This window comes from Schistocerca serialis, unplaced genomic scaffold, assembly GCF_023864345.2.
Source record: "Schistocerca serialis cubense isolate TAMUIC-IGC-003099 unplaced genomic scaffold, iqSchSeri2.2 HiC_scaffold_1417, whole genome shotgun sequence".
NCBI classification, from domain to species: Eukaryota; Metazoa; Arthropoda; class Insecta; order Orthoptera; family Acrididae; genus Schistocerca; species Schistocerca serialis.
The window spans coordinates 35,040,729-35,112,817 of record NW_026047644.1 but is presented as its reverse complement, the minus strand read 5'-3'; positions in this window follow the sequence as shown (position 1 = coordinate 35,112,817).

Here is a 72,089-nt window from a genome sequence, read left to right as displayed (position 1 = left end):
CGGCATTGTGCCTTTTGTATTAAATTCGGATGCAAACTCTGTGTTTCATCGTCAATAAGAAGGTGCAAGGTATACAGTAAACCTGAAGTGAAGCATCGGAATCTAAAACTGGACTCACAGGAGAGGTTCAAATCATAGAAAGTGAGAGTGTCAGTCCTCTTGTACTTAAGTCGACATTGTGCCATTTGTATTAAATTCTGATGCAATTTCTGTGTTTCATCGTCAATAAGAAAGTCCAAGGGGTACAGTAAACCTTAAGTGAAGCATCGGAATCTAAAACTGGACTCACAGGAGAGGTTCAAATCATAGAAAGTGAGAGTGTCAGTCCTCTTTTACTTAAGTCGGCATTGTGCATTTTGAATTTAATTCCGTTGCTATTTCTGTGTTTCATTGTCAATAAGAAGGTCCAACGGATACAGTAAACCTGAAGTGAAGCATCGGAATCTAAAACAGGACTCACAGGAGAGGTTCTAATCATAGAAAGTTAGAATGTCAGTCCTCTTGTACTTAAGTCGGCATTGTGCCTTTTGTATTAAATTCGGATGCAATTTCTGTGTTTCATCGTCAATAAGAAGGTGCAAGGTATACAGTAAACCAGAAGTGAAGCATCGGAATCTATAACTGGTCTCACAGGAAAGGTTAAAATCATAGAAATGGAGAGTGTCAGTCCCCTTGTACTTATGTCGGCATTGTGGCATTTGTACCAAATTCGGATGCATTTTCTGTGTTTCATCGTCAATAAGAAGGTCCGAGGGATACACTAAACTTGAAGTGAAGCATCGGAATCTAAAACTGGACTCACAGGAGAGGTTCAAATCAGAGAAAGTGAGAGTGTCAGTTCTCTTCTACTTAGGTCGGCATTGTGCCTTTTGAATTTAATTCCGATGCAATTTCTGTGTTTCATCATCAATAGGAAGGTCCAAAGGATACAGTTAAATTGAAGTGAAGCATCGGAATCAAAAACTGGACTCACAGGAGAGATTCAAATCATAGAAAGATAGAGTGTCTCTCCTCTTGTACCTAATTCGGTATTGTGCCTTTTGTATTAAATTCGGATGCAATTTCTGTGTTTCATCGTCAATAAGAAGGTCCAAGGGATACAGTAAACCTTAAGTAAATCATCGCAATCTAAAACTGGACTCACAGGAGAGGTTCAAATCATAGAAAGTGAGAGTGTCAGTCCTCTTGTACTTAAGTCGGCATTGTGCCATATGTATTAAATTCGGGTGCAATTTCTGGGTTTTATCGTCAATAAGAAGGTCCAAGGGGTACAGTAAACCTGAAGTGAAGCATCGGAATCATAAACTTGACTCACTGGAAGGGTTCGAATCGTTGAAAGTGAGAGTGTCAGTCCTCTTGTACTTAAGTCGTCATTGTGGCATTTGTATTAAATTTGGAGGCAATTTCTGTGTTTCATCGTCAATAAGAAGGTCCAAGGGATACAACAAACCTAAAGTGAAGCATCGGAATCTAAAACTGGAGTCACAGGACAGGTTGAAATCATAGAAAGTTAGAGTGTCACTCCCCTTGTACTTGAGTCGGTATTGTGCCTTTTGTATTAAATTCGGGTGCAATTTCTGTGTGTCATCGTCAATAAGAAGGTCTAAGGGATACAGTAAACCTGAAGTGGTGCCTCGGAATCTAAAACTGGACTCACAGGAGAGGTTCAAATCATAGGAAGTTAGAGTGTCAGTCCTCTTTTACTTAAGTCGGCATTGTGCCTTGTCAATTCAATTCCGATGCTATTTCTGTATTTCATTGTCAATAAGAAGGTCCAAGGGATACAGTAAACCTGAAGTGAAGCATTGGAATCTAAAACTGGACTCACAGGAGAGGTTCTAATCATAGAAAGTTAGAATGTCATTCCTCTTGTACTTAAGTCGGCATTGTGCCATTTGTATTACATTCGGATGCAATTTCTGTGTTTCATCGTCAAACGAAGGTGCAAGGTATACAGTAAACCTGAAGTGAAGCATCGGAATCTAAAACTGGACTCGCAGGAGAGGTTCAAATCATAAAAAGTGAGAGTGGCAGTCCTCTTGTACTGATGTCGCCATTGTGCCTTTTGTATTAAATTCGGATGCTATTTCTGTGTTTCATCGTCAATAAGAAGGTCCAAGGGATACAGTAAACCTGAAGTGAAGCATCGGAATCCAAAACTGGACTCACAGGACAGGTTCAAATCATAGAAAATTAGAGGGTCAGTCCTCTTGTATTTAAGTCGGCATTGTGCCTTTTGTATTAAATTCGGATGCAAACTCTGTGTTTCATCGTCAATAAGAAGGTGCAAGGGAAACAGTAAACCTGAAGTGAAGCATCGGGATCTAAAACTGGACTCATAGGAGAGGTTCAAATCATAGAAAGTGAGAGTGGCAGTCCTCTTGTAGTTAAGTCGGTATTGTGCATTTTGAATTTAATTCCGATGCAATTTCTGTGTTTCATCGTCAATAAGAAGGTGAAAGGGATGCAGTAAACCTGAAGTGAAGTATCGGAATCTGAAACTGGACTCACAGGAGAGGTTCACATCATAGAAAGTGAGAGTGTCAGTAGTCTTGTACTTAAGTCGCCATTGTGTTTTTTGTATTAAATTCGGATGCGATTTCTGTGTTTCATCGGCCTTAAGAAGGTCCGAGGGATACAGTAAACCTGAAGTGAAGCTTCGGAATCTCAAACTGGACTCACAGGAGAGGTTCAAATCATACAAAGTGAGAGTGTCAGTCCTCTTGTACTTAAGTCGGCATTGTGCTATTTGTATTAAATTCGGGTGCAATTTCTGTGTTTCATCGTCAATAAGAAGGTCCAAGGGATACAGTAAACCTGAAGTGAAGCATCGGAATCTAAAACTGGACTCACAGGAGAGGTTCAAATCATAGAAAGTGAGAGTGTCAGTCCTCTTCTACTTAGGTCGGCATTGTGCCTTTTGAATTTAATTCCGATGCAATTTCTGTGTTTCATCGTCAATAAGAAGGTTCAAAGGATATAGTAAACCTGAAGTGAAGCATCGGAATCTAAAACTGAACTCACAGGAGAGATTCAAATCATAGAAAGCTAGAGTGTCACTCCTCTTGTACTTAAGTTGGTATTGTGCATTTTGTAATAAATTCGGATGCAATTTCTGTGTTTCATCATCAATAAGAAGGTCCAAGGGATACAGTAAACCATAAGTAAAGCATCGGAATCAAAACTGGACTCACAGGAGAGGTTCAAATCAAAAAAGTTAAAGTGTCATTCCTCTTGTACTTAACTCTGCATTGTGATTTTTGAATTTAATTCCGATGCAATTTCTGTGTTTCATTGTCAATAAGAAGGTCCAAGGGATACAGTAAACCTGGAATGAAGCATTGGAATCTAAGTTTGGACTCACAGGAGAGGTTCAAATCATAGAAAATGAGAGTGTCAGTCCTCTTTTACTTAAGTCGGCATTGTGCGTTTAGAATTTAATTCCGATGCAAATTCTGTGTTTCATCGTCAATAAGAAGGTCCAAGGGATACAGGAAACCTGAAGTGAAGCATCGGAATCAAAAACTGGACTCACAGGAAAGGTTCAAATCATAGAAAGTGAGAGTGTCAGTCCTCTTGTACTTAAGTCGGCATTGTGGCAATTGTATTGAATTCGGATGCAATTTCTGTGTTTCATCGTCAGTAAGAATGTCCAAGGGATACAATAAACCTGAAGTGAAGCATCGGAATCTAAAACTGGACTCACAGGAGAGGTTCAAATCACAGAAAGTTAGAGTGTCAGTCCTCTTTTACTTAAGTCGGCATTGTGCCTTTTGTATTAAATTCCGATGCAATTTCTATGGTTCATCGTCAATAAAAAGGTGCAAGGTATACAGAAAACCTGAAGTGAAGCATCGGAATCTAAAACTGGACTCACAGGAGAGGTTCAAATCATAGAAAGTGAGAGTGTCAGTCCTCTTCTACTTATCGGCATTGTGCCTTTTGAATTTAATTCCGATGCAATTTCTGTTTCATCGCCAATAAGAAGGTCCAAGGGAAACAGTAAACCTGAAGTGAAGCATCGGAATCTAAGACTGGACTCACAGGAGAGATTCAAATCATTGAAAGATAGAGTGTCACTCCTCTTGTACTTGAGTCGGTATTGTGCCTTTTGTATTAAATTCGGATGCAATTTCTGTGTTTCATCATCAATAAGAAGGTCCAAGGGATACAGTAAACCTTAGGTAAAGCATCGGAATCTAAAACTGGACTCACAGAAGATGTTCAAATCATAGAAAGGTAGAGTGTCATTCCTCTTGTACTTAACTCTGCATTGTGCGTTTTGAATTTAATTCCGATGCAAATTCTGTGTTTCATCGTCAATAAGAAGTTCCAAGGGAAACAGTAAACCTGAAGTGAAGCATCAGAATCAAAAACTGGACCCACAGGAGAGATTCAAATCATAGAATGTCAGAGTGTCAGTCATCTTTTACTTAAGTCGGCATTGTGCCTTTTGTATTAAATTCCGATGCAATTTCTGTGTTTCATCGTCAATAAGGAGGTCCGAGGGATACAGTAAACCTAAAGTGAAGCATCAGAATCTGAAACTGGACTCACAGGAGAGGTTCAAATCATAGAAAGGGAGAGTGTCAGTCCTCTTGTACTTATGTCGGCATTGTGGCATTTGTACCAAATTCGGATGCATTTTCTGTGTTTCATCGTCAATAAGAAGGTCCGAGGGATACACTAAACTTGAAGTGAAGCATCGGAATCTAAAACTGGACTCACAGGAGAGGTTCAAATCATAGAAAGTGAGAGTGTCAGTTCTCTTCTACTTAGGTCGGCATTGTGCCTTTTGAATTTAATTCCGATGCAATTTCTGAGTTTCATCATCAATAGGAAGGTCCAAAGGATACAGTTAAATTGAAGTGAAGCATCGGAATCAAAAACTGGACTCACAGGAGAGATTCAAATCATAGAAAGAGAGAGTGTCTCTCCTCTTGTACCTAATTCGGTATTGTGCCTTTTGTATTAAATTCGGATGCAATTTCTGTGTTTCATCGTCAATAAGAAGGTCCAAGGGATACAGTAAACCTTTAGTAAATCATCGCAATCTAAAACTGGACTCACAGGGGAGGTTCAAATCATAGAAAGTGAGAGTGTCAGTCCTCTTGTACTTAAGTCGGCATTGTGCCATATGTATTAAATTCGGGTGCAATTTCTGGGTTTCATCGTCAATAAGAAGGTCCAAGGGGTACAGTAAACCTGAAGTGAAGCATCGGAATCATAAACTTGACTCACTGGAAAGGTTCGAATCGTTGAAAGTGAGAGTGTCAGTCCTCTTGTACTTAAGTCGGCATTGTGGCATTTGTATTAAATTTGGAGGCAATTGCTGTGTTTCATCGTCAATAAGAAGGTCCAAGGGATACAATAAACCTAAAGTGAAGCATCGGAATCTAAAACTGGACTCACAGGACAGGTTGAAATCATAGAAAGTTAGAGTGTCACTCCCCTTGTACTTGAGTCCGTATTGTGCCTTTTGTATTAAATTCGGGTGCAATTTCTGTGTGTCATCGTCAATAAGAAGGTCTAAGGGATACAGTAAACCTGAAGTGGTGCCTCGGAATCTAAAACTGGACTCACAGGAGAGGTTCAAATCATAGGAAGTTAGAGTGTCAGTCCTCTTTTACTTAAGTCGGCATTGTGCCTTTTCAATTCAATTCCGATGCTATTTCTGTATTTCATTGTCAATAAGAAGGTCCAAGGGATACAGTAAACCTGAAGTGAAGCATTGAAATCTAAAACTGGACTCAGAGGAGAGGTTCTAATCATAGAAAGTTAGAATATCATTCCTCTTGTACTTAAGTCGGCATTGTGCCATTTGTATTACATTCGGATGCAATTTCTGTGTTTCATCGTCAAACGAAGGTGCAAGGTATACAGTAAACCTGAAGTGAAGCATCGGAATCTAAAACTGGACTCACAGGAGAGGTTCAAATCATAAAAAGTGAGAGTGGCAGTCCTCTTGTACTGATGTCGCCATTGTGCCTTTTGTATTAAATTCGGATGCTATTTCTGTGTTTCATCGTCAATAAGAAGGTCCAAGGGATACAGTAAACCTGAAGTGAAGCATCGGAATCCAAAACTGGACTCACAGGACAGGTTCAAATCATAGAAAATTAGAGTGTCAGTCCTCTTGTATTTAAGTCGGCATTGTGCCTTTTGTATTAAATTCGGATGCAAACTCTGTGTTTCATCGTCAATAAGAAGGTGCAAGGTATACAGTAAACCAGAAGTGAAGCATCGGAATCTATAACTGGTCTCACAGGAAAGGTTAAAATCATAGAAATGGAGAGTGTCAGTCCTCTTGTACTTATGTCGGCATTGTGGCATTTGTACCAAATTCCGATGCATTTTCTGTGTTTCATCGTCAATAAGAAGGTCCGAGGGATACACTAAACTTGAAGTGAAGCATCGGAATCTAAAACTGGACTCACAGGAGAGGTTCAAATCAGAGAAAGTGAGAGTGTCAGTTCTCTTCTACTTAGGTCGGCATTGTGCCTTTTGAATTTAATTCCGATGCAATTTCTTTGTTTCATCATCAATAGGAAGGTCCAAAGGATACAGTTAAATTGAAGTGAAGCATCGGAATCAAAAACTGGACTCACAGGAGAGATTCAAATCATAGAAAGATAGAGTGTCTCTCCTCTTGTACCTAATTCGGTATTGTGCCTTTTGTATTAAATTCGGATGCAATTTCTGTGTTTCATCGTCAATAAGAAGGTCCAAGGGATACAGTAAACCTTAAGTAAATCATCGCAATCTAAAACTGGACTCACAGGAGAGGTTCAAATCATAGAAAGTGAGAGTGTCAGTCCTCTTGTACTTAAGTCGGCATTGTGCCATATGTATTAAATTCGGGTGCAATTTCTGGGTTTTATCGTCAATAAGAAGGTCCAAGGGGTACAGTAAACCTGAAGTGAAGCATCGGAATCATAAACTTGACTCACTGGAAGGGTTCGAATCGTTGAAAGTGAGAGTGTCAGTCCTCTTGTACTTAAGTCGTCATTGTGGCATTTGTATTAAATTTGGAGGCAATTTCTGTGTTTCATCGTCAATAAGAAGGTCCAAGGGATACAACAAACCTAAAGTGAAGCATCGGAATCTAAAACTGGACTCACAGGACAGGTTGAAATCATAGAAAGTTAGAGTGTCACTCCCCTTGTACTTGAGTCGGTATTGTGCCTTTTGTATTAAATTCGGGTGCAATTTCTGTGTGTCATCGTCAATAAGAAGGTCTAAGGGATACAGTAAACCTGAAGTGGTGCCTCGGAATCTAAAACTGGACTCACAGGAGAGGTTCAAATCATAGGAAGTTAGAGTGTCAGTCCTCTTTTACTTAAGTCGGCATTGTGCCTTGTCAATTCAATTCCGATGCTATTTCTGTATTTCATTGTCAATAAGAAGGTCCAAGGGATACAGTAAACCTGAAGTGAAGCATTGGAATCTAAAACTGGACTCACAGGAGAGGTTCTAATCATAGAAAGTTAGAATGTCATTCCTCTTGTACTTAAGTCGGCATTGTGCCATTTGTATTACATTCGGATGCAATTTCTGTGTTTCATCGTCAAACGAAGGTGCAAGGTATACAGTAAACCTGAAGTGAAGCATCGGAATCTAAAACTGGACTCGCAGGAGAGGTTCAAATCATAAAAAGTGAGAGTGGCAGTCCTCTTGTACTGATGTCGCCATTGTGCCTTTTGTATTAAATTCGGATGCTATTTCTGTGTTTCATCGTCAATAAGAAGGTCCAAGGGATACAGTAAACCTGAAGTGAAGCATCGGAATCCAAAACTGGACTCACAGGACAGGTTCAAATCATAGAAAATTAGAGGGTCAGTCCTCTTGTATTTAAGTCGGCATTGTGCCTTTTGTATTAAATTCGGATGCAAACTCTGTGTTTCATCGTCAATAAGAAGGTGCAAGGTATACAGTAAACCTGAAGTGAAGCATCGGAATCTAAAACTGGACTCACAGGAGAGGTTCAAATCATAGAAAGTTAGAGTGTCAGTCATCTTTTACTTAAGTCGGCATTGTGCCTTTTGAATTTAATTCCGATGCTATTTCTGTGTTTCATTGTCAATAAGAAGGTCCAAGCAATACAGTAAACCTGATGTGAAGCATCGGAATCTAAAACAGGACTCACAGGAGAGGTTCTCATCATAGAAAGTTAGAATGTCAGTCCTCTTGTACTTAAGTCGGCATTGTGCCTTTTGTATTAAATTCGGATGCAAATTCTGTCTTTCATCGTCAATAAGAAGTTGCAAGGTATATAGTAAACCTGAAGTGAAGCATCGGAATCTAAAACTGGACTCACAGGAAAGGTTCAAATCATAGAAAGGGAGAGTGTCAGTCCTCTTGTACTTATGTCGGCATTGTGGCATTTGTATCAAATTCGGATGCATTTTCTGTGTTTCATCGTCAATAAGAAGGTCCAAGGGATACATCAAACCTGAAGTGAAGCATCGGAATCTAAAACTGGACTCCCTGGAGAGGTTCAAATCATAGAAAGTGAGAGTGTCAGTTCTCTTCTACTTAGGTCGGCATTGTGCCATTTGAATTTAATTCCGATGCAATTTCTGTGTTTCATCGTCAATAAGAAGTTCCAAAGGATACAGTAAAACTGAAGTGAAGCATCGGAATCTAAAACTGGACTCACAGGAGAGATTCAAATCATAGAAAGGTAGAGTGTCTCTATTCTTGTACCTAATTCGGTATTGTGCCTTTTGTATTAAATTCGGATGCAATTTCTGTGTTTCATCGTCAATATGAAGGACCAAGGGATACAGTAAACCTGAAGTGAAGCATCGGAATCTAAAACTGGACTCACAGAAGAAGTTCAAATCATAGAAAGTTAGAGTGTCAGTCCTCTTGTAGTTAAGTCGGCATTGTGATTTTTGAATTTAATTCCGTTGCAATTTCTGTGTTTCATCGTCAATAAGAAAGTCCAAGGGATACAGTAAACCTGGAGTGAAGCATCGGAATCTAACACTGGACTCACAGGAGAGGTTCAAATCATAGAAAGTGAGAGCGTCAGTCCTCTTTTACTTAAGTCGGCATTGTGCGTTTTGAATTTATTTCCGATGCAATTTCTGTGTTTCATCGTCAATAAGAAGGTCTAAGGGATACAGTAATCCTGAAGTGAAGCATCGGAATATAAAACTGGACTCACAGGAGAGGTTCAAATCATAGAATGTGAGAGTGTCAGTCCTCTTCTACTTAAGTCGGCATTGTGCCATTTGTATTAAATTCGGGTGCAATTTCTGGGTTTCATCGTCAATAAGAAGGTCCAAGGGGTACAGTAAACCTGAAGTGAAGCATCGGAATCAAAAACTTGACTCACTGGAAAGGTTCAAATCATAGAAAGTGAGAGTGTCAGTCCTCTTGTACTTAAGTCCGCATTGTGGCATTTGTATTAAATTTGAATGCAATTTCTGTGTTTCATCGTCAATAAGAAGGTCCAAGGGATACAGTAACCCTGAAGTGAAGCATCGGAATCCAAAACCGGACTCACAGGAGAGGTTCAAATCATAGAAAGTTAGAGTGTCAGTCCTCTTGTATTTAAGTCGGCATTGTGCCTTTTGTATTAAATTCGGATGCAAACTCTGTGTTTCATCGTCAATAAGAAGGTGCAAGGTATACAGTAAACCTGAAGTGAATCATCGGAATCAAAAACTGGACTCGCAGGAGAGGTTCAAATCATAAAAAGTAAGAGTGTCAGTCCTCTTCTACTTAAGTCGCCATTGTGCCGTTTGTATTAAATTCGGATGCTATTTCTGTGTTTCATCGTCAATAAGAAGGTCCAAGGGATACAGTAAACCTGAAGTGAAGCATCGGAATCCAAAACTGGACTCACAGGAGAGGTTCAAATCATAGAAAGTTAGAGTGTCAGTCCTCTTGTATTTAAGTCTGCATTGTGCATTTTGTATTAAAATCGGATGCAAACTCTGTGTTTCATCGTCAATAAGAAGGTCCAAGGGATACAGTAAACCTGAAGTGAGGCATCGGAATCTAAAACTGGACTCACATAAGAAGTTCAAATCATAGAAAGTTAGAGTGTCAGTCCTCTTGTAGTTCAGTCGGCATTGCGATTTTTGAATTTAATTCCGTTGCAATTTCTGTGTTTCATCGTCAATAAGAAGGTACAAGGGATACAGTAAACCTGGAGTGAAGCATCGGAATCTAAGACTGGACTCACAGGAGAGGTTCAAATCATAGAAAGTGAGAGAGTCAGTCCTCTTTTACTTAAGTCGGCATTGTGCGTTTTGAATTTAATTCCGATGCAATTTCTGTGTTTCATCGTCAATAAGAAAGTCCAAGGGATACAGTAATCCTGAAGTGAAGCATCGGAATCTAAACCTGGACTCACAGGAGAGGTTCAAATCATAGAATGTGAGAGTGTCAGTCCTCTTGTACTTAAGTCGGCATTGTGCCATTTGTATTAAATTCGGGTGCAATTTCTGGGTTTCATCGTCAATAAGAAGGTCCAAGGGATACAGTAAACCTAAAGTGAAGCATCGGAATCTAAAACTGGACTCACAGGAGGGGTTGAGATCATAGAAAGTTAGAGTGTCACTCCACTTGTACTTGAGTCGGTATTGTGCCTTTTGTATTAAATTCGGGTGCAATTTCTGTGTGTCATCTTCAATAAGAAGGTCCAAGGGATACAGTAAACCTGAAGTGAAGCATCGGACTCTAAAACTGGGCTCACAGGAGTGGTTCTAATCATAGAAAGTTAGAATGTCAGTCCTCTTGTACTTAAGGCGGCATTGTGCCTTTTGTATTAACTTCGGATACAATTTCTGTGTTTCATCGTCAATAAGAAGGTGCAAGGTGAACAGTAAACCTGAAGTGAAGCATCGGAATCTAAAACTGGACTCACAGGAAAGGTTCAAATCATAGAAAGGGAGAGTGTCAGTCCTCTTTACTTATGTCGGCATTGTGGCATTTGTATCAAATTCGGATGCATTTACTGTGTTTCATCGTCAATAAGAAGGTCCAAGGGATACACTAAACTTGAAGTGAAGCATCGGAATCTAAAACTGGACTCACAGGAGAGGTTCAAATCATAGAAAGTGAGAGTGTCAGTTCTCTTCTACTTAGGTCGGCATTGTGCCTTTTGAATTTAATTCCGATGCAATTTCTGTGTTTCATCATCAATAGGAATGTCCAAAGGATACAGTTAAATTGAAGTGAAGCATCGGAATCAAAAACTGGACTCACAGGAGAGATGCAAATCATAGAAAGATAGAGTGTCTCTCCTCTTGTACCTAATTCGGTATTGTGCCTTTTGTATTAAATTCGGATGCAATTTCTGTGTTTCATCGTCAATAAGAAGGTCCAAGGGATACAGTAAACCTTAAGTAAATCATCGCAATCTAAAACTGGACTCACAGGAGAGGTTCAAATCATAGAAAGTGAGAGTGTCAGTCCTCTTGTACTTAAGTCGGCATTGTGCCATATGTATTAAATTCGGGTGCAATTTCTGGGTTTCATCGTCAATAAGAAGGTCCAAGGGGTACAGTAAACCTGAAGTGAAGCATCGGAATCATAAACTTGACTCACTGGAAAGGTTCGAATCGTTGAAAGTGAGAGTGTCAGTCCTCTTGTACTTAAGTCGGCATTGTGGCATTTGTATTAAATTTGGAGGCAATTTCTGTGTTTCATCGTCAATAAGAAGGTCCAAGGGATACAACAAACCTAAAGTGAAGCATCGGAATCCAAAACTGGACTCACAGGACAGGTTGAAATCATAGAAAGTTAGAGTGTCACTCCCCTTGTACTTGAGTCGGTATTGTGCCTTTTGTATTAAATTCGGGTGCAATTTCTGTGTGTCATCGTCAATAAGAAGGTCTAAGGGATACAGTAAACCTGAAGTGGTGCCTCGGAATCTAAAACTGGACTCACAGGAGAGGTTCAAATCATAGGAAGTTAGAGTGTCAGTCCTCTTTTACTTAAGTCGGCATTGTGCCTTGTCAATTCAATTCCGATGCTATTTCTGTATTTCATTGTCAATAAGAAGGTCCAAGGGATACAGTAAACCTGAAGTGAAGCATTGGAATCTAAAACTGGACTCACAGGAGAGGTTCTAATCATAGAAAGTTAGAATGTCATTCCTCTTGTACTTAAGTCGGCATTGTGCCATTTGTATTACATTCGGATGCAATTTCTGTGTTTCATCGTCAAACGAAGGTGCAAGGTATACAGTAAACCTGAAGTGAAGCATCGGAATCTAAAACTGGACTCGCAGGAGAGGTTCAAATCATAGAAAGTTAGAGTGTCAGTCATCTTTTACTTAAGTCGGCATTGTGCCTTTTGAATTTAATTCCATTGCTACTTCTGTGTTTCGTTGTCAATAAGAAGGTCCAAGCAATACAGTAAACCTGATGTGAAGCATCGGAATCTAAAACAGGACTCACAGGAGAGGTTCTCATCATAGAAAGTTAGAATGTCAGTCCTCTTGTACTTAAGTCGGCATTGTGCCTTTTGTATTAAATTCGGATGCAATTTCTGTCTTTCATCGTCAATAAGAAGTTGCAAGGTATATAGTAAACCTGAAGCGAAGCATCGGAATCTAAAACTGGACTCACAGGAAAGGTTCAAATCATAGAAAGGGAGAGTGTCAGTCCTCTTGTACTTATGTCGGCATTGTGGCATTTGTATCAAATTCGGATGCATTTTCTGTGTTTCATCGTCAATAAGAAGGTCCAAGGGATACATCAAACGTGAAGTGAAGCATCGGAATCTAAAACTGGACTCCCTGGAGAGGTTCAAATCATAGAAAGTGAGAGTGTCAGTTCTCTTCTACTTAGGTCGGCATTGTGCCATTTGAATTTAATTCCGATGCAATTTCTGTGTTTCATCGTCAATAAGAAGTTCCAAAGGATACAGTAAAACTGAAGTGAAGCATCGGAATCTAAAACTGGACTCACAGGAGAGATTCAAATCATAGAAAGGTAGAGTGTCTCTATTCTTGTACCTAATTCGGTATTGTGCCTTTTGTATTAAATTCGGATGCAATTTCTGTGTTTCATCGTCAATATGAAGGACCAAGGGATACAGTAAACCTGAAGTGAAGCATCGGAATCTAAAACTGGACTCACAGAAGAAGTTCAAATCATAGAAAGTTAGAGTGTCAGTCCTCTTGTAGTTAAGTCGGCATTGTGATTTTTGAATTTAATTCCGTTGCAATTTCTGTGTTTCATCGTCAATAAGAAAGTCCAAGGGATACAGTAAACCTGGAGTGAAGCATCGGAATCTAACACTGGACTCACAGGAGAGGTTCAAATCATAGAAAGTGAGAGCGTCAGTATTCTTTTACTTAAGTCGGCATTGTGCGTTTTGAATTTAATTCCGATGCAATTTCTGTGTTTCATCGTCAATAAGAAGGTCTAAGGGATACAGTAATCCTGAAGTGAAGCATCGGAATATAAAACTGGACTCACAGGAGAGGTTCAAATCATAGAATGTGAGAGTGTCAGTCCTCTTCTACTTAAGTCGGCATTGTGCCATTTGTATTAAATTCGGGTGCAATTTCTGGGTTTCATCGTCAATAAGAAGGTCCAAGGGGTACAGTAAACCTGAAGTGAAGCATCGGAATCAAAAACTTGACTCACTGGAAAGGTTGAAATCATAGAAAGTGAGAGTGTCAGTCCTCTTGTACTTAAGTCCGCATTGTGGCATTTGTATTAAATTTGAATGCAATTTCTGTGTTTCATCGTCAATAAGAAGGTCCAAGGGATACAGTAACCCTGAAGTGAAGCATCGGAATCCAAAACCGGACTCACAGGAGAGGTTCAAATCATAGAAAGTTAGAGTGTCAGTCCTCTTGTATTTAAGTCGGCATTGTGCCTTTTGTATTAAATTCGGATGCAAACTCTGTGTTTCATCGTCAATAAGAAGGTGCAAGGTATACAGTAAACCTGAAGTGAATCATCGGAATCAAAAACTGGACTCGCAGGAGAGGTTCAAATCATAAAAAGTAAGAGTGTCAGTCCTCTTCTACTTAAGTCGCCATTGTGCCTTTTGTATTAAATTCGGATGCTATTTCTGTGTTTCATCGTCAATAAGAAGGTCCAAGGGATACAGTAAACCTGAAGTGAAGCATCGGAATCCAAAACTGGACTCACAGGAGAGGTTCAAATCATAGAAAGTTAGAGTGTCAGTCCTCTTGTATTTAAGTCTGCATTGTGCCTTTTGTATTAAAATCGGATGCAAACTCTGTGTTTCATCGTCAATAAGAAGGTCCAAGGGATACAGTAAACCTGAAGTGAGGCATCGGAATCTAAAACTGGACTCACATAAGAAGTTCAAATCATAGAAAGTTAGAGTGTCAGTCCTCTTGTAGTTCAGTCGGCATTGCGATTTTTGAATTTAATTCCGTTGCAATTTCTGTGTTTCATCGTCAATAAGAAGGTACAAGGGATACAGTAAACCTGGAGTGAAGCATCGGAATCTAAGACTGGACTCACAGGAGAGGTTCAAATCATAGAAAGTGAGAGAGTCAGTCCTCTTTTACTTAAGTCGGCATTGTGCGTTTTGAATTTAATTCCGATGCAATTTCTGTGTTTCATCGTCAATAAGAAAGTCCAAGGGATACAGTAATCCTGAAGTGAAGCATCGGAATCTAAACCTGGACTCACAGGAGAGGTTCAAATCATAGAATGTGAGAGTGTCAGTCCTCTTGTACTTCAGTCGGCATTGTGCCATTTGTATTAAATTCGGGTGCAATTTCTGGGTTTCATCGTCAATAAGAAGGTCCAAGGGATACAGTAAACCTAAAGTGAAGCATCGGAATCTAAAACTGGACTCACAGGAGGGGTTGAGATCATAGAAAGTTAGAGTGTCACTCCTCTTGTACTTGAGTCGGTATTGTGCCTTTTGTATTAAATTCGGGTGCAATTTCTGTGTGTCATCGTCAATAAGAAGGTCCAAGGGATACATTAAACCTGAAGTGAAGCATCGGAATCTAAAACTGGACTCACAGGAGAGGTTCAAATCATAGACAGTGAGAGTGTCAGTTCTCGTCTACTTAGGTCGGCATTGTGCATTTTGAATTTAATTCCGTTGCAATTTCTGTGTTTCATCGTCAATAAGAAGGTACAAGGGATACAGTAGACCTGGAGTGAAGTATCGGAATCAAAGACTGGACTCACAGGAGAGGTACAAATCATAGAAAGTGAGAGTGTCAGTCCTCTTTTACTTACGTCGGCATTGTGCGTTTTGAATTTAATTCCGATGCAATTTCTGTGTTTCATCGTCAGTAAGAAAGGCCAAGGGATACAGTAATCCTGAAGTGAAGCATCGGAATCTAAAACTGGACTCACAGGAGAGGTTCAAATCATAGAATGTGAGAGTGTCAGTCCTCTTGTACTTAAGTCGGCATTGTGCCATTTGAATTTAATTCCGATGCAATTTCTGTGTTTCATCGTCAATAAGAAGGTCCAAAGGATACACTAAAACTGAAGTGAAGCATCGGAATCTAAAACTGTACTCACAGGAGAGATTCAAATCATAGAAAGTTAGTGTTCTCTCCTCTTGTACCTAATTCGGTATTGTGCCTTTTGTACTAAATTTGGATGCAATTTCTGTGTTTTATCGTCAATAAGAAGGTCCAAGGGATACAGTAAACCTTAAGTAAATCATCGGAATCTAAAACTGGACTCACAGGAGAGGTTCAAATCATAGAAAGTTAGAGTGTCAGTCCTCTTGTACTTAAGTCGGCATTGTGCCTTTTGTATTAATTTCGGATGCAAACTCTGTGTTTCATCGTCAATAAGAAGGTACAAGGGATACAGAAAACCTGAAGTGAAGCATCGGAATCTAAAACTGGACTTACAGAAGAAGTTCAAATCATAGAAAGTTAGAGTGTCAGTCCTCTTGTAGTTAAGTCGGCATTGAGATTTTTGAATTTAATTCCGATGCAATTTCTGTGTTTCATCGTCAATAAGAAGGTCCAAGGGATACAGTAAACCTGGAGTGAAGCATCGGAATCTAAGAGTGGACTCACAGGAGAGGTTCAAATCATAGAAAGTGAGAGTGTCAGTCCTCTTTTACTTAAGTCGGCATTGTGCGTTTTGAATTTAATTCCGATGCAATTTCTGTGTTTCATCGTCAATAAGATGGTCCAAGGGATACAGTAAACCTGAAGTGAAGCATCGGCATATACAACTGCACTCACAGAAGAGGTTCAAATCATAAAAAGTGAGAGTGTTAATCCTCTTGTACTTAAGGCGACATTATGCCATTTGTATTAAATTCGGATGCAATTTCTGTGATTCATCGTCAATAAGAAGGTCCAAGGGATACAGTAAACCTGAAGTGAAGCATCGGAATCCAAAACTGGACTCACAGGAGAGGTTCAAATCATAGAAAGTTAGAGTGTCAGTCCTCTTGTATTTAAGTCTGCATTGTGCCTTTTGTATTAAAATCGGATGCAAACTCTGTGTTTCATCGTCAATAAGAAGGTCCAAGGGATACAGTAAACCTGAAGTGAGGCATCGGAATCTAAAACTGGACTCACATAAGAAGTTCAAATCATAGAAAGTTAGAGTGTCAGTCCTCTTGTAGTTCAGTCGGCATTGCGATTTTTGAATTTAATTCCGTTGCAATTTCTGTGTTTCATCGTCAATAAGAAGGTACAAGGGATACAGTAAACCTGGAGTGAAGCATCGGAATCTAAGACTGGACTCACAGGAGAGGTTCAAATCATAGAAAGTGAGAGAGTCAGTCCTCTTTTACTTAAGTCGGCATTGTGCGTTTTGAATTTAATTCCGATGCAATTTCTGTGTTTCATCGTCAATAAGAAAGTCCAAGGGATACAGTAATCCTGAAGTGAAGCATCGGAATCTAAACCTGGACTCACAGGAGAGGTTCAAATCATAGAATGTGAGAGTGTCAGTCCTCTTGTACTTCAGTCGGCATTGTGCCATTTGTATTAAATTCGGGTGCAATTTCTGGGTTTCATCGTCAATAAGAAGGTCCAAGGGATACAGTAAACCTAAAGTGAAGCATCGGAATCTAAAACTGGACTCACAGGAGGGGTTGAGATCATAGAAAGTTAGAGTGTCACTCCTCTTGTACTTGAGTCGGTATTGTGCCTTTTGTATTAAATTCGGGTGCAATTTCTGTGTGTCATCGTCAATAAGAAGGTCCAAGGGATACATTAAACCTGAAGTGAAGCATCGGAATCTAAAACTGGACTCACAGGAGAGGTTCAAATCATAGACAGTGAGAGTGTCAGTTCTCGTCTACTTAGGTCGGCATTGTGCATTTTGAATTTAATTCCGTTGCAATTTCTGTGTTTCATCGTCAATAAGAAGGTACAAGGGATACAGTAGACCTGGAGTGAAGTATCGGAATCAAAGACTGGACTCACAGGAGAGGTACAAATCATAGAAAGTGAGAGTGTCAGTCCTCTTTTACTTACGTCGGCATTGTGCGTTTTGAATTTAATTCCGATGCAATTTCTGTGTTTCATCGTCAGTAAGAAAGGCCAAGGGATACAGTAATCCTGAAGTGAAGCATCGGAATCTAAAACTGGACTCACAGGAGAGGTTCAAATCATAGAATGTGAGAGTGTCAGTCCTCTTGTACTTAAGTCGGCATTGTGCCATTTGAATTTAATTCCGATGCAATTTCTGTGTTTCATCGTCAATAAGAAGGTCCAAAGGATACACTAAAACTGAAGTGAAGCATCGGAATCTAAAACTGTACTCACAGGAGAGATTCAAATCATAGAAAGTTAGTGTTCTCTCCTCTTGTACCTAATTCGGTATTGTGCCTTTTGTACTAAATTTGGATGCAATTTCTGTGTTTTATCGTCAATAAGAAGGTCCAAGGGATACAGTAAACCTTAAGTAAATCATCGGAATCTAAAACTGGACTCACAGGAGAGGTTCAAATCATAGAAAGTTAGAGTGTCAGTCCTCTTGTACTTAAGTCGGCATTGTGCCTTTTGTATTAATTTCGGATGCAAACTCTGTGTTTCATCGTCAATAAGAAGGTACAAGGGATACAGAAAACCTGAAGTGAAGCATCGGAATCTAAAACTGGACTTACAGAAGAAGTTCAAATCATAGAAAGTTAGAGTGTCAGTCCTCTTGTAGTTAAGTCGGCATTGAGATTTTTGAATTTAATTCCGATGCAATTTCTGTGTTTCATCGTCAATAAGAAGGTCCAAGGGATACAGTAAACCTGGAGTGAAGCATCGGAATCTAAGAGTGGACTCACAGGAGAGGTTCAAATCATAGAAAGTGAGAGTGTCAGTCCTCTTTTACTTAAGTCGGCATTGTGCGTTTTGAATTTAATTCCGATGCAATTTCTGTGTTTCATCGTCAATAAGATGGTCCAAGGGATACAGTAAACCTGAAGTGAAGCATCGGCATATACAACTGCACTCACAGAAGAGGTTCAAATCATAAAAAGTGAGAGTGTTAATCCTCTTGTACTTAAGGCGACATTATGCCATTTGTATTAAATTCGGATGCAATTTCTGTGATTCATCGTCAATAAGAAGGTCCAAGGGATACAGTAAACCTGAAGTGAAGCATCGGAATCTAAAACTGGACTCACAGGAGCGGTTCAAATCATAGAAAGTTAGAGTGTCAGTCCTCTTTTACTTAAGTCGGCATTGTGCCTTTTGAATTTAATTCCGATGCTATTTCTGTGTTTCATTGTCAATAAGAAAGTCCAAGGAATACAGTAAACCTGAAGTGAAGCATCGGAATCTAAAACAGGACTCACAGGAGAGGTTCTTATCATAGAAAGTTAGAAAGTCCATCCTCTTGTACTTAAGTCGGCATTGTGCCTTTTGTATTAAATTCGGATGCAATTTCTGTGTTTCATCGTCAATAAGAAGGTCCAAGGAATACATCAAACCTGAAGTGAAGCATCGGAATCTAAAACTGGACTCACTGGAGAGGTTCAAATCATAGAAAGTGAGAGTGTCAGTTCTCTTCTACTTAGGTCGGCATTGTGCCATTTGAATTTAATTCCGATGCAATTTCTGTGTTTCATCGTCAATAAGAAGGTCCAAAGGATACACTAAAACTGAAGTGAAGCATCGGAATCTAAAACTGTACTCACAGGAGAGATTCAAATCATAGAAAGTTAGTGTTCTCTCCTCTTGTACCTAATTCGGTATTGTGCCTTTTGTATTAAATTTGGATGCAATTTCTGTGTTTTATCGTCAATAAGAAGGTCCAAGGGATACAGTAAACCTTAAGTAAATAATCGGAATCTAAAACTGGACTCACTGGAGAGGTTCAAATCATAGAAAGTTAGAGTGTCAGTCCTCTTGTACTTAAGTCGGCATTGTGCCTTTTGTATTAATTTCGGATGCAAACTCTGTGTTTCATCGTCAATAAGAAGGTACAAGGGATACAGAAAACCTGAAGTGAAGCATCGGAATCTAAAACTGGACTCACAGAAGAAGTTCAAATCATAGAAAGTTAGAGTGTCAGTCCTCTTGTAGTTAAGTCGGCATTGTGATTTTTGAATTTAATTCCGATGTAATTTCTGTGTTTCATCGTCAATAAGAAGGTCCAAGGGATACAGTAAACCTGGAGTGAAGCATCGGAATCTAAGACTGGACTCACAGGAGACGTTCAAACCATAGAAAGTGAGAGTGTCAGTCCTCTTTTACTTAAGTCGGCATTGTGCGTTTTGAATTTAATTCCGATGCAATTTCTGTGTTTCATCGTCAATAAGATGGTCCAAGGGATACAGTACACCTGAAGTGAAGCATCGGCATATAAAACTGCACTCACAGAAGAGGTTCAAATCATAGAAAGTGAGAGTGTCAGTCCTCTTGTACTTAAGTCGCCATTGTGGCATTTGTATTACATTTGGATGCAATTTCTGTGTTTCATCGTCAATAAGAAGGTCCAAGGGATACAGTAAACCTGAAGTGAAGCATTGGAATCTAAAACTGGACTCACAGGAGAGGTTATAATCATAAAAAGTTAGAATGTCATTCCTCTTGTACTTAAGTCGGTATTGTGCCTTTTGTATTACATTCGGATGCAATTTCTGTGTTTCATCGTCAATACGAAGGTGCAAGGTATACAGTAAACCTGAAGTGAAGAATCGGAATCTAAAACTGGGCTCACAGGAGAGATTCAAATCATAGAAAGTTAGAGTGTCTCTATTCTTGTACCTTATTCGGTATTGTGCCTTTTGTATTAAATTCGGATGCAATTACTGTGTTTCATCGTCAATGAGAAGGTCCAAGGGATACAGTAAACCTGAAGTGAAGCATCGGAATCTAAAACTGGACTCACAGGAGAGGTTCAAATCATAGAAAGTTAGAGTGTCAGTCCGCTTTTACTTAAGTCGGCATTGTGCCTTTTGAATTTAATTCCGATGCTAATTCTGTGTTTCATTGTCAATAAGAAGGTCCAAGGAATACAGTAAACCTGAAGTGAAGCATCGGAAACTAAAACAGGACTCACAGGAGAGGTTCTAATCATAGAAAGTTAGAATGTCAGTCCTCTTGTGCTTAAGTCGGCATTGTGCCTTTTGTATTAAATTCGGATGCAATTTCTGTGTTTCATCGTCAATAAGAAGGTGCAAGGTATATAGTAAACCTGATGTGAAGCATCGGAATCCAAAACTGGACTCACAGGAGAGGTTCAAATCATAGAAAGTTAGAGTGTCAGTCCTCTTGTATTTAAGTCTGCATTGTGCCTTTTGTATTAAAATCGGATGCAAACTCTGTGTTTCATCGTCAATAAGAAGGTCCAAGGGATACAGTAAACCTGAAGTGAGGCATCGGAATCTAAAACTGGACTCACATAAGAAGTTCAAATCATAGAAAGTTAGAGTGTCAGTCCTCTTGTAGTTCAGTCGGCATTGCGATTTTTGAATTTAATTCCGTTGCAATTTCTGTGTTTCATCGTCAATAAGAAGGTACAAGGGATACAGTAAACCTGGAGTGAAGCATCGGAATCTAAGACTGGACTCACAGGAGACGTTCAAACCATAGAAAGTGAGAGTGTCAGTCCTCTTTTACTTAAGTCGGCATTGTGCGTTTTGAATTTAATTCCGATGCAATTTCTGTGTTTCATCGTCAATAAGAAAGTCCAAGGGATACAGTAATCCTGAAGTGAAGCATCGGAATCTAAACCTGGACTCACAGGAGAGGTTCAAATCATAGAATGTGAGAGTGTCAGTCCTCTTGTACTTAAGTCGGCATTGTGCCATTTGTATTAAATTCGGGTGCAATTTCTGGGTTTCATCGTCAATAAGAAGGTCCAAGGGATACAGTAAACCTAAAGTGAAGCATCGGAATCTAAAACTGGACTCACAGGAGGGGTTGAGATCATAGAAAGTTAGAGTGTCACTCCTCTTGTACTTGAGTCGGTATTGTGCCTTTTGTATTAAATTCGGGTGCAATTTCTGTGTGTCATCGTCAATAAGAAGGTCCAAGGGATACAGTAAACCTGAAGTGAAGCATCGGACTCTAAAACTGGGCTCACAGGAGTGGTTCTAATCATAGAAAGTTAGAATGTCAGTCCTCTTGTACTTAAGGCGGCATTGTGCCTTTTGTATTAACTTCGGATACAATTTCTGTGTTTCATCGTCAATAAGAAGGTGCAAGGTAAACAGTAAACCTGAAGTGAAGCATCGGAATCTAAAACTGGACTCACAGGAAAGGTTCAAATCATAGAAAGGGAGAGTGTCAGTCCTCTTTACTTATGTCGGCATTGTGACATTTGTATCAAATTCGGATGCATTTACTGTGTTTCATCGTCAATAAGAAGGTCCAAGGGATACATTAAACCTGAAGTGAAGCATCGGAATCTAAAACTGGACTCACAGGAGAGGTTCAAATCATAGACAGTGAGAGTGTCAGTTCTCGTCTACTTAGGTCGGCATTGTGCATTTTGAATTTAATTCCGTTGCAATTTCTGTGTTTCATCGTCAATAAGAAGGTACAAGGGATACAGTAGACCTGGAGTGAAGTATCGGAATCAAAGACTGGACTCACAGGAGAGGTACAAATCATAGAAAGTGAGAGTGTCAGTCCTCTTTTACTTACGTCGGCATTGTGCGTTTTGAATTTAATTCCGATGCAATTTCTGTGTTTCATCGTCAATAAGAAGGTCCAAGGGATACATTAAACCTGAAGTGAAGCATCGGAATCTAAAACTGGACTCACAGGAGAGGTTCAAATCATAGAAAGTGAGAGTGTCAGCTCTCGTCTACTTAGGTCGGCATTGTGCCTTTTGAATTTAATTCCGATGCAATTTCTCTGTTTCATCGTCAATAAGAAGGTCCAAAGGATACACTAAAACTGAAGTGAAGCATAGGAACCTAAAACTGTACTCACAGGAGAGATTCAAATCATAGAAAGTTAGAGTTCTCTCCTCTTGTACCTAATTCGGTATTGTGCCTTTTGTATTAAATTTGGATGCAATTTCTGTGTTTTATCGTCAATAAGAAGGTCCAAGGGATACAGTAAACCTTAAGTAAATCATCGGAATCTAAAACTGGACTCACAGGAGAGGTTCAAATCATAGAAAGTTAGAGTGTCAGTCCTCTTGTACTTAAGTCGGCATTGTGCCTTTTGTATTAATTTCGGATGCAAACTCTGTGTTTCATCGTCAATAAGAAGGTACAAGGGATACAGAAAACCTGAAGTGAAGCATCGGAATCTAAAACTGGACTCACAGAAGAAGTTCAAATCATAGAAAGTTAGAGTGTCAGTCCTCTTGTAGTTAAGTCGGCATTGTGATTTTTGAATTTAATTCCGATGCAATTTCTGTGTTTCATCGTCAATAAGAAGGTCCAAGGGATACAGTAAACCTGGAGTGAAGCATCGGAATCTAAGAGTGGACTCACAGGAGAGGTTCAAATCATAGAAAGTGAGAGTGTCAGTCCTCTTTTACTTAAGTCGGCATTGTGCGTTTTGAATTTAATTTCGATGCAATTTCTGTGTTTCATCGTCAATAAGATGGTCCAAGGGATACAGTAAACCTGAAGTGAAGCATCGGCATATACAACTGCACTCACAGAAGAGGTTCAAATCATAGAAAGTGAGAGTGTCAGTCCTCTTATACTTAAGTCGGCATTGTGCCATTTATATTAAATTCGGGTGCAATTTCTGGGTTTCATCGTCAATAAGAAGGTCAAAGGGGTACAGTAAACCTGAAGTGAAGCATCGGAATCAAAAACTTGACTCACAGGAAAGGTTCAAATCATAGAAAGTGAGAGTGTCAGTCCTCTTGTACTTAAGTCGCCATTGTGGCATTTGTATTAAATTTGGATGCAATTTCTGTGTTTCATCGTCAATAAGAAGGTCCAAGGGATACAGTAAACCTGAAGTGAAGCATTGGAATCTAAAACTGGACTCACAGGAGAGGTTCTAATCATAAAAAGTTAGAATGTCATTCCTCTTGTACTTAAGTCGGTATTGTGCCTTTTGTATTACATTCGGATGCAATTTCTGTGTTTCATCGTCAATACGAAGGTGCAAGGTATACAGTAAACCTAAAGTGAAGCATCGGAATCTAAAACTGGACTCGCAGGAGAGGTTCAAATCATAAAAAGTGAGAGTGTTAGTCCTCTTGTACTTAAGGCGACATTATGCCATTTGTATTAAATTCGGATGCAATTTCTGTGATTCATCGTCAATAAGAAGGTCCAAGGGATACAGTAAACCTGAAGTGAAGCATCGGAATCTAAAACTGGACTCACAGGAGCGGTTCAAATCATAGAAAGTTAGAGTGTCAGTCCTCTTTTACTTAAGTCGGCATTGTGCCTTTTGAATTTAATTCCGATGCTATTTCTGTGTTTCATTGTCAATAAGAAAGTCCAAGGAATACAGTAAACCTGAAGTGAAGCATCGGAATCTAAAACAGGACTCACAGGAGAGGTTCTTATCATAGAAAGTTAGAAAGTCATCCTCTTGTACTTAAGTCGGCATTGTGCCTTTTGTATTAAATTCGGATGCAATTTCTGTGTTTCATCGTCAATAAGAAGGTCCAAGGAATACATCAAACCTGAAGTGAAGCATCGGAATCTAAAACTGGACTCACTGGAGAGGTTCAAATCATAGAAAGTGAGAGTGTCAGTTCTCTTCTACTTAGGTCGGCATTGTGCCATTTGAATTTAATTCCGATGCAATTTCTGTGTTTCATCGTCAATAAGAAGGTCCAAAGTATACACTAAAACTGAAGTGAAGCATCGGAATCTAAAACTGTACTCACAGGAGAGATTCAAATCATAGAAAGTTAGAGTTCTCTCCTCTTGTACCTAATTCGGTATTGTGCCTTTTGTATTAAATTTGGATGCAATTTCTGTGTTTTATCGTCAATAAGAAGGTCCAAGGGATACAGTAAACCTTAAGTAAATAATCGGAATCTAAAACTGGACTCACAGGAGAGGTTCAAATCATAGAAAGTTAGAGTGTCAGTCCTCTTGTACTTAAGTCGGCATTGTGCCTTTTGTATTAATTTCGGATGCAAACTCTGTGTTTCATCGTCAATAAGAAGGTACAAGGGATACAGAAAACCTGAAGTGAAGCATCGGAATCTAAAACTGGACTCACAGAAGAAGTTCAAATCATAGAAAGTTAGAGTGTCAGTCCTCTTGTAGTTAAGTCGGCATTGTGATTTTTGAATTTAATTCCGATGTAATTTCTGTGTTTCATCGTCAATAAGAAGGTCCAAGGGATACAGTAAACCTGGAGTGAAGCATCGGAATCTAAGACTGGACTCACAGGAGACGTTCAAACCATAGAAAGTGAGAGTGTCAGTCCTCTTTTACTTAAGTCGGCATTGTGCGTTTTGAATTTAATTCCGATGCAATTTCTGTGTTTCATCGTCAATAAGATGGTCCAAGGGATACAGTACACCTGAAGTGAAGCATCGGAATCAAAAACTGGACTCACAGGAAAGGTTCAAATCATAGAAAGTGAGAGTGTTAATCCTCTTGTACTTAAGGCGACATTATGCCATTTGTATTAAATTCGGATGCAATTTCTGTGATTCATCGTCAATAAGAAGGTCCAAGGGATACAGTAAACCTGAAGTGAAGCATCGGAATCTAAAACTGGACTCACAGGAGCGGTTCAAATCATAGAAAGTTAGAGTGTCAGTCCTCTTTTACTTAAGTCGGCATTGTGCCTTTTGAATTTAATTCCGATGCTATTTCTGTGTTTCATTGTCAATAAGAAAGTCCAAGGAATACAGTAAACCTGAAGTGAAGCATCGGAATCTAAAACAGGACTCACAGGAGAGGTTCTTATCATAGAAAGTTAGAAAGTCAGTCCTCTTGTACTTAAGTCGGCATTGTGCCTTTTGTATTAAATTCGGATGCAATTTCTGTGTTTCATCGTCAATAAGAAGGTCCAAGGAATACATCAAACCTGAAGTGAAGCATCGGAATCTAAAACTGGACTCACTGGAGAGGTTCAAATCATAGAAAGTGAGAGTGTCAGTTCTCTTCTACTTAGGTCGGCATTGTGCTATTTGAATTTAATTCCGATGCAATTTCTGTGTTTCATCGTCAATAAGAAGGTCCAAAGGATACACTAAAACTGAAGTGAAGCATCGGAATCTAAAACTGTACTCACAGGAGAGATTCAAATCATAGAAAGTTAGTGTTCCCTCCTCTTGTACCTAATTCGGTATTGTGCCTTTTGTATTAAATTTGGATGCAATTTCTGTGTTTTATCGTCAATAAGAAGGTCCAAGGGATACAGTAAACCTTAAGTAAATAATCGGAATCTAAAACTGGACTCACCGGAGAGGTTCAAATCATAGAAAGTTAGAGTGTCAGTCCTCTTGTACTTAAGTCGGCATTGTGCCTTTTGTATTAATTTCGGATGCAAACTCTGTGTTTCATCGTCAATAAGAAGGTACAAGGGATACAGAAAACCTGAAGTGAAGCATCGGAATCTAAAACTGGACTCACAGAAGAAGTTCAAATCATAGAAAGTTAGAGTGTCAGTCCTCTTGTAGTTAAGTCGGCATTGTGATTTTTGAATTTAATTCCGATGGAATTTCTGTGTTTCATCGTCAATAAGAAGGTCCAAGGGATACAGTAAACCTGGAGTGAAGCATCGGAATCTAAGACTGGACTCACAGGAGACGTTCAAACCATAGAAAGTGAGAGTGTCAGTCCTCTTTTACTTAAGTCGGCATTGTGCGTTTTGAATTTAATTCCGATGCAATTTCTGTGTTTCATCGTCAATAAGATGGTCCAAGGGATACAGTACACCTGAAGTGAAGCATCGGCATATAAAACTGCACTCACAGAAGAGGTTCAAATCATAGAAAGTGAGAGTGTCAGTCCTCTTGTACTTAAGTCGCCATTGTGGCATTTGTATTACATTTGGATGCAATTTCTGTGTTTCATCGTCAATAAGAAGGTCCAAGGGATACAGTAAACCTGAAGTGAAGCATTGGAATCTAAAACTGGACTCACAGGAGAGGTTATAATCATAAAAAGTTAGATTGTCATTCCTCTTGTACTTAAGTCGGTATTGTGCCTTTTGTATTACATTCGGATGCAATTTCTGTGTTTCATCGTCAATACGAAGGTGCAAGGTATACAGTAAACCTGAAGTGAAGCATCGGAATCTAAAACTGGACTCGCAGGAGAGGTTCAAATCATAAAAAGTGAGAGTGTCAGTCCTCTTGTACTTAAGTCGACACTATGCCATTTGTCTTAAATTCGGATGCAATTTCTGTGATTCATCGTCAATAAGAAGGTCCAAGGGATACAGTAAACCTGAAGTGAAGCATCGGAATCTAAAACTGGACTCACAGGAGAGGTTCAAATCATAGAAAGTTAGAGTGTCAATCCTCTTTTACTTAAGTCGGCATTGTGCCTTTTGAATTTAATTCCGATGCTATTTCTGTGTTTCATTGTCAATAAGAAGGTCCAAGGAATACAGTAAACCTGAAGTGAAGCATCGGAATCTAAAACAGGACTCACAGGAGAGGTTCTAATCATAGAAAGTTAGAAAGTCAGTCCTCTTGTACTTAAGTCGGCATTGTGCCTTTTGTATTAAATTCGGATGCAATTTCTGTGTTTCATCGTCAATAAAAAGGTCCAAGGAATACATCAAACCTGAAGTGAAGCATCGGAATCTAAAACTGGACTCACTGGAGAGGTTCAAATCATAGAAAGTGAGAGTGTCAGTTCTCTTCTACTTAGGTCGGCATTGTGCCATTTGAATTTAATTCCGATGCAATTTCAGTGTTTCATCGTCAATAAGAAGTTCCAAAGGATACAGTAAAACTGAAGTGAAGAATCGGAATCTAAAACTGGGCTCACAGGAGAGATTCAAATCATAGAAAGTTAGAGTGTCTCTATTCTTGTACCTTATTCGGTATTGTGCCTTTTGTATTAAATTCGGATGCAATTACTGTGTTTCATCGTCAATGAGAAGGTCCAAGGGATACAGTAAACCTGAAGTGAAGCATCGGAATCTAAAACTGGACTCACAGGAGAGGTTCAAATCATAGAAAGTTAGAGTGTCAGTCCGCTTTTACTTAAGTCGGCATTGTGCCTTTTGAATTTAATTCCGATGCTAATTCTGTGTTTCATTGTCAATAAGAATGTCCAAGGAATACAGTAAACCTGAAGTGAAGCATCGGAAACTAAAACAGGACTCACAGGAGAGGTTCTAATCATAGAAAGTTAGAATGTCAGTCCTCTTGTGCTTAAGTCGGCATTGTGCCTTTTGTATTAAATTCGGATGCAATTTCTGTGTTTCATCGTCAATAAGAAGGTGCAAGGTATATAGTAAACCTGAAGTGAAGCATCGGAATCCAAAACTGGACTCACAGGAGAGGTTCAAATCATAGAAAGTTAGAGTGTCAGTCCTCTTGTATTTAAGTCTGCATTGTGCCTTTTGTATTAAAATCGGATGCAAACTCTGTGTTTCATCGTCAATAAGAAGGTCCAAGGGATACAGTAAACCTGAAGTGAGGCATCGGAATCTAAAACTGGACTCACATAAGAAGTTCAAATCATAGAAAGTTAGAGTGTCAGTCCTCTTGTAGTTCAGTCGGCATTGCGATTTTTGAATTTAATTCCGTTGCAATTTCTGTGTTTCATCGTCAATAAGAAGGTACAAGGGATACAGTAAACCTGGAGTGGAGCATCGGAATCTAAGACTGGACTCACAGGAGACGTTCAAGCCATAGAAAGTGAGAGTGTCAGTCCTCTTTTACTTAAGTCGGCATTGTGCGTTTTGAATTTAATTCCGATGCAATTTCTGTGTTTCATCGTCAATAAGAAAGTCCAAGGGATACAGTAATCCTGAAGTGAAGCATCGGAATCTAAACCTGGACTCACAGGAGAGGTTCAAATCATAGAATGTGAGAGTGTCAGTCCTCTTGTACTTAAGTCGGCATTGTGCCATTTGTATTAAATTCGGGTGCAATTTCTGGGTTTCATCGTCAATAAGAAGGTCCAAGGGATACAGTAAACCTAAAGTGAAGCATCGGAATCTAAAACTGGACTCACAGGAGGGGTTGAGATCATAGAAAGTTAGAGTGTCACTCCTCTTGTACTTGAGTCGGTATTGTGCCTTTTGTATTAAATTCGGGTGCAATTTCTGTGTGTCATCGTCAATAAGAAGGTCCAAGGGATACAGTAAACCTGAAGTGAAGCATCGGACTCTAAAACTGGGCTCACAGGAGTGGTTCTAATCATAGAAAGTTAGAATGTCAGTCCTCTTGTACTTAAGGCGGCATTGTGCCTTTTGTATTAACTTCGGATACAATTTCTGTGTTTCATCGTCAATAAGAAGGTGCAAGGTAAACAGTAAACCTGAAGTGAAGCATCGGAATCTAAAACTGGACTCACAGGAAAGGTTCAAATCATAGAAAGGGAGAGTGTCAGTCCTCTTTACTTATGTCGGCATTGTGACATTTGTATCAAATTCGGATGCATTTACTGTGTTTCATCGTCAATAAGAAGGTCCAAGGGATACATTAAACCTGAAGTGAAGCATCGGAATCTAAAACTGGACTCACAGGAGAGGTTCAAATCATAGACAGTGAGAGTGTCAGTTCTCGTCTACTTAGGTCGGCATTGTGCATTTTGAATTTAATTCCGTTGCAATTTCTGTGTTTCATCGTCAATAAGAAGGTACAAGGGATACAGTAGACCTGGAGTGAAGTATCGGAATCAAAGACTGGACTCACAGGAGAGGTACAAATCATAGAAAGTGAGAGTGTCAGTCCTCTTTTACTTACGTCGGCATTGTGCGTTTTGAACTTAATTCCGATGCAATTTCTGTGTTTCATCGTCAATAAGAAGGTCCAAGGGATACATTAAACCTGAAGTGAAGCATCGGAATCTAAAACTGGACTCACAGGAGAGGTTCAAATCATAGAAAGTGAGAGTGTCAGCTCTCGTCTACTTAGGTCGGCATTGTGCCTTTTGAATTTAATTCCGATGCAATTTCTCTGTTACATCGTCAATAAGAAGGTCCAAAGGATACACTAAAACTGAAGTGAAGCATCGGAACCTAAAACTGTACTCACAGGAGAGATTCAAATCATAGAAAGTTAGAGTTCTCTCCTCTTGTACCTAATTCGGTATTGTGCCTTTTGTATTAAATTTGGATGCAATTTCTGTGTTTTATCGTCAATAAGAAGGTCCAAGGGATACAGTAAACCTTAAGTAAATCATCGGAATCTAAAACTGGACTCACAGGAGAGGTTCAAATCATAGAAAGTTAGAGTGTCAGTCCTCTTGTACTTAAGTCGGCATTGTGCCTTTTGTATTAATTTCGGATGCAAACTCTGTGTTTCATCGTCAATAAGAAGGTACAAGGGATACAGAAAACCTGAAGTGAAGCATCGGAATCTAAAACTGGACTCACAGAAGAAGTTCAAATCATAGAAAGTTAGAGTGTCAGTCCTCTTGTAGTTAAGTCGGCATTGTGATTTTTGAATTTAATTCCGATGCAATTTCTGTGTTTCATCGTCAATAAGAAGGTCCAAGGGATACAGTAAACCTGGAGTGAAGCATCGGAATCTAAGAGTGGACTCACAGGAGAGGTTCAAATCATAGAAAGTGAGAGTGTCAGTCCTCTTTTACTTAAGTCGGCATTGTGCGTTTTGAATTTAATTCCGATGCAATTTCTGTGTTTCATCGTCAATAAGATGGTCCAAGGGATACAGTAAACCTGAAGTGAAGCATCGGCATATACAACTGCACTCACAGAAGAGGTTCAAATCATAGAAAGTGAGAGTGTCAGTCCTCTTATACTTAAGTCGGCATTGTGCCATTTATATTAAATTCGGGTGCAATTTCTGGGTTTCATCGTCAATAAGAAGGTCAAAGGGGTACAGTAAACCTGAAGTGAAGCATCGGAATCAAAAACTTGACTCACAGGAAAGGTTCAAATCATAGAAAGTGAGAGTGTCAGTCCTCTTGTACTTAAGTCGCCATTGTGGCATTTGTATTAAATTTGGATGCAATTTCTGTGTTTCATCGTCAATAAGAAGGTCCAAGGGATACAGTAAACCTGAAGTGAAGCATTGGAATCTAAAACTGGACTCACAGGAGAGGTTCTAATCATAAAAAGTTAGAATGTCATTCCTCTTGTACTTAAGTCGGTATTGTGCCTTTTGTATTACATTCGGATGCAATTTCTGTGTTTCATCGTCAATACGAAGGTGCAAGGTATACAGTAAACCTAAAGTGAAGCATCGGAATCTAAAACTGGACTCGCAGGAGAGGTTCAAATCATAAAAAGTGAGAGTGTTAGTCCTCTTGTACTTAAGGCGACATTATGCCATTTGTATTAAATTCGGATGCAATTTCTGTGATTCATCGTCAATAAGAAGGTCCAAGGGATACAGTAAACCTGAAGTGAAGCATCGGAATCTAAAACTGGACTCACAGGAGCGGTTCAAATCATAGAAAGTTAGAGTGTCAGTCCTCTTTTACTTAAGTCGGCATTGTGCCTTTTGAATTTAATTCCGATGCTATTTCTGTGTTTCATTGTCAATAAGAAAGTCCAAGGAATACAGTAAACCTGAAGTGAAGCATCGGAATCTAAAACAGGACTCACAGGAGAGGTTCTTATCATAGAAAGTTAGAAAGTCATCCTCTTGTACTTAAGTCGGCATTGTGCCTTTTGTATTAAATTCGGATGCAATTTCTGTGTTTCATCGTCAATAAGAAGGTCCAAGGAATACATCAAACCTGAAGTGAAGCATCGGAATCTAAAACTGGACTCACTGGAGAGGTTCAAATCATAGAAAGTGAGAGTGTCAGTTCTCTTCTACTTAGGTCGGCATTGTGCCATTTGAATTTAATTCCGATGCAATTTCTGTGTTTCATCGTCAATAAGAAGGTCCAAAGTATACACTAAAACTGAAGTGAAGCATCGGAATCTAAAACTGTACTCACAGGAGAGATTCAAATCATAGAAAGTTAGAGTTCTCTCCTCTTGTACCTAATTCGGTATTGTGCCTTTTGTATTAAATTTGGATGCAATTTCTGTGTTTTATCGTCAATAAGAAGGTCCAAGGGATACAGTAAACCTTAAGTAAATAATCGGAATCTAAAACTGGACTCACAGGAGAGGTTCAAATCATAGAAAGTTAGAGTGTCAGTCCTCTTGTACTTAAGTCGGCATTGTGCCTTTTGTATTAATTTCGGATGCAAACTCTGTGTTTCATCGTCAATAAGAAGGTACAAGGGATACAGAAAACCTGAAGTGAAGCATCGGAATCTAAAACTGGACTCACAGAAGAAGTTCAAATCATAGAAAGTTAGAGTGTCAGTCCTCTTGTAGTTAAGTCGGCATTGTGATTTTTGAATTTAATTCCGATGTAATTTCTGTGTTTCATCGTCAATAAGAAGGTCCAAGGGATACAGTAAACCTGGAGTGAAGCATCGGAATCTAAGACTGGACTCACAGGAGACGTTCAAACCATAGAAAGTGAGAGTGTCAGTCCTCTTTTACTTAAGTCGGCATTGTGCGTTTTGAATTTAATTCCGATGCAATTTCTGTGTTTCATCGTCAATAAGATGGTCCAAGGGATACAGTAGACCTGAAGTGAAGCATCGGCATATAAAACTGCACTCACAGAAGAGGTTCAAATCATAGAAAGTGAGAGTGTCAGTCCTCTTGTACTTAAGTCGCCATTGTGGCATTTGTATTACATTTGGATGCAATTTCTGTGTTTCATCGTCAATAAGAAGGTCCAAGGGATACAGTAAACCTGAAGTGAAGCATTGGAATCTAAAGCTGGACTCACAGGAGAGGTTATAATCATAAAAAGTTAGAATGTCATTCCTCTTGTACTTAAGTCGGTATTGTGCCTTTTGTATTACATTCGGATGCAATTTCTGTGTTTCATCGTCAATACGAAGGTGCAAGGTATACAGTAAACCTGAAGTGAAGCATCGGAATCTAAAACTGGACTCGCAGGAGAGGTTCAAATCATAAAAAGTGAGAGTGTCAGTCCTCTTGTACTTAAGTCGACACTATGCCATTTGTCTTAAATTCGGATGCAATTTCTGTGATTCATCGTCAATAAGAAGGTCCAAGGGATACAGTAAACCTGAAGTGAAGCATCGGAATCTAAAACTGGACTCACAGGAGAGGTTCAAATCATAGAAAGTTAGAGTGTCAATCCTCTTTTACTTAAGTCGGCATTGTGCCTTTTGAATTTAATTCCGATGCTATTTCTGTGTTTCATTGTCAATAAGAAGGTCCAAGGAATACAGTAAACCTGAAGTGAAGCATCGGAATCTAAAACAGGACTCACAGGAGAGGTTCTAATCATAGAAAGTTAGAAAGTCAGTCCTCTTGTACTTAAGTCGGCATTGTGCCTTTTGTATTAAATTCGGATGCAATTTCTGTGTTTCATCGTCAATAAGAAGGTCCAAGGAATACATCAAACCTGAAGTGAAGCATCGGAATCTAAAACTGGACTCACTGGAGAGGTTCAAATCATAGAAAGTGAGAGTGTCAGTTCTCTTCTACTTAGGTCGGCATTGTGCCATTTGAATTTAATTCCGATGCAATTTCAGTGTTTCATCGTCAATAAGAAGTTCCAAAGGATACAGTAAAACTGAAGTGAAGAATCGGAATCTAAAACTGGGCTCACAGGAGAGATTCAAATCATAGAAAGTTAGAGTGTCTCTATTCTTGTACCTTATTCGGTATTGTGCCTTTTGTATTAAATTCGGATGCAATTACTGTGTTTCATCGTCAATGAGAAGGTCCAAGGGATACAGTAAACCTGAAGTGAAGCATCGGAATCTAAAACTGGACTCACAGGAGAGGTTCAAATCATAGAAAGTTAGAGTGTCAGTCCGCTTTTACTTAAGTCGGCATTGTGCCTTTTGAATTTAATTCCGATGCTAATTCTGTGTTTCATTGTCAATAAGAAGGTCCAAGGAATACAGTAAACCTGAAGTGAAGCATCGGAAACTAAAACAGGACTCACAGGAGAGGTTCTAATCATAGAAAGTTAGAATGTCAGTCCTCTTGTGCTTAAGTCGGCATTGTGCCTTTTGTATTAAATTCGGATGCAATTTCTGTGTTTCATCGTCAATAAGAAGGTGCAAGGTATATAGTAAACCTGAAGTGAAGCATCGGAATCTAAAACTGGACTCACAGGAAAGGTTCAAATCATAGAAAGGGAGAGTGTCAGTCCTCTTGTACTTATGTCGGCATTGTGGCATTTGTATCAAATTCGGATGCATTTTCTGTGTTTCATCGTCAATAAGAAGGTCCAAGGAATACATTAAACCTGAAGTGAAGCATCGGAATCTAAAACTGGACTCACTGGAGAGGTTCAAATCATAGAAAGTGAGAGTGTCAGTTCTCTTCTACTTAGGTCGGCATTGTGCCATTTGAATTTAATTCCGATGCAATTTCTGTGTTTCATCGTCAATAAGAAGTTCCAAAGGATACAGTAAAACTGAAGTGAAGCATCGGAATCTAAAACTGGACTCACAGGAGAGATTCAAATCATAGAAAGGTAGAGTGTCTCTATTCTTGCACCTAATTCGGTATTGTGCATTTTGTATTAAATTCGGATGCAATTTCTGTGTTTCATCGTCAATAAGAAGGTCCAAGGGATACAGTAAACCTGAAGTAAATCATCGGAATCTAAAACAGGACTCACAGGATAGGTTCTAATCATAGAAAGTTAGAATGTCATTCCTCTTGTAGTTAAGTCGGCATTCTGATTTTTGAATTTAATTCCGGTGCAATTTCTGTGTTTCATCGTCAATAAGAAGGTCCAAGGGATACAGTAAACCAGGAGTGAATCATCGGAATCTAAGACTGGACTCACAGGAGAGGTTCAAATCATAGAAAGTGAGAGTGTCAGTCCTCTTTACTTAAGTCGGCATTGTGCGTTTTGAATTTAATTCCGATGCAATTTCTGTGTTTCATCGTCAATAAGAAGGTCCAAGGGATACAGTAACCCTGAAGTGAAGCATCGGAATCTAAAACTGGACTCACAGGAGAGGTTCAAATCATAGAATGTGAGTGTGTCAGTCCTCTTCTACTTAAGTTGGCATTGTGCCATTTGTATTAAATTCGGGTGCAATTTCTGGGTTTCATCGTCAATAAGAAGGTCCAAGGGGTACAGTAAACCTGAGGTGAAGCATCGGAATAAAAAACTTGACTCACTGGAAAGGTTCAAATCATAGAAAGTGAGAGTGTCAGTCCTCTTGTACTTAAGTCGCCATTGTGCCTTTTGTATTAAATTCGGATCCTATTTCTGTGTTTCATCGTCAATAAGAAGGTCCAAGGGATACAGTAAACCTGAAGTGAAGCATCGGAATCCAAAACTGGACTCACAAGAGAGGTTCAAATCATAGAAAGTTAGAGTGTCAGTCCTCTTGTATTTAAGTCGGCATTGTGCCTTTTGTATTAAATTCGGATGCAAACTCTGTGTTCCATCGTCAATAAGAAGGTGCAAGGTATACAGTTAACCTGAAGTGAATCATCGGAATCAAAAACTGGACTCACAGGAGAGGTTCAAATCATAGAAAGTGAGAGTGTCAGTCCTCTTGTACTTAAGTCGACATTGTGCCATTTGTATTAAATTCGGATGCAATTTCTGTGTTTCATCGTCAATAAGAAGGTCCAAAGGTTACAGTAAACCTGAAGTGAAGCATCGGAATCTAAAACTGGACTCACAGGAGAGGGTCAAATCATAGAAAGTTAGAGTGTCAGTCCTCTTTTACTTAAGTCGGCATTGTGCCTTTTGAATTTAATTCCGTTGCTATTTCTGTGTTTCATTGTCAATAAGATGGTCCAAGGAATACAGTAAACCTGAAGTGAAGCATCGGAATCTAAAACAGGACTCACAGGAGAGGTTCTAATCATAGAAAGTTAGAATGTCAGTCCTCTTGTACTTAAGTCGGCATTGTGCCTTTTGTATTAAATTCGGATGCAATATCTGTGTTTCATCGTCAATAAGAAAGTGCAAGGTATACAGTAAACCTGAAGTGAAGCATCGGAATCTAAAACTGGACTCACAGGAAAGGTTCAAATCATAGAAAGGGAGAGTGTCAGTCCTCTTGTACTTATGTCGGCATTGTGGCATTTGTATCAAATGTGGATGCATTTTCTGTGTTTCATCGTCAATAAGACGGTCCAAGGGATACATCAAACCTGAAGTGAAGCATCGGAATCTAAAACTGGACTCACAGGAGAGGTTCAAATCATAGAAAGTGAGAGTGTCAGTTCTCTTCTACTTAGGTCGGCATTGTGCCATTTGAATTTAATTCCGATGCAATTTCTGTGTTTCATCGTCAATAAGAAGGTCCAAAGGATACAGTAAAACTGAAGTGAAGCATGGGAATCTAAAACTGGACTCACAGGAGAGATTCAAATCATAGAAAGTTAGAGTGTCTCTCCTCATGTACCTAATTCGGTATTGTGCCTTTTGTATTAAATTCGGATGCAATTTCTGTGTTTCATCGTCAATAAGAAGGTCCAAGGGATACAGTAAACCTTAAGTAAATCATCGGAATCTAAAACTGGACTCACAGGAGAGGTTCAAATCATAGAAAGTTAGAGTGTCAGTCCTCTTGTACTTAAGTCGGCATTGTGCCTTTTGTATTAATTTCGGATGCAAACTCTGTGTTTCATCGTCAATAAGAAGGTCCAAGGGATACAGTAAACCTGAAAAGAGGCATCGGAATCTAAAACTGGACTCACAGAAGAAGTTCAAATCATTGAAAGTTAGAGTGTCAGTCCTCTTGTAGTTAAGTCGGCATTGTGATTTTTTAATTTAATTCCGTTGCAATTTCTGTGTTTCATCGTCAATAAGAAGGTACAAGGGATACAGTAAACCTGGAGTGAAGCATCGGAATCTAAGACTGGACTCACAGGAGAGGTTCAAATCATAGAAAGTGAGAGTCTCAGTCCTCTTTTACTTAAGTCGGCATTGTGCGTTTTGAATTTAATTCCGATGCAATTTCTGTGTTTCATCGTCAATAAGAAAGTCCAAGGGATACAGTAATCCTGAAGTGAAGCATCGGAATCTAAATCTGGACTCACAGGAGAGGTTCAAATCATAGAATGTGAGAGTGTCAGTCCTCTTGTACTTAAGTCGGCATTGTGCCATTTGTATTAAATTCAGGTGCAATTTCTGGGTTTCATCGTCAATAAGAAGGTCCAAGGGATCCAATAAACCTAAAGTGAAGCATCGGAATCTAAAACTGGACTCACAGGAGAGGTTGAGATCATAGAAAGTAAGAGTGTCACTCCTGTTGTACTTGAGTCGGTATTGTGCCTTTTGTATTAAATTCGGGTGCAATTTCTGTGTGTTATCGTCAATAAGAAGGTCCAAGGGATACAGTAAACATGAAGTGAAGCATCGGACTCTAAAACTGGACTCACAGGAGAGGTTCAAATCATAGAAAGTTAGAATTTCAGCCCTCTTGTACTTAAGTCGCCATTGTGCCTTTTGTATTAAATTCGGATGCAATTTCTGTGTTTCATCGTCAATCAGAAGGTCCAAGGGATACAGTAAACCTAAAGTGAAGCATTTAAATCCAAAACTGGACTCACAGGAGAGGTTCAAATCATAGAAAGTGAGAGTGTCAGTCCTCTCGTACTGAAGTCACCATTGTGCCTTTTGTATTAAATTCGGATGCAAACTCTGTGTTTCATCGTCAATCAGAAGGTCCAAGGGATACAGTAAACCTAAGGTGAAGCATGGAAATCCAAAACTGGACTCACAGGAGAGGTTCAAATCATAGAAAGTTAGAGTTCTCTCCTCTTGTACCTAATTCGGTATTGTGCCTTTTGTATTAAATTTGGATGCAATTTCTGTGTTTTATCGTCAATAAGAAGGTCCAAGGGATACAGTAAACCTTAAGTAAATAATCGGAATCTAAAACTGGACTCACAGGAGAGGTTCAAATCATAGAAAGTTAGAGTGTCAGTCCTCTTGTACTTAAGTCGGCATTGTGCCTATTGTATTAATTTTGGATGCAAACTCTGTGTTTCATCGTCAATAAGAAGGTACAAGGGATACAGAAAACCTGAAGTGAAGCATCAGAATCTAAAACTGGACTCACAGAAGAAGTTCAAATCATAGAAAGTTAGAGTGTCAGTCCTCTTGTAGTTAAGTCGGCATTGTGATTTTTGAATTTAATTCCGATGTAATTTCTGTGTTTCATCGTCAATAAGAAGGTCCAAGGGATACAGTAAACCTGGAGTGAAGCATCGGAATCTAAGACTGGACTCACAGGAGACGTTCAAACCATAGAAAGTGAGAGTGTCAGTCCTCTTTTACTTAAGTCGGCATTGTGCGTTTTGAATTTAATTCCGATGCAATTTCTGTGATTCATCGTCAATAAGATGGTCCAAGGGATACCGTACACCTGAAGTGAAGCATCGGCATATAAAACTGCACTCACAGAAGAGGTTCAAATCATAGAAAGTGAGAGTGTCAGTCCTCTTGTACTTAAGTCGGCATTGTGCCATTTGTATTAAATTCAGGTGCAATTTCTGGGTTTCATCGTCAATAAGAAGGTCCAAGGGATCCAATAAACCTAAAGTGAAGCATCGGAATCTAAAACTGGACTCACAGGAGAGGTTGAGATCATAGAAAGTAAGAGTGTCACTCCTCTTGTACTTGAGTCGGTATTGTGCCTTTTGTATTAAATTCGGGTGCAATTTCTGTGTGTCATCGTCAATAAGAAGGTCCCAGGGATACAGTAAACCTGAAGTGAAGCATCGGACTCTAAAACTGGACTCACAGGAGAGGTTCAAATCATAGAAAGTTAGAATTTCAGCCCTTTTGTACTTAAGTCGCCATTGTGCCTTTTGTATTAAATTCGGATGCAATTTCTGTGTTTCATCGTCAATCAGAAGGTCCAAGGGATACAGTAAACCTAAAGTGAAGCATTTAAATCCAAAACTGGACTCACAGGAGAGGTTCAAATCATAGAAAGTGAGAGTGTCAGTCCTCTCGTACTGAAGTCACCATTGTGCCTTTTGTATTAAATTCGGATGCAAACTCTGTGTTTCATCGTCAATCAGAAGGTCCAAGGGATACAGTAAACCTGAAGTGAAGCATGGAAATCCAAAACTGGACTCACAGGAGAGGTTCAAATCATAGAAAGTTAGAGTGTCAGTCCTCTTGTATTTAAAACGGCATTGTGCCTTTTGTATTACATTCGGATGCAAACTCTGTGTTTCATCGTCAATAAGAAGGTCCAAGGAATACATCAAACCTGAAGTGAAGCATCGGAATCTAAAACTGGACTCACTGGGGAGGTTCAAATCATAGAAAGTGAGAGTGTCAGTTCTCTTCTACTTAGGTCGGCATTGTGCCATTTGAATTTAATTCCGATGCAATTTCAGTGTTTCATCGTCAATAAGAAGTTCCAAAGGATACAGTAAAACTGAAGTGAAGAATCGGAATCTAAAACTGGGCTCACAGGAGAGATTCAAATCATAGAAAGTTAGAGTGTCTCTATTCTTGTACCTAATTCGGTATTGTGCCTTTTGTATTAAATTCGGATGCAATTACTGTGTTTCATCGTCAATGAGAAGGTCCAAGGGATACAGTAAACCTGAAGTGAAGCATCGGAATCTAAAACTGGACTCACAGGAGAGGTTCAAATCATAGAAAGTTAGAGTGTCAGTCCGCTTTTACTTAAGTCGGCATTGTGCCTTTTGAATTTAATTCCGATGCTAATTCTGTGTTTCATTGTCAATAAGAAGGTCCAAGGAATACAGTAAACCTGAAGTGAAGCATCGGAAACAAAACAGGACTCACAGGAGAGGTTCTAATCATAGAAAGTTAGAATGTCAGTCCTCTTGTGCTTAAGTCGGCATTTTGCCTTTTGTATTAAATTCGGATGCAATTTCTGTGTTTCATCGTCAATAAGAAGGTGCAAGGTATATAGTAAACCTGAAGTGAAGCATCGGAATCTAAAACTGGACTCACAGGAAAGGTTCAAATCATAGAAAGGGAGAGTGTCAGTCCTCCTGTACTTATGTCGGCATTGTGGCATTTGTATCAAATTCGGATGCATTTTCTGTGTTTCATCGTCAATAAGAAGGTCCAAGAAATACATCAAACCTGAAGTGAAGCATCGGAATCTAAAACTGGACTCACTGGAGAGGTTCAAATCATAGAAAGTGAGAGTGTCAGTTCTCTTCTACATAGGTCGGCATTGTGCCATTTGAATTTAATTCCGATGCAATTTCTGTGTTTCATCGTCAATACGAAGTTCCAAAGGATACAGTAAAACTGAAGTGAAGCATCGGAATCTAAAACTGGACTCACAGGAGAGATTCAAATCATAGAAAGGTAGAGTGTCTCTATTCTTGCACCTAATTCGGTATTGTGCATTTTGTATTAAATTCGGATGCAATTTCTGTGTTTCATCGTCAATAAGAAGGTCCAAGGGATACAGTAAACCTGAAGTAAATCATCGGAATCTAAAACAGGACTCACAGGATAGGTTCTAATCATAGAAAGTTAGAATGTCATTCCTCTTGTAGTTAAGTCGGCATTCTGATTTTTGAATTTAATTCCGGTGCAATTTCTGTGTTTCATCGTCAATAAGAAGGTCCAAGGGATACAGTAAACCAGGAGTGAAGCATCGGAATCTAAGACTGGATTCACAGGAGAGGTTCAAATCATAGAAAGTGAGAGTGTCAGTCCTCTTTTACTTAAGTCGGCATTGTGCGTTTTGAATTTAATTCCGATGCAATTTCTGTGTTTCATCGTCAATAAGAAGGTCCAAGGGATACAGTAATCCTGAAGTGAAGCATCGGAATCTAAAACTGGACTCACAGGAGAGGTTCAAATCATAGAATGTGAGAGTGTCAGTCCTCTTCTACTTAAGTTGGCATTGTGCCATTTGTATTAAATTCGGGTGCAATTTCTGGGTTTCATCGTCAACAAGAAGGTCCAAGGGGTACAGTAAACCTGAGGTGAAGCATCGGAATAAAAAACTTGACTCACTGGAAAGGTTCAAATCATAGAAAGTGAGAGTGTCAGTCCTCTTGTACTTAAGTCGCCATTGTGCCTTTTGTATTAAATTCGGATGCTATTTCTGTGTTTCATCGTCAATAAGAAGGTCCAAGGGATACAGTAAACCTGAAGTGAAGCATCGGAATCCAAAACTGGACTCACAAGAGAGGTTCAAATCATAGAAAGTTAGAGTGTCAGTCCTCTTGTATTTAAGTCGGCATTGTGCCTTTTGTATTAAATTCGGATGCAAACTCTGTGTTCCATCGTCAATAAGAAGGTGCAAGGTATACAGTAAACCTGAAGTGAATCATCGGAATCAAAAACTGGACTCACAGGAGAGGTTCAAATCATAGAAAGTGAGAGTGTCAGTCCTCTTGTACTTAAGTCGACATTGTGCCATTTGTATTAAATTCGGGTGCAATTTCTGGGTTTCATCGTCAATAAGAAGGTCCAAGGGGTACAGTAAACCTGAGGTGAAGCATCGGAATAAAAAACTTGACTCACTGGAAAGGTTCAAATCATAGAAAGTGAGAGTGTCAGTCCTCTTGTACTTAAGTCGCCATTGTGCCTTTTGTATTAAATTCGGATGCTATTTCTGTGTTTCATCGTCAATAAGAAGGTCCAAGGGATACAGTAAACCTGAAGTGAAGCATCGGAATCCAAAACTGGACTCACAAGAGAGGTTCAAATCATAGAAAGTTAGAGTGTCAGTCCTCTTGTATTTAAGTCGGCATTGTGCCTTTTGTATTAAATTCGGATGCAAACTCTGTGTTCCATCGTCAATAAGAAGGTGCAAGGTATACAGTAAACCTGAAGTGAATCATCGGAATCAAAAACTGGACTCACAGGAGAGGTTCAAATCATAGAAAGTGAGAGTGTCAGTCCTCTTGTACTTAAGTCGACATTGTGCCATTTGTATTAAATTCGGATGCAATTTCTGTGTTTCATCGTCAATAAGAAGGTCCAAGGGATACATCAAACCTGAAGTGAAGCATCGGAATCTAAAACTGGACTCACAGGAGAGGTCCAAATCATAGAAAGTGAGAGTGTCAGTTCTCTTCTGCTTAGGTCGGCATTGTGCCATTTGAATTTAATTCCGATGCAATTTCTGTGTTTCATCGTCAATACGAAGGTCCAAAGGATACAGTAAAACTGAAGTGAAGCATGGGAATCTAAAACTGGACTCACAGGAGAGATTCAAATCATAGAAAGTTAGAGTGTCTCTCCTCATGTACCTAATTCGGTATTGTGCCTTTTGAATTAAATTCGGATGCAATTTCTGTGTTTCATCGTCAATAAGAAGGTCCAAGGGATACAGTAAACCTTAAGTAAATCATCGGAATCTAAAACTGGACTTACAGGAGAGGTTCAAATCATAGAAAGTTAGAGTGTCAGTCCTCTTGTACTTAAGTCGGCATTGTGCCTTTTGTATTAATTTCGGATGCAAACTCTGTGTTTCATCGTCAATAAGAAGGTCCAAGGGATACAGTAAACCTGAAGTGAGGCATCGGAATCTAAAACTGGACTCACAGAAGAAGTTCAAATCATTGAAAGTTAGAGTGTCAGTCCTCTTGTAGTTAAGTCGGCATTGTGATTTTTTAATTTAATTCCGTTGCAATTTCTGTGTTGCATCGTCAATAAGAAGGTACAAAGGGATACAGTAAACCTGGAGTGAAGCATCGGAATCTAAGACTGGACTCACAGGAGAGGTTGAGATCATAGAAAGTAAGAGTGTCACTCCTCTTGTACTTGAGTCGGTATTGTGCCTTTTGTATTAAATTCGGGTGCAATTTCTGTGTGTCATCGTCAATAAGAAGGTCCAAGGGATGCAGTAAACCTGAAGTGAAGCATCGGACTCTAAAACTGGACTCACAGGAGAGGTTCAAATCATAGAAAGTTAGAATTTCAGCCCACTTGTACTTAAGTCGCCATTGTGCCTTTTGTATTAAATTCGGATGCAATTTCTGTGTTTCATCGTCAATCAGAAGGTCCAAGGGATACAGTAAACCTAAAGTGAAGCATTTAAATCCAAAACTGGACTCACAGGAGAGGTTCAAATCATAGAAAGTGAGAGTGTCAGTCCTCTCGTACTGAAGTCACCATTGTGCCTTTTGTATTAAATTCGGATGCAAACTCTGTGTTCCATCGTCAATAAGAAGGTGCAAGGTATACAGTAAACCTGAAGTGAATCATCGGAATCAAAAACTGGACTCACAGGAGAGGTTCAAATCATAGAAAGTGAGAGTGTCAGTCCTCTTGTACTTAAGTCGACATTGTGCCATTTGTATTAAATTCGGATGCAATTTCTGTGTTTCATCGTCAATAAGAAGGTCCAAGGGATACATCAAACCTGAAGTGAAGCATCGGAATCTAAAACTGGACTCACAGGAGAGGTCCAAATCATAGAAAGTGAGAGTGTCAGTTCTCTTCTGCTTAGGTCGGCATTGTGCCATTTGAATTTAATTCCGATGCAATTTCTGTGTTTCATCGTCAATACGAAGGTCCAAAGGATACAGTAAAACTGAAGTGAAGCATGGGAATCTAAAACTGGACTCACAGGAGAGATTCAAATCATAGAAAGTTAGAGTGTCTCTCCTCATGTACCTAATTCGGTATTGTGCCTTTTGAATTAAATTCGGATGCAATTTCTGTGTTTCATCGTCAATAAGAAGGTCCAAGGGATACAGTAAACCTTAAGTAAATCATCGGAATCTAAAACTGGACTTACAGGAGAGGTTCAAATCATAGAAAGTTAGAGTGTCAGTCCTCTTGTACTTAAGTCGGCATTGTGCCTTTTGTATTAATTTCGGATGCAAACTCTGTGTTTCATCGTCAATAAGAAGGTCCAAGGGATACAGTAAACCTGAAGTGAGGCATCGGAATCTAAAACTGGACTCACAGAAGAAGTTCAAATCATTGAAAGTTAGAGTGTCAGTCCTCTTGTAGTTAAGTCGGCATTGTGATTTTTTAATTTAATTCCGTTGCAATTTCTGTGTTGCATCGTCAATAAGAAGGTACAAAGGGATACAGTAAACCTGGAGTGAAGCATCGGAATCTAAGACTGGACTCACAGGAGAGGTTGAGATCATAGAAAGTAAGAGTGTCACTCCTCTTGTACTTGAGTCGGTATTGTGCCTTTTGTATTAAATTCGGGTGCAATTTCTGTGTGTCATCGTCAATAAGAAGGTCCAAGGGATGCAGTAAACCTGAAGTGAAGCATCGGACTCTAAAACTGGACTCACAGGAGAGGTTCAAATCATAGAAAGTTAGAATTTCAGCCCACTTGTACTTAAGTCGCCATTGTGCCTTTTGTATTAAATTCGGATTCAATTTCTGTGTTTCATCGTCAATCAGAAGGTCCAAGGGATACAGTAAACCTAAAGTGAAGCATTTAAATCCAAAACTGGACTCACAGGAGAGGTTCAAATCATAGAAAGTGAGAGTGTCAGTCCTCTCGTACTGAAGTCACCATTGTGCCTTTTGTATTAATTTCGGATGCAAACTCTGTGTTTCATCGTCAATCAGAAGGTCCAAGGGATACAGTAAACCTGAAGTGAAGCATGGAAATCCAAAACTGGACTCACAGGAGAGGTTCAAATCATAGAAAGTTAAAGTTCTCTCCTCTTGTACCTAATTCGGTATTGTGCCTTTTGTATTACATTTGGATGCAATTTCTGTGTTTTATCGTCAACAAGAAGGTCCAAGGGATACAGTAAACCTTAAGTAAATAATCGGAATCTAAAACTGGACTCACAGGAGAGGTTCAAATCATAGAAAGTTAGAGTGTCAGTCCTCTTGTACTTAAGTCGGCATTGTGCCTTTTGTATTAATTTCGGATGCAAACTCTGTGTTTCATCGTCAATAAGAAGGTACAAGGGATACAGAAAACCTGAAGTGAAGCATCGGAATCTAAAACTGGACTCACAGAAGAAGTTCAAATCATAGAAAGTTAGAGTGTCAGTCCTCTTGTAGTTAAGTCGGCATTGTGATTTTTGAATTTAATTCCGATGTAATTTCTGTGTTTCATCGTCAATAAGAAGGTCCAAGGGATACAGTAAACCTGGAGTGAAGCATCGGAATCTAAGACTGGACTCACAGGAGACGTTCAAACCATAGAAAGTGAGAGTGTCAGTCCTCTTTTACTTAAGTCGGCATTGTGCGTTTTGAATTTAATTCCGATGCAATTTCTGTGTTTCATCGTCAATAAGATGGTCCAAGGGATACAGTACACCTGAAGTGAAGCATCGGCATATAAAACTGCACTCACAGAAGAGGTTCAAATCATAGAAAGTGAGAGTGTCAGTCCTCTTGTACTTAAGTCGGCATTGTGCCATTTGTATTAAATTCAGGTGCAATTTCTGGGTTTCATCGTCAATAAGAAGGTCCAAGGGATCCAATAAACCTAAAGTGAAGCATCGGAATCTAAAACTGGACTCACAGGAGAGGTTGAGATCATAGAAAGTAAGAGTGTCACTCCTCTTGTACTTGAGTCGGTATTGTGCCTTTTGTATTAAATTCGGGTGCAATTTCTGTGTGTCATCGTCAATACGAAAGGTCCCAGGGATACAGTAAACCTGAAGTGAAGCATCGGACTCTAAAACTGGACTCACAGGAGAGGTTCAAATCATAGAAAGTTAGAATTTCGGCCCTCTTGTACTTAAGTCGCCATTGTGCCTTTTGTATTAAATTCGGATGCAATTTCTGTGTTTCATCGTCAATCAGAAGGTCCAAGGGATACAGTAAACCTAAAGTGAAGCATTTAAATCCAAAACTGGACTCACAGGAGAGGTTCAAATCATAGAAAGTGAGAGTGTCAGTCCTCTCGTACTGAAGTCACCATTGTGCCTTTTGTATTAAATTCGGATGCAAACTCTGTGTTTCATCGTCAATCAGAAGGTCCAAGGGATACAGTAAACCTGAAGTGAAGCATGGAAATCCAAAACTGGACTCACAGGAGAGGTTCAAATCATAGAAAGTTAGAGTGTCAGTCCTCTTGTATTTAAGTCGGCATTGTGCCTTTTGTATTAAATTCGGATGCAAACTTTGTGTTTCATCGTCAATAAGAAGGCGCAAGGTATACAGTAAACCTGAAGTGAAGCATCGGACTCTAAAACTGGACTCACAGGAGAGGTTCAAATCATAGAAAGTTAGAATGTCAGCCCTCTTGTACTTAAGTCGCCATTGTGCCTTTTGTATTAAATTCGGATGCAATTTCTGTGCTTCATCGTCAATCAGAAGGTCCAAGGGATACAGTAAACCTGAAGTGAAGCATGGAAATCCAAAACTGGACTCACAGGAGAGGTTCAAATCATAGAAAGTTAGAATGTCAGCCCTCTTGTACTTAAGTCGCCATTGTGCCTTTTGTATTAAATTCGGATGCAATTTCTGTGTTTCTTCGTCAATCAGAAGGTCCAAGGGATACAGTAAACCTGAAGTGAAGCATGGAAATCCAGAACTGGACTCACAGGAGAGGTTCAAATCATAGAAAGTTAGAGTGTCAGTCCTCTTGTATTTAAGTCGGCATTGTGCCTTTTGTATTAAATTCGGATGCAAACTCTGTGTTTCATCGTCAATAAGAAGGTGCAAGGTATACAGTAAACCTGAAGTGAAGCATCGGAATCTAAAACTGCACTCACTGGAGAGGTTCAAATCATAGAAAGTGAGAGTGTCAGTGCTCTTGTACTTAAGTCGCCATTGTGCCTTTTGTATTAAATTCGGATGCAATTTCTGTGTTTCATCGTCAATCAGAAGGTCCAAGGGATACAGTAAACCTGAAGTGAAGCATCGAAATCCAAAACTGGACTCACAGGAGACGTTCAAATCATAGAAAGTTAGAGTGTCAGTCCTCTTGTATTTAAGTCGGCATTGTGCCTTTTGTATTAAATTCGGATGCAAACTCTGTGTTTCATCGTCAATAAGAAGGTGCAAGGTATACAGTAAACCTGAAGTGAAGCATCGGAATCTAAAACTGGACTCACAGGAGAGGTTCAAATCATAGAAAGTGAGAGTGTCAGTCCTCTTGTACTTAAGTCGACATTGTGCCATTTGTATTAAATTCGGATGCAATTTCTGTGTTTCATCGTCAATAAGAAGGTCCAAGGGATACAGTAAACCTGAAGTGAAGCGTCGGAATCTAAAACTGGACTCACAGGATAGGTTCAAATCATAGAAAGTTAGAGTGTCAGTCCTCTTTTACTTAAGTCGGCATTGTGCCTTTTGAATTTAATTCCGATTCTATTTCTGTGTTTCATTGTCAATAAGAAGGCCAAGGGATACAGTAAACCTGAAGTGAAGCGTCGGAATCTAAAACAGGACTCACAGGAGTGGTTCTAATCATAGAAAGTTAGAATGTCAGTCCTCTTGTACTTAAGGCGGCATTGTGCCTTTTGTATTAACTTCGGATACAATTTCTGTGTTTCATCGTCAATAAGAAGGTGCAAGGTATACAGTAAACCTGAAGTGAAGCATCGGAATCTAAAACTGGACTCACAGGAAAGGTTCAAGTCATAGAAAGGGAGAGTGTCAGTCCTCTTGTACTTATGTCAGCATTGAGCCATTTATATTAAATTCGGGTGCCATTTCTGGGTTTCATCGTCTATAAGAAGGTCCAAGGGATACAATAAACGTGAAGTGAAGCATCGGAATCTTAAACGGGACTCACAGGAGAGGATCAAATCATAGAAAGTTAGAGTTACCTGAGTCGGTATTGTGCCTTTTGTATTGAATTCGGGTGCAATTTCTGTGTGTCGTCGTCAATAAGAAGGTCCAAGGGATACAGTAAACCTGAAGTGAAGCATCGGACCCAAAAACTGGACTCACAGGAGAGGTTCAAATCATAGAAACTGAGAGTGTCAGTCCTCTTGTACTTAAGTCGACATTGTGCCATTTGTATTAAATTTGGATGCAATTTCTGTGTTTCATCGTCAATAAGAAGGTCCAAGGGATACAGTAAACCTGAGGTGAAGCAACGGAATCTAAAAACTGGACTCACAGGAGAGGTTCAAATCATAGAAAGTTAGAGTGTCAGTCCTCTTTTACTTAAGTCGGCATTGTGCCTTTTGAATTTAATTCGGATGCTATTTCTGTGTTTCATTGTCAATAGGAAGGTCCAAGGGATACAGTAAACCTGAAGTGAAGCATCGGAATCTAAAACAGGACTCACAGGTAAGGATCTAATCATAGAAAGTTAGAATGTCAGTCCTCTTGTACTTCAGTCGGCATTGTGCCTTTTCTATTAAATTCGGATGCAATTTCTGTGTTTCATCGTAAATAAGAAGGAGCAAGGTATACAGTAAACCTGAAGTGAAGCATCGGAATCTAAAACTGGACTCACAGGAAAGGTTCAAATCATAGAAAGGGAGTGTGTCAGTCCTCTTGTACTTATGTCGGCATTGTGGCATTTGTATCAAATTTGGATGCATTTTCTGTGTTTCATCGTCAATAAGAAGGTCCAAGGGATACATTAAACCTGAAGTGAAGCATCGGAATCTAAAACTGGACTCACTGGAGAGGTTCAAATCATAGAAAGTGAGAGTGTCAGTTCTCTTCTACTTAGGTCGGCATTGTGCTTTTGAATTTAATTACGATGCAATTTCTGTGTTTCATCGTCAATAAGAAGGTCCAAAGGATACAGTAAAACTGAAGTGAAGCATCGGAATCTAAAACTGGACTCACAGGAGAGATTCAAATCATAGAAAGTTGGAGTGTCTCTCCTCTTGTACCTAATTCGGTATTGTGCCTTTTGTATTAAATTCGGATGCAATTTCAGTGTTTCATCGTCAATAAGAAGGTCCAAGGGATACAGTAAACCTTAAGTAAATCACGGAATCTAAAACTGTACTCACAGGAGAGGTTCAAATCATAGAAAATTAGAGTGTCAGTCCTCTTGTACTTAAGTCGGCATTGGCATTTTGTATTATTTTCGGATGCAAACTCTGTGTTTCATCGTCAATAAGAACGTCCAAGGGATACAGTAAACCTGAAGTGAAGCATCGGAATCTAAAACTGGACTCACAGAAGAAGTTCAAATCATAGAAAGTTAGAACGTCAGTCCTCTTGTAGTTAAGTCGGCATTGTAATTTTTGAATTTAATTCCGATGCAATTTCTGTGTTTCATCGTCAATAAGAAGGTCCAAGGGATACAGTAAACCTGGAGTGAAGCATCGGAATCTAAGACTGGACTCACAGGAGAGGTTCAAATCATAGAAAGTGAGAGTGTCAGTCCCCTTTTACTTAAGTCGGCATTGTGCGTTTTGAATTTAATTCCGATGCAATTTCTGTGTTTCATCGTCAATAAGAAGTTCCAAGGGTTACAGTAAACCTGAAGTGAAGCATCGGAATCTAAAACTGGACTCACAGGAGAGGTACCAATCATAGAAAGTGAGAGTGTCAGTCCTCTTGTACTTAAGTCGGCATTGTGCCTATTGTATTGAATTCGGGTGCAATTTCTGTGTTTCATCGTCAATAAGAAGGTGCAAGGTATACAGCAAACCTAAAGAGAAGCATCGGAATCTAAAACTGGACTCACTGGAGAGGTTCAAATCATAGAAAGTGAGAGTGTCAGTCCTCTTGTACTTAAGTCGGCATTGTGGCATTTGTATTAAATTCGGATGCAATTTCTGTGTTTCATCGTCAATAAGAAGGTCCAAGGGATACAGTAAACCCGAAGTGAAGCATCGGAATCCAAAACTGGACTCACTGGAGAGGTTCAAATCATAGAAAGTTAGAGTGTCAGTCCTCTTGTATTTAAGTCGGCATTGTGCCTTTTGTATTAAATTCGGATGCAAACTCTGTTTCATCGTCAATAAGAAAGTGCAAGGTATACAGTAAACCTGAAGTGAAGCATCGGAATCTAAAACTGGACTCACAGGAGAGGTTCAAATCATAGAAAGTGAGAGTGTCAGTCCTCTTGTACTTAAAACGACATTGTGCCATTTGTATTAAATTCGGATGCAATATCTGTGTTTCATCGTCAATAAGAAGGTCCAAGGGATACAGTAAACCTGATGTGAAGCATCGGATTCTAAAAACTGGACTCACAGGAGAGGTTCAAGTCATAGAAAGTGAGAGTGTCAGTTCTCTTCTACTTAGGTCGGCATTGTGCCTTTTGGATTTAATTCCGATGCAATTTCTGTGTTTCATCGTCAATAAGAAGGTCCAAACGATACAGTAAAACTGAAGTGAAGCATCGGAATCTAAAACTGGACTCACATGAGAGATTCAAATCATAGAAAGTTAGAGTGTCTCTCCTCTTGTACCTATTCGGTATTGTGCCTTTTGTATTAAATTCGGATGCAAACTCTGTGTTTCATCGTCAATAAGAAGGTCCAAGGGGTACAGTTAACCTGGAGTGAAGCATTGGAATCTAAAACTGGACTCACAGGAGAGGTTTAAATCATAGAAAGTTAGAGTGTCACTCCTCTTGTACTTGAGTCGGTATTGTGCCTTTTGTATTAAATTCGGGTGCAATTTCTGTGTGTCATCGTCAATAAGAAGGTCGAAGGGATACAGTAAACCTGAAGTGAAGCATCGAACTCTAAAACTGGATTCACAGGAGAGGTTCAAATCATAGAAAGTTAGAATGTCAGTCCTCTTGCACTTAAGTCGGCATTGTGCCATTTGTATTGAATTCGGATGCAATTTCTGTGTTTCATCGTCAATAAGAAGGTGCAAGGTATACAGTAAACCTGAAGAGAAGCATCGGAATCTAAAACTGGACTCACTGGAGAGGTTCAAATCATAGAAAGTGAGAGTGTCAGTCCTCTTGTACTTAAGTCGGCATTGTGGCATTTGTATTAAATTCGGATGCAATTTCTGTGTTTCATCGTCAATAAGAAGGTCCAAGGGATACAGTAAACCTGAAGTGAAGCATCGGAATCAAAAACTGGACGCACAGGTGAGGTTCAAATCATAGAGAGTGAGACTGTCAGTCCTCTTGTACTTTAGTCACCATTGTGATTTTTGTATTATATTTGGATCAAATTTCTGTGTTTCATGGTCAATAAGAAAGTCCAAGGGATACAGTAAACCTGAAGTGAAGCATCGGAATCAAAAAATGGACTCACAGGAGAGATTCAAATCATAGAAAGTTAGAGTGTCAGTCTTCTTGTACTTAAGTCGGCATTGTGCCATTTGTATTAAATTCGGGTGCAATTTCTGGGTTTCATCGTCAATGGGAAGGTCCAAGGGGTACAGTAAACCTGAAGTGAAGCATCGGAATCTAAAACTGGACTCACAGGAGAGGTTCAAATAATAGAAAGTGAGAGTGTCAGTCCTCTTGTACTTAAGTCGGCATTGTGGCATTTGTATTAAATTTGGATGCTATTTCTGTGTTTCATCGTCAATAAGAAGGTCCAAGGGATACAATAAACCTGAAGTGAAGCATCGGAATCTAAAACTGGACTCACAGGAGAGGTTCAAATCATAGAAAGTTAGAGTGTCACTCCTGTTGTACTTGAGTCGGTATTGTGCTTTTGTATTAAATTCGGGAGCTATTTCTGTGTGTCATCGTCAATAAGAAGGTCCAAGGGATACAGTAAACCTGAAGTGAAGCATCGGACTCTAAAACTGGACCCACAGGAGAGGTTCAAATCATAGAAAGTTAGAATGTCAGTCCTCTTGTACTTAAGTCGGCATTGTGCCTTTTGTATTAAATTCGGATGCAATTTCTGTGTTTCATCGTCAATAAGTAGTTGCAAGGTATCCAGTAAACCTGAAGAGAAGCATCGGAATCTAAAACTGGACTCACTGGAGAGGTTCAAATCAAAGAAATTGAGAGTGTCGGTCCTCTTGTACTTTAGTCGCCATTGTGATTTTTGTATTATATTCGGATCCAATTTCTGTGTTTCATCGTCAATAAGAAGGTCCAAGGGATACAGTAAACCTGAAGTGAAGCATCTGAATCAAAAACTGGACTCTCAGGAGAGATTCAAATCATAGAAAGATAGAGTGTCAGTCCTCTTGTACTTAAGTCGGCATTGTGCCATTTGTATTAAATTCGGGTGCAATTTCTGGGTTTCATCGTCAATAAGAAGTCCAAGGGGTGCAGTAAACCTGAAGTGAAGCATCGGAATCAAAAACTTGACTCACAGGAAAGGTTCAAATCATAGAAAGTGAGAGTGTCAGTCCTCTTGTACTTAAGTCGGCATTGTGGCATTTGTATTAAATTCGGATGCAAACTCTGTGTTTCATCGTCAATAAGAAGGTGCAAGGTATACAGTAAACCTGAAGTGAAGCATCGGAATCTAAAACTGGACTCACAGGAGAGGTTCAAATCATAGAAAGTGAGAGTGTCAGTCCTCTTGTAATTAAGTCGACATTGTGCCATTTGTATTAAATTCGGATGCAATTTCTGTGTTTCATCGTCAATAAGAAGGTCCAAGGGATACAGTAAACCTGAAGTGAAGCGTCGGAATCTAAAACTGGACTTACAGGATAGGTTCAAATCATAGAAAGTTAGAGTGTCAGTCCTCTTTTACTTAAGTCGGCATTGTGCCTTTTGAATTTAATTCCGATTCTATTTCTGTGTTTCATTGTCAATAAGAAGGCCAAGGGATACAGTAAACCTGAAGTGAAGCATCGGAATCTAAAACAGGACTCACAGGAGTGGTTCTAATCATAGAAAGTTGGAATGTCAGTACTCTTGTACTTAAGGCGGCATTGTGCCTTTTGTATTAACTTCGGATACAATTTCTGTGTTTCATCGTCAATAAGGAGGTGCAAGGTATACAGTAAACCTGAAGTGAAGCATCGGAATCTAAAACTGGACTCACAGGAGAGGTTCAAATCATAGAACGTGAGAGTGTCAGTCCTCTTGTACTTAAGTCGACATTGTGCCATTTGTATTAAATTCGGATGCAATTTCTGTGTTTCATCGTCAATAAGAAGGTCCAAGGGATACAGTAAACCTGAAGTGAAGCGTCGGAATCTAAAACTGGACTCACAGGAGAGGTTCAAATCATAGAAAGTTAGAGTGTCAGTCCTCTTGTACTTAAGTCGGCATTGTGCCTTTTGTATTAATTTCGGATGCAAACTCTGTGTTTCATCGTCAATAAGAAGGTGCAAGGTATACAGTAAACCTGAAGTGAAGCATCGGACTCTAAAACTGGACTCACAGGAGAGGTTCAAATCATAGAAAGTTAGAATGTCAGCCCTCTTGTCCTTAAGTCGCCATTGTGCCTTTTGTATTAAATTCGGATGCAATTTCTGTGTTTCATCGTCAATCAGAAGGTCCAAGGGATACAGTAAACCTGAAGTGAAGCATGGAAATCCAAAACTGGACTCACAGGAGAGGTTCAAATCATAGAAAGTTAGAATGTCAGCCCTCTTGTACTTAAGTCGCCATTGTGCCTTTTGTATTAAATTCGGATGCAATTTCTGTGTTTCATCGTCAATCAGAAGGTCCAAGGGATACAGTAAACCTGAAGTGAAGCATGGAAATCCAAAACTGGACTCACAGGAGAGGTTCAAATCATAGAAAGTTAGAGTGTCAGTCCTCTTGTATTTAAGTCGGCATTGTGCCTTTTGTAGTAAATTCGGATACAAACTCTGTGTTTCATCGTCAAAAGGAAGGTGCAAGGTATACAGTAAACCTGAAGTGAAGCATCGGAATCTAAAACTGGACTCACTGGAGAGGTTCAAATCATAGAAAGTGAGAGTGTCAGTCCTCTTTTACTTAAGTCGCCATTGTGCCTTTTGTATTAAATTCGGATGCAATTTCTGTGTTTCATCGTCAATCAGAAGGTCCAAGGGATACAGTAAACCTGAAGTGAAGCATCGAAATCCAAAACTGGACTCACAGGAGACGTTCAAATCATAGAAAGTTAGAGTGTCAGTCCTCTTGTATTTAAGTCGGCATTGTGCCTTTTGTATTAAATTCGGATGCAAACTCTGTGTTTCATCGTCAATAAGAAGGTGCAAGGTATACAGTAAGCCTTAAGTGAAGCATCGGAATCTAAAACTGGACTCACAGGAGAGGTTCAAATCATAGAAAGTGAGAGTGTCAGTCCTCTTGTACTTAAGTCGACATTGTGCCATTTGTATTAAATTCGGATGCAATTTCTGTGTTTCATCGTCAATAAGAAGGTCCAAGGGATACGGTAAACCTGAAGTGAAGCGTCGGAATCCAAAACTGGACTCACAGGATAGGTTCAAATCATAGAAAGTTAGAGAGTCAGTCCTCTTTTACTTAAGTCGGCATTGTGCCTTTTGAATTTAATTCCGATTCTATTTCTGTGTTTCATTGTCAATAAGAAGGCCAAGGGATACAGTAAACCTGAAGTGAAGCGTCGGAATCTAAAACAGGACTCACAGGAGTGGTTCTAATCATAGAAAGTTAGAATGTCAGTCCTCTTGTACTTAAGGCGGCATTGTGCCTTTTGTATTAACTTCGGATACAATTTCTGTGTTTCATCGTCGATAAGAAGGTGCAAGGTATACAGTAAACCTGAAGTGAAGCATCGGAATCTAAAACTGGACTCACAGGAAAGGTTCAAGTCATAGAAAGGGAGAGTGTCAGTCCTCTTGTACTTATGTCGGCATTGTGGCATTTGTATCAAATTCGGATGCATTTTCTGTGTTTCATCGTCAATAAGAAGGTCCAAGGTATACATTAAACCTGAAGTGAAGCATCGGAATCTAAAACTGGACTCACAGGAGAGGTTCAAATCATAGAAAGTGAGAGTGTCAGTCCTCTTGTACTTAAGTCGGCATTGTGCCATTTATATTAAATTCGGGTGCAATTTCTGGGTTTCATCGTCAATAAGAAGGTCCAAGGGATACAATAAACCTGAAGTGAAGCATCGGAATCTTAAACGGGACTCACAGGAGAGGATCAAATCATAGAAAGTTAGAGTTACCTGAGTCGGTATTGTGCCTTTTGTATTGAATTCGGGTGCAATTTCTGTGTGTCGTCGTCAATAAGAAGGTCCAAGGGATACAGTAAACCTGAAGTGAAGCATCGGACTCTAAAACTGGACTCACAGGAGAGGTTCAAATCATAGAAACTGAGAGTGTCAGTCCTCTTGTACTTAAGTCGACATGTGCCATTTGTATTAAATTTGGATGCAATTTCTGTGTTTCATCGTCAATAAGAAGGTCCAAGGGATACAGTAAACCTGAAGTGAAGCAACGGAATCTAAAAACTGGACTCACAGGAGAGGTTCAAATCATAGAAAGTTAGAGTGTCAGTCCTCTTTTACTTAAGTCGGCATTGTGCCTTTTGAATTTAATTCGGATGCTATTTCTGTGTTTCATTGTCAATAGGAAGGTCCAAGGGATACAGTAAACCTGAAGTGAAGCATCGGAATCTAAAACAGGACTCACAGGTAAGGATCTAATCATAGAAAGTTAGAATGTCAGTCCTCTTGTACTTAAGTCGGCATTGTGCCTTTTCTATTAAATTCGGATGCAATTTTGTGTTTCATCGTAAATAAGAAGGAGCAAGGTATACAGTAAACCTGAAGTGAAGCATCGGAATCTAAAACTGGACTCACAGGAAAGGTTCAAATCATAGAAAGGGAGTGTGTCAGTCCTCTTGTACTTATGTCGGCATTGTGGCATTTGTATCAAATTTGGATGCATTTTCTGTGTTTCATCGTCAATAAGAAGGTCCAAGGGATACATTAAACCTGAAGTGAAGCATCGGAATCTAAAGCTGGACTCACTGGAGAGGTTCAAATCATTGAAAGTGAGAGTGTCAGTTCTCTTCTACTTAGGTCGGCATTGTGCTTTTGAATTTAATTACGATGCAATTTCTGTGTTTCATCGTCTATAAGAAGGTCCAAAGGATACAGTAAAACTGAAGTGAAGCATCGGAATCTAAAACTGGACTCACAGGAGAGATTCAAATCATAGAAAGTTGGAGTGTCTCTCCTCTTGTACCTAATTCGGTATTGTGCCTTTTGTATTAAATTCGGATGCAATTTCAGTGTTTCATCGTCAATAAGAAGGTCCAAGGGATACAGTAAACCTTAAGTAAATCACGGAATCTAAAACTGTACTCACAGGAGAGGTTCAAATCATAGAAAATTAGAGTGTCAGTCCTCTTGTACTTAAGTCGGCATTGGCATTTTGTATTATTTTCGGATGCAAACTCTGTGTTTCATCGTCAATAAGAACGTCCAAGGGATACAGTAAACCTGAAGTGAAGCATCGGAATCTAAAACTGGACTCACAGAAGAAGTTCAAATCATAGAAAGTTAGAACGTCAGTCCTCTTGTAGTTAAGTCGGCATTGTAATTTTTGAATTTAATTCCAATGCAATTTCTGTGTTTCATCGTCAACAAGAAGGTCCAAGGGATACAGTAAACCTGGAGTGAAGCATCGGAATCTAAGACTGGACTCACAGGAGAGGTTCAAATCATAGAAAGTGAGAGTGTCAGTCCCCTTTTACTTAAGTCGGCATTGTGCGTTTTGAATTTAATTCCGATGCAATTTCTGTGTTTCATCGTCAATAAGAAGTTCCAAGGGTTACAGTAAACCTGAAGTGAAGCATCGGAATCTAAAACTGGACTCACAGGAGAGGTACCAATCATAGAAAGTGAGAGTGTCAGTCCTCTTGTACTTAAGTCGGCATTGTGCCTATTGTATTGAATTCGGGTGCAATTTCTGTGTTTCATCGTCAATAAGAAGGTGCAAGGTATACAGTAAACCTAAAGAGAAGCATCGGAATCTAAAACTGGACTCACTGGAGAGGTTCAAATCATAGAAAGTGAGAGTGTCAGTCCTCTTGTACTTAAGTCGGCATTGTGGCATTTGTATTAAATTCGGATGCAATTTCTGTGTTTCATCGTCAATAAGAAGGTCCAAGGGATACAGTAAACCCGAAGTGAAGCATCGGAATCCAAAACTGGACTCACTGGAGAGGTTCAAATCATAGAAAGTTAGAGTGTCAGTCCTCTTGTATTTAAGTCGGCATTGTGCCTTTTGTATTAAATTCGGATGCAAACTCTGTTTCATCGTCAATAAGAAAGTGCAAGGTATACAGTAAACCTGAAGTGAAGCATCGGAATCTAAAACTGGACTCACAGGAGAGGTACAAATCACAGAAAGTGAGAGTGTCACTCCTCTTGTACTTAAAACGACATTGTGCCATTTGTATTAAATTCGGATGCAATATCTGTGTTTCATCGTCAATAAGAAGGTCCAAGGGATACAGTAAACCTGATGTGAAGCATCGGAATCTAAAAACTGGACTCACAGGAGAGGTTCAAATCATAGAAAGTGAGAGTGTCAGTTCTCTTCTACTTAGGTCGGCATTGTGCCTTTTGGATTTAATTCCGATGCAATTTCTGTGTTTCATCGTCAATAAGAAGGTCCAAACGATACAGTAAAACTGAAGTGAAGCATCGGAATCTAAAACTGGACTCACATGAGAGATTCAAATCATAGAGAGTTAGAGTGTCTCTCCTCTTGTACCTATTCGGTATTGTGCCTTTTGTATTAAATTCGGATGCAATTTCTGTGTTTCATCGTCAATAAGAAGGTCCAAGGGGTACAGTTAACCTGGAGTGAAGCATTGGAATCTAAAACTGGACTCACAGGAGAGGTTTAAATCATAGAAAGTTAGAGTGTCACTCCTCTTGTACTTGAGTCGGTATTGTGCATTTTGTATTAAATTCGGGTGCAATTTCTGTGTGTCATCGTCAATAAGAAGGTCCAAGGGATACAGTAAACCTGAAGTGAAGCATCGAACTCTAAAACTGGATTCACAGGAGAGGTTCAAATCATAGAAAGTTATAATGTCAGTCCTCTTGTACTTACGTCGGCATTGTGCCATTTGTATTGAATTCGGATGCAATTTCTGTGTTTCATCGTCAATAAGAAGGTGCAAGGTATACAGTAAACCTGAAGAGAAGCATCGGAATCTAAAACTGGACTCACTGGAGAGGTTCAAATCATAGAAAGTGAGAGTGTCAGTCCTCTTGTACTTAAGTCGGCATTGTGGCATTTGTATTCAATTCGGATGCAATTTCTGTGTTTCATCGTCAATAAGAAGGTCCAAGGGATACAGTAAACCTGAAGTGAAGCATCGGAATCAAAAACTGGACGCACAGGTGAGGTTCAAATCATAGAGAGTGAGAGTGTCAGTCCTCTTGTACGTTAGTCGCCATTGTGATTTTTGTATTATATTTGGATCAAATTTCTGTGTTTCATGGTCAATAAGAAAGTCCAAGGGATACAGTAAACCTGAAGTGAAGCATCGGAATCAAAAAATGGACTCACAGGAGAGATTCAAATCATAGAAAGTTAGAGTGTCAGTCTTCTTGTACTTAAGTCGGCATTGTGCCATTTGTATTAAATTCGGGTGCAATTTCTGGGTTTCATCGTCAATGGGAAGGTCCAAGGGGTACAGAAAACCTGAAGTGAAGCATCGGAATCGAAAACTGGACTCACAGGAGAGGTTCAAATAATAGAAAGTGAGAGTGTCAGTCCTCTTGTACTTAAGTCGGCATTGTGGCATTTGTATTAAATTTGGATGCAATTTCTGTGTTTCATCGTCAATAAGAAGGTCCAAGGGATACAATAAACCTGAAGTGAAGCATCGGAATCTAAAACTGGACTCACAGGAGAGGTTCAAATCATAGAAAGTTAGAGTGTCACTCCTGTTGTACTTGAGTCTGTATTGTGTTTTTGTATTAAATTCGGGAGCAATTTCTGTGTGTCATCGTCAATAAGAAGGTCCAAGGGATACAGTAAACCTGAAGTGAAGCATCGGACTTTAAAACTGGACCCACAGGAGAGGTTCAAATCATAGAAAGTTAGAATGTCAGTCCTCTTGTACTTAAGTCGGCATTGTGCCTTTTGTATTAAATTCGGATGCAATTTCTGTGTTTCATCGTCAATAAGAAGGTGCAAGGTATCCAGTAAACCTGAAGAGAAGCATCGGAATCTAAAACTGGACTCACTGGAGAGGTTCAAATCAAAGAAATTGAGAGTGTCGGTCCTCTTGTACTTTAGTCGCCATTGTGATTTTTGTATTATATTCGGATTCAATTTCTGTGTTTCATCGTCAACAAGAAGGTCCAAGGGATACAGTAAACCTGAAGTGAAGCATCGGAATCAAAAACTGGACTCTCAGGAGAGATTCAAATCATAGAAAGATAGAGTGTCAGTCCTCTTGTACTTAAGTCGGCATTGTGCCATTTGTATTAAATTCGGGTGCAATTTCTGGGTTTCATCGTCAATAAGAAGTCCAAGGGGTGCAGTAAACCTGAAGTGAAGCATCGGAATCAAAAACTTGACTCACAGGAAAGGTTCAAATCATAGAAAGTGAGAGTGTCAGTCCTCTTGTACTTAAGTCGGCATTGTGGCATTTGTATTAAATTTGGATGCACTTTCTGTGTTTCATCGTCAATAAGAAGGTCCAAGGGATACAATAAACCTGAAGTGAAGCATCGGAATCTAAAACTGGACTCACAGGAGAGGTTCAAATCATAGAAAGTTAAAGTGTCACTCCTCTTGTACTTGAGTCAGTATTGAGCCTTTTGTATTAAATTCGGGTGCAATTTCTGTGTGTCATCGTCAATAAGAAGGTCCAAGGGATACAGTATATCTGAAGTGAAGCATCGGACTCTAAAACTGGACTCGCAGGAGAGGTTCAAATCATAGATAGTTAGAATGTCAGTCTACTTGTACTTAAGCCGGCATTGTGCCTTTTGTATTGAATTCGGATGCAATTTCTGTGTTTCATCGTCAATAAGAAGGTGCAAGGTATACAGTGAACCTGAAGAGAAGCATCGGAATCTAAAACTGTACTCACTGGAGAGGTTCAAATCATAGAAAGTGAGAGTGTCATTCATCTTTTACTTAAGTCGGCATTGTGGCATTTGTATTAAATTCTAATGCAATTTCTGTGTTTCATCGTAAATAAGAACGTTAAAGGTATACAGTAAACCTGAAGTGAAGCATCGGAATCCAAAACTGGACTCACAGGAGAGGTTCAAATCATAGAAAGTTAGAGTGTCAGTCCTCTTGTATTTAAGTCGGCATTGTGCCTTTTGTATTATATTCGGATGCAAACTCTGTGTTTCATCGTCAATAAGAAAGTGCAAGGTATACAGTAAACCTGAAGTGAAGCATCGGAATCTAAAACTGGACTCACAGGAGAGGTTGAAATCATAGAAAGTGAGAGTGTCAGTCCTCTTGTACTTAAGTCGACATTGTGCCATTTGTATTAAATTCGGATGCAATTTCTGTGTTTCATCGTCAATGAGAAGGTCCAGGGGATACAGTAAACCTGAAGTGAAGCATCGGAATCTAAAACTGGACTCACAGGAGAGGTTCAAATCATAGAAAGTTAGAGTGTCAGTCCTCTTTTACTTACGTCGGCATTGTGCCTTTTGAATTTAATTCCGATGCTATTTCTGTGTTTCATTGTCAATAAGAAGGTCCAAGGGTTACAGTAAACCTGAAGTGAAGCATCGGAATCTAAAACAGAACTCACAGGAGAGGTTCTAATCGTAGAAAGTTAGAATGTCAGTCCTCTTGTACTTAAGTCGGCATTGTGCATTTTGTATTAAATTCGGATGCAATTTCTGTGTTTCATCGTCAATAAGAAGGTGCAAGGTATACAGTAAACCCTTAAGTGAAGCATAGGAATCTAAAACTGGAATCACAGGAAAGGTTCAAATCATAGAAAGGGAGAGTTTCAGTCCTCTTGTACTTATGTCGGCATTGTGGCATTTGTATCAAATTCGGATGCATTTTCTGTGTTTCATCGTCAATAAGAAGGTCCAAGGGATACAGCAAACCTGAAGTGAAGCATCGGAATCTGAAACTGGACTCACAGGAGAGGTCCAAATCATAGAAAGTGAGAGTGTCAGTTCTCCTCTACTTAGGTCGGCATTGTGCCTTTTGGATCTTAACCGGATGCAATTTCTGTGTTTCATCGTCAATAAGAAGGTCCCAACGATACAGTAAAACTGAAGTGAAGCATCGGAATCTAAAACTGGACTCACTGGAGAGGTTCAAATCATAGAAAGTGAGAGTGTCAGTCCTCTTGTACTTAAGGCGGCATTGTGGCATTTGTATTAAATTCGGATGCAATTTCTGTGTTTCATCGTCAATAAGAAGGTCCAAGGGATACAGTAAACCTGAAGTGAAGCATCGGAATCAAAAACTGGACGCACAGGTGAGGTTCAAATCATAGAGTGTGAGAGTGTCAGTCCTCTTGTACTTTAGTCGCCATTGTGATTTTTGTATTATATTTGGATCAAATTTCTGTGTTTCATCGTCAATAAGAAGGTCCAAGGGATACAGTAAACCATAAGTGAAGCATTGGAATCTAAAACTGGACTCACAAGAGAGGTTCTAAACATAGAGAGTTAGAATGTCATTCCTCTTGTACTTAAGACGGCATTGTGCCTTTTGTATTACATTCGGATGCAATTTCTGTGTTTCATAGTCAATAAGAAGGTGCAAGGTATACAGTAAACCTGAAGTGAAGCTTCGGAATCTAAAACTGGACTCGCAGGAGAGGTTCAAATCATAAATAGTAAGAGTGTCAGTCCTCTTGTACTTAAGTCGCCATTGTGCCTTTTGTATTAAATTCGGATGCTATTTCTGTGTTTCATCGTCAATAAGAAGGTCCAAGGGATACAGTAAACCTGAAGTGAAGCATCGGATTCCAAAACTGGACTCACAAGAGAGGTTCAAATCATAGAAAGTTAGAGTGTCAGTCCTCTTGTATTTAAGTCGGCATTGTGCCTTTTGTATTAAATTCGGATGCAAACTCTGTGTTCCATCGTCAATAAGAAGGTGCAAGGTATACAGTAAACCTGAAGTGAATCATCGGAATCAAAAACTGGACTCACAGGAGAGGTTCAAATCATAGAAAGTGAGAGTGTCAGTCCTCTTGTACTTAAGTCGACATTGTGCCATTTGTATTAAATTCGGATGCAATTTCTGTGTTTCATCGTCAATAAGAAGGTCCAAAGGTTACAGTAAACCTGAAGTGAAGCATCGGAATCTAAAACTGGACTCACAGGAGAGGGTCAAATCATACAAAGTTAGAGTGTCAGTCCTCTTTTACTTAAGTCGGCATTGTGCCTTTTGAATTTAATTCCGTTGCTATTTCTGTGTTTCATTGTCAATAAGATGGTCCAAGGAATACAGTAAACCTGAAGTGAAGCATCGGAATCTAAAACAGGACTCACAGGAGAGGTTCTAATCATAGAAAGTTAGAATGTCAGTCCTCTTGTACTTAAGTCGGCATTGTGCCTTTTGTATTAAATTCGGATGCAATATCTGTGTTTCATCGTCAATAAGAAGGTGCAAGGTATACAGTAAACCTGAAGTGAAGCATCGGAATCTAAAACTGGACTCACAGGAAAGGTTCAAATCATAGAAAGGGAGAGTGTCAGTCCTCTTGTACTTATGTCGGCATTGTGGCATTTGTATCAAATTTGGATGCATTTTCTGTGTTTCATCGTCAATAAGAAGGTCCAAGGGATACATCAAACCTGAAGTGAAGCATCGGAATCTAAAACTGGACTCACAGGAGAGGTTCAAATCATAGAAAGTGAGAGTGTCAGTTCTCTTCTACTTAGGTCGGCATTGTGCCATTTGAATTTAATTCCGATGCAATTTCTGTGTTTCATCGTCAATAAGAAGGTCCAAGGGATACAGTAAACCTGAAGTGAGGCATCGGAATCTAAAACTGGACTCACAGAAGAAGTTCAAATCATTGAAAGTTAGAGTGTCAGTCCTCTTGTAGTTAAGTCGGCATTGTGATTTTTTAATTTAATTCCGTTGCAATTTCTGTGTTTCATCGTCAATAAGAAGGTACAAGGCATACAGTAAACCTGGAGTGAAGCATCGGAATCTAAGACTGGACTCACAGGAGAGGTTCAAATCATAGAAAGTGAGAATGTCAGTCCTCTTTTACTTAAGTCGGCATTGTGCGTTTTGAATTTAATTCCGATGCAATTTCTGTGTTTCATCGTCAATAAGAAAGTCCAAGGGATACAGTAATCCTGAAGTGAAGCATCGGAATCTAAATCTGGACTCACAGGAGAGGTTCAAATCATAGAATGTGAGAGTGTCAGTCCTCTTGTACTTAAGTCGGCATTGTGCCATTTGTATTAAATTCAGGTGCAATTTCTGGGTTTCATCGTCAATAAGAAGGTCCAAGGGATCCAATAAACCTAAAGTGAAGCATCGGAATCTAAAACTGGACTCACAGGAGAGGTTGAGATCATAGAAAGTAATAGTGTCACTCCTCTTGTACTTGAGTCGGTATTGTGCCTTTTGTATTAAATTCGGGTGCAATTTCTGTGTGTCATCGTCAATAAGAAGGACCAAGGGATACAGTAAACCTGAAGTGAAGCATCGGACTCTAAGACTGGACTCACAGGAGAGGTTCAAATCATAGAAAGTTAGAATTTCAGCCCTCTTGTACTTAAGTCGCCATTGTGCCTTTTGTATTAAATTCGGATGCAATTTCTGTGTTTCATCGTCAATCAGAAGGTCCAAGGGATACAGTCAACCTAAAGTGAAGCATTTAAATCCAAAACTGGACTCACAGGAGAGGTTCAAATCATAGACAGTGAGAGTGTCAGTCCTCTCGTACTGAAGTCACCATTGTGCCTTTTGTATTAAATTCGGATGCAAACTCTGTGTTTCATCGTCAATCAGAAGGTCCAAGGGATACAGTAAACCTGAAGTGAAGCATGGAAATCCAAAACTGGACTCAGAGGAGAGGTTCAAATCATAGAAAGTTAGAGTGTCAGTCCTCTTGTATTTAAGTCGGCATTGTGCCTTTTGTATTAAATTCGGATGCAAACTCTGTGTTTCATCGTCAATAAGAAGGCGCAAGGTATACAGTAAACCTGAAGTGAAGCATCGGACTCTAAAACTGGACTCACAGGAGAGGTTCAAATCATAGAAAGTTAGATTGTCAGCCCTCTTGTACTTAAATCGCCATTGTGCCTTTTGTATTAAATTCGGATGCAATTTCTGTGTTTCATCGTCAATCAGAAGGTCCAAGGGATACAGTAAACCTGAAGTGATGCATGGAAATCCAAAAGTGGACTCACAGGAGAGGTTCAAATCATAGAAAGTTAGAATGTCAGCCCTCTTGTACTTAAGTCGCCATTGTGCCTTTTGTATTAAATTCGGATGCAATTTCTGTGTTTCATCGTCAATCAGAAGGTCCAAGGGATACAGTAAACCTGAAGTGAAGCATGGAAATCCAAAACTGGACTCACAGGAGAGGTTCAAATCATAGAAAGTTAGAGTGTCAGTCCTCTTGTATTTAAGTCGGCATTGTGCCTTTTGTATTAAATTCGGATGCAAACTCTGTGTTTCATCGTCAATAAGAAGGTGCAAGGTATACAGTAAACCTGAAGTGAAGCATCGGAATCTAAAACTGGACTCACTGGAGAGGTTCAAATCATAGAAAGTGAGAGTGTCAGTGCTCTTGTACTTAAGTCGCCATTGTGCCTTTTGTATTAAATTCGGATGCAATTTCTGTGTTTCATCGTCAATCAGAAGGTCCAAGTGATACAGTAAACCTGAAGTGGAGCATCGAAATCCAAAACTGGACTCACAGGAGAGGTTCAAATCATAGAAAGTTAGAGTGTCAGTCCTCTTGTATTTAAGTCGGCATTGTGCCTTTTGTATTAAATTCGGATGCAAACTCTGTGTTTCATCGTCAATAAGAAGGTGCAAGGTATACAGTAAACCTGAAGTGAAGCATCGGAATCTAAAACTGGACTCACAGGAGAGGTTCAAATCATAGAAAGTGAGAGTGTCAGTCCTCTTGTACTTAAGTCGACATTGTGCCATTTGTATTAAATTCGGATGCAATTTCTGTGTTTCATCGTCAATAAGAAGGTCCAAGGGATACAGTAAACCTGAAGTGAAGCGTCGGAATCTAAAACTGGACTCACAGGATAGGTTCAAATCATAGAAAGTTAGAGTGTCAGTCCTCTTTTACTTAAGTCGGCATTGTGCCTTTTGAATTTAATTCCGATTCTATTTCTGTGTTTCATTGTCAATAAGAAGGCCAAGGGATACAGTAAACCTGAAGTGAAGCATCGGAATCTAAAACAGGACTCACAGGAGTGGTTCTAATCATAGAAAGTTAGAATGTCAGTACTCTTGTACTTAAGGCGGCATTGTGCCTTTTGTATTAACTTCGGATACAATTTCTGTGTTTCATCGTCAATAAGAAGGTGCAAGGTATACAGTAAACCTGAAGTGAGGCATCGGAATCTAAAACTGGACTCACAGGAGAGGTTCAAATCATAGAAAGTGAGAGTGTCAGTCCTCTTGTACTTAAGTCGACATTGTGCCATTTGTATTAAATTCGGATGCAATTTCTGTGTTTCATCGTCAATAAGAAGGTCCAAGTGATACAGTAAACCTGAAGTGAAGCGTCGGAATCTAAAACTGGACTCACAGGAGAGGTTCAAATCATAGAAAGTTAGAGTGTCAGTCCTCTTGTACTTAAGTCGGCATTGTGCCTTTTGTATTAATTTCGGATGCAAACTCTGTGTTTCATCGTCAATAAGAAGGTGCAAGGTATACAGTAAACCTGAAGTGAAGCATCGGACTCTAAAACTGGACTCACAGGAGAGGTTCAAATGATAGAAAGTTAGAATGTCAGCCCTCTTGTACTTAAGTCGCCATTGTGCCTTTTGTATTAAATTCGGATGCAATTTCTGTGTTTCATCGTCAATCAGAAGGTCCAAGGAGTACAGTAAACCTGAAGTGAAGCATGGAAATCCAAAACTGGACTCACAGGAGAGGTTCAAATCATAGAAAGTTAGAATGTCAGCCCTCTTGTACTTATGTCGCCATTGTGCCTTTTGTATTAAATTCGGATGCAATTTCTGTGTTTCATCGTCAATCAGAAGGTCCAAGGGATACAGTAAACCTGAAGTGAAGCATGGAAATCCAAAACTGGACTCACTGGAGAGGTTCAAATCATAGAAAGTGAGAGTGTCAGTCCTCTTTTACTTAAGTCGCCATTGTGCCTTTTGTATTAAATTCGGATGCAATTTCTGTGTTTCATCGTCAATCAGAAGGTCCAAGGGATACAGTAAACCTGAAGTGAAGCATCGAAATGCAAAACTGGACTCACAGGAGACGTTCAAATCATAGAAAGTTAGAGTGTCAGTCCTCTTGTATTTAAGTCGGCATTGTGCCTTTTGTATTAAATTCGGATGCAAACTCTGTGTTTCATCGTCAATAAGAAGGTGCAAGGCATACAGTAAGCCTTAAGTGAAGCATCGGAATCTAAAACTGGACTCACAGGAGAGGTTCAAATCATAGAAAGTGAGAGTGTCAGTCCTCTTGTACTTAAGTCGACATTGTGCCATTTGTATTAAATTCGGATGCAATTTCTGTGTTTAATCGTCAATAGGAAGGTCCAAGGGATACGGTAAACCTGAAGTGAAGCGTCGGAATCTAAAACTGCACTCACAGGATAGGTTCAAATCATAGAAAGTTAGAGTGTCAGTCCTCTTTTACTTAAGTCGGCATTGTGCCTTTTGAATTTAATTCCGATTCTATTTCTGTGTTTCATTGTCAATAAGAAGGCCAAGGGATACAGTAAACCTGAAGTGAAGCGTCGGAATCTAAAACAGGACTCACAGGAGTGGTTCTAATCATAGAAAGTTAGAATGTCAGTCCTCTTGTACTTAAGGCGGCATTGTGCCTTTTGTATTAACTTCGGACACAATTTCTGTGTTTCATCGTCAATAAGAAGGTGCAAGGTATACAGTAAACCTGAAGTGAAGCATCGAAATCTAAAACTGGACTCACAGGAAAGGTTCAAGTCATAGAAAGGGAGAGTGTCAGTCCTCTTGTACTTATGTCGGCATTGTGGCATTTGTATCAAATTCGGATGCATTTTCTGTGTTTCATCGTCAATAAGAAGGTCCAAGGTATACATTAAACCTGAAGTGAAGCATCGGAATCTAAAACTGGACTCACAGGAGAGGTTCAAATCATAGAAAGTGAGAGTGTCAGTCCTCTTGTACTTAAGTCGGCATTGTGCCATTTATATTAAATTCGGGTGCAATTTCTGGGTTTCATCGTCAATAAGAATGTCCAAGGGATACAATAAACCTGAAGTGAAGCATCGGAATCTTAAACGGGACTCACAGGAGAGGATCAAATCATAGAAAGTTAGAGTTACCTGAGTCGGTATTGTGCCTTTTGTATTGAATTCGGGTGCAATTTCTGTGTGTCGTCGTCAATAAGAAGGTCCAAGGGATACAGTAAACCTGTAGTGAAGCATCGGACTCTAAAACTGGACTCACAGGAGAGGTTCAAATCATAGAAACTGAGAGTGTCAGTCCTCTTGTACTTAAGTCGACATTGTGCCATTTGTATTAAATTTGGATGCAATTTCTGTGTTTCATCGTCAATAAGAAGGTCCAAGGGATACAGTAAACCTGAAGTGAAGCAACGGAATCTAAAAACTGGACTCACAGGAGAGGTTCAAATCATAGAAAGTTAGAGTGCCAGTCCTCTTTTACTTAAGTCGGCATTGTGCCTTTTGAATTTAATTCGGATGCTATTTCTGTGTTTCATTGTCAATAGGAAGGTCCAAGGGATACAGTAAACCTGAAGTGAAGCATCGGAACTAAAACAGGACTCACAGGTAAGGATCTAATCATAGAAAGTTAGAATGTCAGTCCTCTTGTACTTAAGTCGGCATTGTGCCTTTTCTATTACATTCGGATGCAATTTCTGCGTTTCATCGTAAATAAGAAGGAGCAAGGTATACAGTAAACCTGAAGTGAACCCCGGAATCTAAAACTGGACTCACAGGAAAGGTTCAAATCATAGAAAGGGAGTGTGTCAGTCCTCTTGTACTTATGTCGGCATTGTGGCATTTGTATCAAATTTGGATGCATTTTCTGTGTTTCATCGTCAATAAGAAGGTCCAAGGGATACATTAAACCTGAAGTGAAGCATCGGAATCTAAAACTGGACTCACTGGAGAGGTTCAAATCATAGAAAGTGAGAGTGTCAGTTCTCTTCTACTTAGGTCGGCATTGTGCTTTTGAATTTAATTACGATGCAATTTCTGTGTTTCATCGTCAATAAGAAGGTCCAAAGGATACAGTAAAACTGAAGCGAAGCATCGGAATCTAAAACTGGACTCACAGGAGAGATTCAAATCATAGAAAGTTGGAGTGTCTCTCCTCTTGTACCTAATTCGGTATTGTGCCTTTTGTATTAAATTCGGATGCCATTTCAGTGTTTCATCGTCAATAAGAAGGTCCAAGGGATACAGTAAACCTTAAGTAAATCATCGGAATCTAAAACTGTACTCACAGGAGAGGTTCAAATCATAGAAAATTAGAGTGTCAGTCCTCTTGTACTTAAGTCGGCATTGGCATTTTGTATTATTTTCGGATGCAAACTCTGTGTTTCATCGTCAATAAGAACGTCCAAGGGATACAGTAAACCTGAAGTGAAGCATCGGAATCTAAAACTGGACTCACAGAAGAAGTTCAAATCATAGAAAGTTAGAACGTCAGTCCTCTTGTAGTTAAGTCGGCATTGTAATTTTTGAATTTAATTCCGATGCAATTTCTGTGTTTCATCGTCAATAAGAAGGTCCAAGGGATACAGTAAACCTGGAGTGAAGCATCGGAATCTAAGACTGGACTCACAGGAGAGGTTCAAATCATAGAAAGTGAGAGTGTCAGTCCCCTTTTACTTAAGTCGGCATTGTGCGTTTTGAATTTAATTCCGATGCAATTTCTGTGTTTCATCGTCAATAAGAAGTTCCAAGGGTTACAGTAAACCTGAAGTGAAGCATCGGAATCTAAAACTGGACTCACAGGAGAGGTACCAATCATAGAAAGTGAGAGTGTCAGTCCTCTTGTACTTAAGTCGGCATTGTGCCTATTGTATTGAATTCGGGTGCAATTTCTGTGTTTCATCGTCAATAAGAAGGTGCAAGGTATACAGTAAACCTAAAGAGAAGCATCGGAATCTAAAACTGGACTCACTGGAGAGGTTCAAATCATAGAAAGTGAGAGTGTCAGTCCTCTTGTACTTAAGTCGGCATTGTGGCATTTGTATTAAATTCGGATGCAATTTCTGTGTTTCATCGTCAATAAGAAGGTCCAAGGGATACAGTAAACCCGAAGTGAAGCATCGGAATCCAAAACTGGACTCACTGGAGAGGTTCAAATCATAGATAGTTAGAGTGTCAGTCCTCTTGTATTTAAGTCGGCATTGTGCCTTTTGTATTAAATTCGGATGCAAACTCTGTTTCATCGTCAATAAGAAAGTGCAAGGTATACAGTAAACCTGAAGTGAAGCATCGGAATCTAAAACTGGACTCACAGGAGAGGTTCACATCATAGAAAGTGAGAGTGTCAGTCCTCTTGTACTTAAAACGACATTGTGCCATTTGTATTAAATTCGGATGCAATATCTGTGTTTCATCGTCAATAAGAAGGTCCAAGGGATACAGTAAACCTGATGTGAAGCATCGGAATCTAAAAACTGGACTCACAGGAGAGGTTCAAATCATAGAAAGTGAGAGTGTCAGTTCTCTTCTACTTAGGTCGGCATTGTGCCTTTTGGATTTAATTCCGATGCAATTTCTGTGTTTCATCGTCAATAAGAAGGTCCAAACGATACAGTAAAACTGAAGTGAAGCATCGGAATCTAAAACTGGACTCACATGAGAGATTCAAATCATAGAAAGTTAGAGTGTCTCTCCTCTTGTACCTATTCGGTATTGTGCCTTTTGTATTAAATTCGGATGCAATTTCTGTGTTTCATCGTCAATAAGAAGGTCCAAGGGGTACAGTTAACCTGGAGTGAAGCATTGGAATCTAAAACTGGACTCACAGGAGAGGTTTAAATCATAGAAAGTTAGAGTGTCACTCCTCTTGTACTTGAGTCGGTATTGTGCCTTTTGTATTAAATTCGGGTGCAATTTCTGTGTGTCATCGTCAATAAGAAAGTCCAAGGGATACAGTAAACCTGAAGTGAAGCATCGAACTCTAAAACTGGATTCACAGGAAAGGTTCAAATCATAGAAGGTTAGAATGTCAGTCCTCTTGTACTTAAGTCGGCATTGTGCCATTTGTATTGAATTCGGATGCAATTTCTGTGTTTCATCGTCAATAAGAAGGTGCAAGGTATACAGTAAACCTGAAGAGAAGCATCGGAATCTAAAACTGGACTCACTGGAGAGGTTCAAATCATAGAAAGTGAGAGTGTCAGTCCTCTTGTACTTAAGTCGGCATTGTGGCATTTGTATTAAATTCGGATGCAATTTCTGTGTTTCATTGTCAATAAGAAGGTCCAAGGGATACAGTAAACCTGAAGTGAAGCATCGGAATCAAAAACTGGACGCACAGGTGAGGTTCAAATCATAGAGAGTGAGAGTGTCAGTCCTCTTGTACTTTAGTCGCCATTGTGACTTTTGTATTATATTTGGATCAAATTTCTGTGTTTCATGGTCAATAAGAAAGTCCAAGGGATACAGTAAACCTGAAGTGAAGCATCGGAATCAAAAAATGGACTCACAGGAGAGATTCAAATCATAGAAAGTTAGAGTGTCACTCCTGTTGTACTTGAGTCGGTATTGTGCTTTTGTATTATATTCGGGAGCAATTTCTGTGTGTCATCGTCAATAAGAAGGTCCAAGGGATACAGTAAACCTGAAGTGAAGCATCGGACTCTAAAACTGGACCCACAGGAGAGGTTCAAATCATAGAAAGTTAGAATGTCAGTCCTCTTGTACTTAAGTCGGCATTGTGCCTTTTGTATTAATTTCGGATGCAATTTCTGTGTTTCATCGTCAATAAGAAGGTGCAAGGTATCCGGTAAACCTGAAGAGAAGCATCGGAATCTAAAACTGGACTCACTGGAGAGGTTCAAATCAAAGAAATTGAGAGTGTCGGTCCTCTTGTACTTTAGTCGCCATTGTGATTTTTGTATTATATTCGGATCCAATTTCTGTGTTTCATCGTCAATAAGAGGTCCAAGGGATACAGTAAACCTGAAGTGAAGCATCGGAATCAAAAACTGGACTCTCAGGAGAGATTCAAATCATAGAAAGATAGAGTGTCAGTCCTCTTGTACTTAAGTCGGCATTGTGCCATTTGTATTAAGTTCGGGTGCAATTTCTGGGTTTCATCGTCAATAAGAAGTCCAAGGGGTGCAGTAAACCTGAAGTGAAGCATCGGAATCAAAAACTTGACTCACAGGAAAGGTTCAAATCATAGAAAGTGAGAGTGTCAGTCCTCTTGTACTTAAGTCGGCATTGTGGCATTTGTATTAAATTTGGATGCACTTTCTGTGTTTCATCGTCAATAAGAAGGTCCAAGGGATACAATAAACCTGAAGTGAAGCATCGGAATCTAAAACAGGACTCACAGGAGAGGTTCAAATCATAGAAAGTTAAAGTGTCACTCCTCTTGTACTTGAGTCAGTATTGAGCCTTTTGTATTAAATTCGGGTGCAATTTCTGTGTGTCATCGTCAATAAGAAGGTCCAAGGGATACAGTATATCTGAAGTGAAGCATCGGACTCTAAAACTGGACTCGCAGGAGAGGTTCAAATCATAGATAGTTAGAATGTCAGTCTACTTGTACTTAAGCCGGCATTGTGCCTTTTGTATTGAATTCGGATGCAATTTCTGTGTTTCATCGTCAATAAGAAGGTGCAAGGTATACAGTGAACCTGAAGAGAAGCATCGGAATCTAAAACTGTACTCACTGGTGAGGTTCAAATCATAGAAAGTGAGAGTGTCATTCATCTTGTACTTAAGTCGGCATTGTGGCATTTGTATTAAATTCTAATGCAATTTCTGTGTTTCATCGTCAATAAGAACGTTAAAGGTATACAGTAAACCTGAAGTGAAGCATCGGAATCCAAAACTGGACTCACAGGAGAGGTTCAAATCATAGAAAGTTAGAGTGTCAGTCCTCTTGTATTTAAGTCGGCATTGTGCCTTTTGTATTATATTCGGATGCAAACTCTGTGTTTCATCGTCGATAAGAAAGTGCAAGGTATACAGTAAACCTGAAGTGAAGCATCGGAATCTAAAACTGGACTCACAGGAGAGGTTGAAATCATAGAAAGTGAGAGTGTCAGTCCTCTTGTACTTAAGTCGACATTGTGCCATTTGTATTAAATTCGGATGCAATTTCTGTGTTTCATCGTCAGTGAGAAGGTCCAGGGGATACAGTAAACCTGAAGTGAAGCATCGGAATCTAAAACTGGACTCACAGGAGAGGTTCAAATCATAGAAAGTTAGAGTGTCAGTCCTCTTTTACTTACGTCGGCATTGTGCCTTTTGAATTTAATTCCGATGCTATTTCTGTGTTTCATTGTCAATAAGAAGGTCCAAGGGTTACAGTAAACCTGAAGTGAAGCATCGGAATCTAAAACAGGACTCACAGGAGAGGTTCTAATCGTAGAAAGTTAGAATGTCAGTCCTCTTGTACTTAAGTCGGCATTGTGCCTTTTGTATTAAATTCGGATGCAATTTCTGTGTTTCATCGTCAATAAGAAGGTGCAAGGTATACAGTAAACCATTAAGTGAAGCATAGGAATCTAAAACTGGAATCACAGGAAAGGTTCAAATCATAGAAAGGGAGAGTTTCAGTCCTCTTGTACTTATGTCGGCATTGTGGCATT